Below are 72089 nucleotides of genomic sequence, written 5' to 3' on the forward strand. Positions count from 1 at the left end.
AGAGAGGAGTGGAGGGGTGGAAGGAGAGAGGAGTGGAGGGGTGGAAGGAGAGAGGAGTAGAGAGAGGAGTGGAGGGGTGGAAGGATTGTGGGATGGAGCGAGGGAAAGATGATTCTCCTTTTGACCAAAGAGACAGATTAATGGAGGGGTGGAAGGAGAGAGGGATGATGAGAGGGGTGGGAGACTGGAAGGAGAGAGGGATGGAGACAGAGAAGGAGGAGCAGTTTCTCTTAGACCAGAGATCTGCAGGGATGGAGGGATGGAATGAGAGAGGGACAGAAAGAGGCAAGGGGAGAGTTAAGGAGGAGCCCCTCGTCTTTAATCAGAGAGATGGAGGGATGGAGGCATGGAAGGATAGAGAAAAGCAGGAGCAGTTTCTCTTTCAGCAGAGAGATGGAGAGACAGAGGAGTGGAATAGAGGGATGGAGGGAGGGAGAGCGCAGTCCATCCGTTACCATAGTGATCCAGATGACCCAGACAGTTACGACCCTACCAGTCCTGACCTTGACCCTGACTCCTCCCCAATCTACACCCGGGATTCTAACCCCTCCCCCGTGTTCACCCGAGACCGGAATTCACCCCCAGATACAGACACCCGAAATTCCCCACCAAACATCTACACCCGAAGTGAATCCCCCCAACTCTACAACCGAAACTCACCCCCGCGATTCTACTCCCCCGACTCACCCCCAAACATCTACACCCGGGAGTCCCCGCCCCTCCTCCTCTCGTCTTACCCCGACAGCAGTCCGGAAGGTCAGCCAGAGGTCAGCCCCATCCCCCGACCACACCGGCCCCCTCTTGAACTTCCCTACAGTCTGGGACGGCCTCCACTGGGCCCCAGGCCCAATCACATGCAGACTTTCTACCAGCCCCCGCCCCTCCCTCCCCTACCGGCCAATGGGGAGGTGGTGTACGCAGAGCCCACCTCCGAGGAGGATGACGGACAGATGCAGCGGGTGACAAGCCTGTGACTAGGGCGGTGGTGATCCGGAGGAAGAGGAGGAGGAAGAGGACGAGGAAGACACCTATTGTTGCCGTTGATAATAATGAGGGTCGTAATTGATGAAGGTGGTGATAGATTTAGCTAAAATATTCTAGCTAGGATGATGATGATGGTGATGATGGTGATGATGATCATGGTGATGATGATGATGATGATGGTAATGGTGATGATGATGATGGTGATGGTAATGGTGATGATAGTAATGGTGATGATGATGATCATGGTAATGATGATGGCTCCTCTCTATCTCTTGGTCACCACGAGCTGGTCTCCCTGAAGTTGATTTATTCCATGATACATTTGTTTTTACATATTTTTTCTCTCTGTCTCTCCCATTCTTCTCTTTACCCCTGTGTCCTTGTGTCTTATTGGTGTTAAACCACCCATGTACAAAGTTGCTTATCAATTAACTAGGGTTGCAAAAAAATCTGTTGAATCTTTCCCAGAGATACCATGATTCCCAGAAATCTTATTCAAAGCATTTCCAGAATCAGGAGGGATGTCTAGAACGTTTTTTGTGACTCTAATCCATCAACTGTGCTTTTTTTATTGATTGGTTCTAGCTCTCCCTCTATGAGGAGCGCACAGAATCCTGCACAGAATCCTGTTCCCTATGTAGTTCACCACTTTAGACCAGGGCTCAGTGTACTGCAAAGGACCTATGGGTCCGTGTGGGACCCAGCCAGTGTCAGAGGAACACTTATATGTTGCCAAAAATTCTTTCAAAGATATGTGCATGAATTTCTATAGGCTTTGAAAGACCGTTAAGAGATTTTCAAAGACGTGTGTGTGTGTGTATGTGCACGAGGGTGTGTGTGTGTGTGTGTGCGCAAGTGCACGTGCGTTAGTGTGTGTATGTGTGACTACTACAGCCCTTGTACAGAGGTAGATCTTCCCAAAATCAACAGGGGGAACATGCCCCCAACCCCCCTCCCCACCTGCCCCAACCCTTCTCAGTGCTCCAACTAATCCTGTATCTCCTAGAGATCCGGAACACTTCCAGACTCCTCCCCCTGGCACCTTCCCTACCACAGACTGTCAGCGATGGAATCTTTCTGAAGTGTGTTGTCAAGGCGACCAAACTAGATCAGAACGTCATACTAGGATGAAGGGGATTCTAACCCGGAACTCTACAACTCCAAACCACAGCTTTGTGATGATCATCGTCCAGTGTACATAGAGCCACGTGTGTTCTGACTGTCTTGTATTGCTACTAAAGTTAACCCAAGTAAAATGGTGTAAACAAAACGTGTGGCTGCGTACGTTGCTGTGCTCATCAACACTTGCACCCACCCGTTCTTCACTGATAACTCCTTCATTTTAGGAAAATGTTTACTTGCTTTGACTGCAGGGCCAAACACCCCCGGAAAAAAATCTGGGGTTTTCGATTTACTGCTGAGACAAAGTAATAGAGTTCTCCTGATGCAATTTCCAAATGTGGGCACAAGCAGATTTTCTCTTGTGCCAGTAAGTGATGTTGGCCAGAAGATATTTCCATTTGTAGGTAGTCCAGCCAGCTTTCTGAACTTGACAAGTTTAACTTGTGGTGACTGTGGCTGAAACCGACTGACCCTCTAGTAGACGGGACCCATCCTGACCCCTTATTTTGCTGTTGATTAACCCTGGAGACAGCAAGGCTGTATTTAAACCATCACCACGGATCATATCCCAGAAAAGGGACCACTAAAAAGTCGGAGCAGCCTTGGGGGCGAGGATGGATAACGATGTGCGGGCCCGAGGGAAGGAGTGACAGAGGAGGTGGGGGTGGATATGGATGTGCAGGCCTGAGGGAAGGAGTGACAGAGGAGGTGTGGGTGGATAAGGATGTGCGGGCACGAGGGAAGGAGTGACAGAGGTGGGGGTGGATAAGGATGTGTGGGCATGAGGGAAGGAGTGACAGAGGAGGTGGGGGTGGATATGGATGTGCGGGCATGAGGGAAGGAGTGTCAGAGGAGGGGTGGGTGGATAAGGATGTGTGGGCATGAGGGAAGGAGTGACAGAGGAGGTGTGGGTGGATAAGGATGTGTGGGCATGAGGGAAGGAGTGACAGAGGAGGTGGGGGTGGATAAGGATGTGCAGGTACGGGGGAGGGGTGACAGAGGTGTGACATCACCATGTGTTTCCGGGTTTACAAAGCCCTTCTCACTTCAACTGTAATACTACCACTTAATAATAATACTGTTTGGGTACTGAAACGAACTAGCGCTAACAGACATGTTTAGTTAATCAGTACTGAAATGAACTAGCGCTAACAAACATATTTACTTAATCGGTATTGAAATGAACTAGCGCTAACAAACATATTTACTTAATCTGTACTGAAATGAACTAGCGCTAACAGACATGTTCAAATAATCGGTACTGAAATGAATTAACACAAACAGAAACTACCAGAGGTATGGCGCAGGAAAACGTGGGATCTCTGGGAGCACAATCTGTACCTTCCTGCGAGATTTTATGATTTTAACCGGTTTTCACTGTACGTCCAGAGAAAGGCAACAAAAGAGCTGGTTGTCCGGAAGACTCAAATGAATCGCTGTGTTCCCAATTGTGTCAGTGAGGGGAAAGTTAGTGCTCTACATTGGTGTACCTACTCTGTCTGTTGGTACTGGTTGGAATCCTCTAGGGAAACACTAAATATTACAGTGACCGAGCTGCAGAGACTGTGGATGTTAAGGAAAATGTTGTCTTGCTGAACTCCAACACTGCAAACCAGGATTCAAATGACCAGGTATGAGACTGAATAGTATAAACCAATATTCGGGTCGAACCCGAAACTGAAAACAAAAATGTAATCTTTGCGACGTATTCTGAAATCAAAAGATTAATGCTTGGGGCCCTATTTAAGTTAGACAGGTTTTAAATGAACGTGGTAAATATTACATGAATTGTTTGTTTATGTAACTACACAGTCTGTTGTTTACTTCAGTCCATCCTTCCCCAAACTTTCTTTTCGGATGTTACTCAGTCTGTACACGCAGTTTAAACCCATATCTTGCATTCAGACTACAGTATATAGCTAAATGTAGCCAGTTTCACATTAAGACCACATTTAAACATGCAGAGATTATAGATAACACATGACCTGTGGGCTATTACACGGAAATGAAGCGTTAAAATGCACTACAGTTATCACATTTATCTTCAAGTAGAGAGAGCACAGAGAGAGTTGTTCCCACAGCGTTTTACAGAACATTATAAATAACCAGATCTAGAGACACCAACCTGGAGAGAATCTGTGAACACCAGAACACAACAAGATGAGGATCCTGCTGAAATTCACACTGCTGTCCTTTATGACGGGTAATACGTTTGTTATAACACTGTATAGCAGCTTTATTACACACAGTTAGTCTGATAAAGGCTGTGTCATCAGATAAGGGAAGAGTGCTGTGTGTATTGTGAGTGTATTGTATGGATGACACTGCTGAAGAACAATATTCCCACACCAGTTGTACAAAAGCTACATCGGGATGAAATAGCATGTAACATATTGTCTGATTGACAGGTTGTTTGAGCTCCTTTATAGTGCCTGGATACTCTGGAGGAACTGTCATCATCTACTGTCATTATAACAACCAAGAGGAAAGAAATGGGAAATATTTCTGTGTGAGAAAGACCACTTTGAGTTGTAAAGACCAAATAAGATCAGGTAGTCAGAACACCTGGGAACACAGTGGTAGATTCTCTCTGTATGACGACACTGAGGAAAACTACTTCATGGTGGTCATCAGACAACTGACCAGACAAGATGAAGGAATCTACTGGTGTGGAGTGGACATATCTGTTATACCTGATAGATATACAAAGGTGGAGCTGGAAGTAAAGGAAGGTGAGAATGAATTAAACTCCACACTAGTAGATTCCTAAAGTTCCTATTAATTAAAGTGTAATTCCATGTTTAGTATCAGTAGTCAAGGAAGGTATGGGATACTTGTTATGTGTTTTTCCATTTACAGATAAATGCTGTGATAAGTCAGTCACAGAGACGGTCGATCTGGGAGGCGAAGATCCCATCATCTGTAACTATCCAGAGAAATATGAGAACAGCATCAAGTATTTCTGCAAGGAAGATAATGACTCAAAGATTTATTATGAAATCATCTCTGCTGCCTCAACTTCTGCTAAATCTGGGAGATTCTCTCTGACGGACAACAGGAGAGAGAAACGCTTCACAGTGACCATCAGTAACCTGACTGAATATGACACTGGGACATACTGGTGTGGAGTAGAAAACCGGAGGACAGAAAAACTTTACATTTCACTGATTACAAAGGTGAAGCTACATGTTGAAAGTAAGTATAAACATGGTCCTTACTTTTAATGAAAGGGACACTGTGTAGAATCTTGCATCTAGACAATAACACAACTTGTCTCTTCCTCGTCTTCGCTTATCAAAGGGTGGTGGGAAGGACAGTGCTGTGAGTGTCTGAAGTCAGTGGACAGGTTTAATAAATCTCAAGCGCTTGGATCAATTTTGTGTGAATATATTATTTGAGACAGTCCCTCAAAACATCAAATACAGAGGTCTACTGGTCTTTTTTGCTTGTGTTCATGCTAGCAGTTCAGTAGAAATCGGTAAATCTCACTCTTTAGTCATCGTGTCGGCTGTTTGTTGTTCGGTGGTAGGCTGCAGGCGGTCAGTGTTTTAGTGGAGGCTGACCGGCTGTTTCTGAGAGGAATCACTGGATTTACGGTAACGGATTATGAACTGATGAACCTCATAATTTGAACGGAAACACAACCTATAGGAACCCAGACATTCAAGGGACATAAATCTGACAGGACAAGGCGGGGCTGTTCTCGGTGGGGTTTCCTTGTAACTGTTGATTTGTTGAAATCGGATATTATCTGAGGAATCCTCATGGACGTAAATCAGTGGGATTGTGATTGTTTTCTTTTGACACTGATTATGATTGTCTCGAAAGTGAAGTTGGGAATACTAAGCTTGTACACAGTATTTTGAGCTGAAATAATGGGGTAATAACAATTATTCTATTTTGCAATTTGTATTGTTGTATTTGGCTTGATTGTCCTTTATTCACAGTTTCAGGAGGTTGTCTAAGGGTTTACATTCGTCCTTTGTAGGGCTCTGTACTGGCACTCACATAAAGGCATGAAAAGGAGTCCGGTTGAACTGATCTCTGGTAGGCTCCTGTCGGTCTGGCACTCCAGCTCCCAGAACCGTTACAGTTTGAACACTTTGACTTCCTGCATGTCTCTGTGTTTCTCTGTCCGCCTCAGCGAGCTCAACACATGAAACCCCAAGTTTCAATACCCGACGGCTTCATCAAACCCACAAAAGCCACATCCTAAATTTAAAGTGACGAAAAGCTGAGAGGGCGAGAGAATGAGATTAGTTATGAGGGGTGGGGTGGGGGGGAAACATGTGGTCTACTGGCGAACAATACACATCAACAAGAACAAGATTAACAACAACGTCTGTGACTGTGTTGTCTGTCTGCCTTGTCTGTTTCAAGAAACATTATTTGTCATTTACTTTCTATATACTGTATTAGTATAAACTGTATCTCTATGTACTGCATTTCAATATACATGTTTCTAAATACTGTAACTCTGTATACTGTATTTCTACATACTGTATTTCTATATACTGCATCTCTATATACTGTATTTCTATATACTGTATCTCTTCCTGTGACTGTCCTCTTCTCCACTAATGGGGGTGAGACTCACATGCTCTAGTTGCACTGTCACAAGGAACATATATTTGGATTGATGAAACAAATGGTGAAGAACATGGATATAATAAATATCTAAAGCAAAAATCAAATACACAAACCTAAAATCTGAACAAGCTAGCATCTTACCAGTTACATGCTACGCATTGTGTTGTAAAAATGAGCAAATAGTTACACAAAGAATATATAAATATAAAGTGTTGGTCCCATGTTACACGAGCTGAAATGTTCCACACACAGAAACAGTAGCTTGTTCATTTATTTGATTAATTAATTGAACCAATTAATATGAACTTTAATGCAGTCAAATCTTTAAATTTTCTCCATATTGCGTTGATATTTTTGAGTGTAGAACAAAGAACTGAAATGATGATTAGGTGGTTGTGATATTGTCTCCTCGGTATGTCTCTCCACACATTTTTAGACATTCTACCATTGTATAATTGTGTTCATTATTCATAGTGTCAAACACAACAACAAAAACAACAACAGCAAAAACAACAACAACACCCACAACGTTCTCCATCTCATCATCATCACCATCATCATCATCATCAGTCAACAGATCTGGTAAATGAACCAATTAAAATGTCTTAGTATCTCTGATCTGACAGACTGGTTGATGTTTCATGTATCAGCATGGTTAGGTCTAATGATCGTGTGTGTGTGTGTGTGTTTGTCTGTGTGTGGGTGAGTAACTGTAATATGAGTGTGTATGTGTATGCTACCTTCAGAAGAATTTCTCCAATCGGCGTTGCTCCAGTTGAATTACTTAAGGCCAGACAGTTCTTTTCCATCACAGACTGCAGACATGATAGGCCTGGAACCGCCTGGAAGACATCGAGGGAATTAATTAGAAGTGGAGTGGGAGGGAAAGAGAGAAGGGTGAGGAGAGAGGGAGGGGGGGGAGAGAGAGAGGGGGCAGGAGTGAGAAAAAAAGAGAGTAAAATGCTAGATTGACTTATCCTAGTTTGTACAATGTTTTCCATTGCGTTTCAATGCATATTCTGTGCCAGTCAAACACGGGACAATTTAGTGATATGAGTGCTCGGCACAGAAACTTGATTCAGTTCAAACACAATTGTCTTCACATCTCCGGAATGGTTCTCTATCGAAAATGTGCGGCAGCGCTACGCCGGAACGGCGTGTCTTGAACAGTCAGTGTCTGAAAGTATACACAACAAAGTAATCAAGCATCTCGAGTCTTCTTCTGTGTGTGTGTGTGTGTTTCAGATACTCTTGGGGTCGTCTTGCTCTGTGTGAGTCTGGTTGTGTTACTGCTGGTGATCAGTCTGCCAGTAGTCAGCAGATGGAAAGCCAACAAGAGAACAGGTGAGATACACACACACACACACCCACACACAGACACACACACACAGACACACACACAGACGTCTCTTCATAACACATTGGCGGAACAGCCGCTGATAAACACTCACACACACGTCATAAAAACGTCTGCATTGTCTTTTAGTACACCTAGTTGTCATTTCAAAGAAGGTCCATTGGCATTACAGTACATTACAGTGCATTACATTACTTTACAGTACATTACAGTGCATTACAGTACATTACAGTACATTACAGTGCATTACAGTACATTACAGTGCATTACAGTACATTGCAATACATTGCAGTACATTACAGTACATTACAGTGCATTACAGTACATTGCAATACATTGCAGTACATTACAGTACATTGCAATACATTGCAGTACATTACAGTACAGTACAGTTCATTACAGTGCATATATTAGTGTAAAGGTTTTCCTTTGTCCAATGGCGTCATGCCAAACAATCCTGAAGATAATGGTGACCAACTTCTCATGAATTATTATCACATCGCCATGAAATGGTGTGGATTGCAATTTCTGCTCCGTCCGGCACCATTATTTCTCCATGGAATCGCTGTTTATGATGCAGCATCTGTGGTGGATTAGATGAGGTGACCAGGCACAATGTCCTTTCAGTTCAACAGAATTATTTTCTAATAGACAAAATTGCTGGTTTACCGGGAGATCAGCAGGTGTCATGGTAAGGTAACACTCAACATAAGACAACAACTATGTCATAACATGTTATAACAGCTGACAAAAATATTAAGTGTCCCTAATGTGTGGACTAGGAATACAGATGTGTGGGCCTGGAACATTTCTGGGATCTGGTATCACAGCTCATGAAGCATGGGACCAAGAATTCACATGTAGAATTTATATTATGGTTCAGTGTAGTAGCTGTGTTTATCAATTCACATGTAGCATTTATATTGTGGTTCAGTGTAGTAGCTGTGTTTATCAATTCACATGTAGCATTTATATTATGGTTCTGTGTAGTAGCTGTGTTTATCAATTCACATGTAGCATTTATATTATGGTTCAGTGTAGTAGCTGTGTTTATCAATTCACATGTAGCATTTATATTATGGTTCAGTGTAGTAGCTGTGTTTATCAATTCACATGTAGCATTTATATTATGGTTCAGTGTAGTAGCTGTGTTTATCAATTCACATGTAGCATTTATATTATGGTTCAGTGTAGTAGCTGTGTTTATCAATTCACATGTAGCATTTATATTGTGGTTCAGTGTAGTAGCTGTGTTTATCAATTCACATGTAGCATTTATATTATGGTTCAGTGTAGTAGCTGTGTTTATCAATTCACATGTAGCATTTATATTATGGTTCAGTGTAGTAGCTGTGTTTATCAATTCACATGTAGCATTTATATTATGGTTCAGTGTAGTAGCTGTGTTTATCAATTCACATGTAGCATTTATATTATGGTTCAGTGTAGTAGCTGTGTTTATCAATTCACATGTAGCATTTATATTATGGTTCAGTGTAGTAGCTGTGTTTATCAATTCACATGTAGCATTTATATTGTGGTTCAGTGTAGTAGCTGTGTTTATCAATTCACATGTAGCATTTATATTATGGTTCAGTGTAGTAGCTGTGTTTATCAATTCACATGTAGCATTTATATTATGGTTCAGTGTAGTAGCTGTGTTTATCAATTCACATGTAGCATTTATATTGTGGTTCAGTGTAGTAGCTGTGTTTATCAATTCACATGTAGCATTTATATTATGGTTCAGTGTAGTAGCTGTGTTTATCAATTCACATGTAGCATTTATATTGTGGTTCAGTGTAGTAGCTGTGTTTATCAATTCACATGTAGCATTTATATTATGGTTCAGTGTAGTAGCTGTGTTTATCAATTCACATGTAGCATTTATATTATGGTTCAGTGTAGTAGCTGTGTTTATCAATTCACATGTAGCATTTATATTATGGTTCAGTGTAGTAGCTGTGTTTATCAATTCACATGTAGCATTTATATTATGGTTCAGTGTAGTAGCTGTGTTTATCAATTCACATGTAGCATTGATATTATGGTTCAGTGTAGTAGCTGTGTTTATCCAGGGTTTTGACCTCTCCTCTTTATAATTGTACCCATATGGAATTCAGATGTGTGTCTGGTGACTGTCGTTGGTGACATGGATGAATGCAGGAGCAGATTTCAGGGGCAGTACAGACATTATCTTTGGGGTTGATACTCATGTGATTCCTACAGTCATGATGCTTCCTGACTCATAAAGTATATTTGGTTATTCAAATAAAGTGAATGTTAAATAATGAGATATCAAGTTAAAATTAGGACGGATGCAGTAGCAGATTCCTTCATATAAAGTGTTAGCCATGGTATTATTGTCATATCATCGCTGTGTTTCAATGTGAGTGATGTCATATCATCCCTGTGTATTTCCATGTGAGTGATGTCATATTGTCCCTGTGTGTTTCTAAATCAGTGATGTCATATTGTCCCTTTGTTTTTCTATATGAGTGATATCATATTGTCCCTGTGTGTTTCTGTGTGAGTGATGTCATATTGTCTCGGTGTGTTTCCATGTGAGTGATGTCATATTGTCTCCATGTGTTTATTTGTGAGTGATGTGAGTGATGTATGTTTGTGTTTTGATCCACAGCTTTCCCCTCAGCACAAAGGGTGAGCTCAGACACTGGGGTCAACGAAGAGGTCAGTGTGTGTGTATGTGTATGTATGTATGTATGTATGTATGTATGTATGTATGTATGTATGCGTGTGTGTATGTGTGTGTGTGTGTGTCCTTATATGTATGTATGAACCAGTTTGGTCTTTGTGGATATCAACAATCCATGGTAAACAATTTCAGGTGTTTGGGAAATTTGACCAAGAAGGTTAAGTTACACATGGGGTTATTATTTAAATCAGAATCAGGGTTTTCTGCCAGAGGGTTTGGGTTAGGGGTCCGAGTTAAAGTTAAGTTTGGGAATTCAAGAATTCTCATTAGATTGTAAAGTAAAACAAATGTAGTGGTTTCCCACGTCTTTCCCCTCCTCTGCTTCTGCCTCCTCCCTCTTGCTTCTCCTGACCATCTCCTCAATCTTCTCCTCCAACCTCTCTGCATCCTGCCCAGAGTTCTCATGGTGAGGGTTACTATGAAGAGATACAGGAGCGCCCCCAGCAGTCCGAAACAGGCGGTACGATCACCACCATCTACAGCACCCCCTACCATCCCATAAACCCCTCTGACTCGCAATACTACGCCAACGTTGACTTCCAGAGAGACCCTGGCAACCCCAGTGAAGCCACCATCGCCATTATTAAAGATGGCACCTGCCCCAGTGAAGCCACCACCGCCATGATTAAAGATGGCACCTGCCCCAGTGAAGCCACCACCGCCATGATTAAAGATGGCACTTGCTCCTGTGACTATGCTAACATGTTTACATAAACAAGAACACACATAAGATTAGATGGTCCTTCTCTCGCCTTCACCACTCACACAAAGCTGTCAACTATAATTCTCAGTAAACTGTTTATTCAGTGTAATCTATTAGTGACACAGTTATGTTGCAGAGAGTGTCAAAGAATCCCCTTTTGATGTTTTTGTTTCTTTAGGATCTGTGTATCCATTGTCATTTATTGTGTACATGTTTAAAACAAGCACATCATACTGAACATTTTATCTCCCTTTTATTTTTCATTCCATCACTTTTCATTTCTTATGGTTTCGATTTTCTGGATAGGATTTTTAACTGAATTAGCGTTACATCGTGGATTTCGTTGTTGAGTCTACAGTAACCAACTAAATAGACAACTGCTGCTGATGTTAAAGTGCTGTGTCAAGGGGCGCCGTATAGGAGGAAGAAGTTAGAACAATTCCAAGGGCCCATGACTGACAGGGGCCCCAAAAAATAGCTAACAGCTGCTCAGAGGGGGCCCAATATTCCTGGCGGCGCCCCTGGCTGTGTATATTCTGCTTTACTTTTTGTTTGGTTATATAATCACTTAAATATTTTTCTTCTTAACTCTCGTTACTTCTGACCTAGTCTAAAATCAAATATACTCTGGATTTAGCCCAGAGAAATTTATTTATTATTCCAATTGGACTCTTAATATCTCACCCGGCACAGCCAGAAGAGGACTGGTCACCCCTCTGAGCCTGGGTCCTCTCTAGGTTTCTTCCTAAAATTCGACCTTCTTAGGGAGTTTTTCCTAGCCACTGAAATTCAACACTACTGTTGTTTGCTCCTTGGGGTTTAAGGCCGGGTGTCTCTGTAAAGCACTTTGTGACAACTGCTGTTGTAAAAAGCGCTTTATAAATACATTTTGATTGATTGATTGATTGCGCAGGATGACGCTGTGTTGTTCGGTGCATTTGACAAATAAACCTTGAAACTTGAGAGAGCTGGTTAATGTTGAGTCGACAGGTTCTGGGACCCGAACACCCAGCATTCTTCAGAAGAAACAAAAACCCTGGAGTACTGTATCATGAGATTTCATCGATGTGATGTGTTGGCCACGCCCACCTCGTTAGAGACTCCACCCACTGTTAGGGGAACCTGCGATAGGTTCTAATCCGTGGTCACCCATTGCTATAACTATTTCCACAATTTATTCATTTGAAAAAGGAATTATATTAATTAGAAAATATCCAGAAACTAGGCTTCCACATAAATGTGTGTAAAATTGGGGTGTCAAATCCACAGCCATTAGTAGTGAATCGCCAGGAAATTCATCGACAGTATTCATGAGTAATCAAATGATTGTTAATTCATACAAAGGAAACAGCAATAACAAGCTCTCAGCAAGTATAGCAAACTATAAGAAGGGTGATTAAGGACACTGTCTGCTCTGTTTGGAGATGTATTCATGCTCTGTCACCACACCAGACCCTCAGAGGAAGAGAAATACTGGAATCAGCGCCCCCCAGTGGCAGAATGAATGTTCTCTGACTGCAGTCGCTGTCTTTTTACTTTGTCATGAGGAAACAGAGAAGTAATTGGTAGAGGGAGGAGCTATCAGAAAGAATATAAGGTAAGATGATTTGAACTACTGGAGAAATAGATACAGACAGTGAAATACATGTTGTATGTGTATGAAAGGATGAAAAGTGACAGATCAGGTGGCAGAATAGACTATAGAAAGTCACATTAACATTCCAGTTCTTATGAGTAGAGAGAGAGCACAGAGCATTATAGAGAACATTATAAATATCCAGATCCAGAGACAACAACCTGGAGAGAATCTGTGAACATCAGAACACAACAAGATGAAGATCCTGCTGATATTCATCCTCCTCGCCTTTATGACAGGTAACAAGCTTGTTATAACATTCTGTAACAGTGTTGTAACACCCAGTTCTAATAACGGCAGTTGCATAAGATAGGGGAACACTAATAGGTATGTGCGAAAGTTGTATTGATGACACTGGTGTAGGGACTTTACTAAAGCCATAGACGGCTGTGTTACAAAACATGTCACTTTGAAAGAGAGTCTTGTGATTACGAATGAGACCATGGAACTCTACTCTTTTTGAGTGTGCAAGTGTGTTCGAGTCTGTGCGTGTGATCCAGGTCTCTGTTAACATGTGGGGCAAAACCTTTTCCGCACAGAATTATGTTTTGTTACACGTTGCTGGGACTCTGGCATCCAGAAGGGTCCGTTTCTGTCTCAGGGTGAAAGGTACCATCGAGGTGTTTGAATTGAGGTCAGTCGGGGTCCCCTGGAAGGCAAAGTGGTGATGTCACTGCCTCGAAGTGAGCTGCATCACTAAGAGGCCGGGGTTCAAATCCGTCATGAGAGACAGCCCGGTATCCCCGGTGCAATTGGCCGACACCTTCCGGGTTTGGGGGGGTTATCAAACTGGCCTGGCCTCGGCACACACTAGCAACTCCTTGTTGCAGTCTGAGTACCTGCGAGCTCAGTCGAGGTGTTTCAGGACACACATATCATGACAATTTCTGTCCAAGGTTGGGGAAAATAGATGTATAAAAATAGGTGTTAATTTTAGGTTTGGTCAATACAATTAGGTTTAGAGTTGGATGTTAGGGCTGGGTTAAGTTTAAACATAAAGCATAGGTTACTGAGATTAAGGTTAGGGTTAGGATTATAGTTAAGTTTTGGGCAAACAGATTTTTGCTTTTCTGGTCCACATCAGGATTAAATGTGTATGTGTCTGTGTGTGTCTGATGCCTGATGTCACTGGTGTAGGAACGCTAACAGCATGACAGTACAGGTTAAACTAATCCTCGATAAATATATAAATTGTGTTTTCACATTGTTCGGTTGACAGGTGCTGTGACCTCAGTCGCACTGATGTGTTTCTCTGGAACTGTCACCAACTGTCTTTTAAAAATTTCTGATCAGTACATTTGCATTAAGTTAAATGGCAAATGTATGAATATAATAGGAATTGTAAATCGGACCTGTGGAGACAGTGAGACGTCAGCATTTGACAATAACCCCACGGTGGAGCTGGAAATGACGCAACCACCGTCATCACCACCACCGTCATCACCGCCACCACCGTCATCACCTTCATCACCGTCATCACCGCCATCACCGTCACCACCGTCACCAACGTCACCACCGTCACCACCGTCACCAACGTCATCACCGTCACCACCGTCACCACCGTCACCACCGTCTCCACCGTCATCACCGTCACCACCGTCACCACCGTCACCAACGTCATCACCGTCACCAACGTCATCACCGTCACCACCGTCATCACCGTCACCACCGTCACCACCGTCACCAACGTCATCACCGTCACCACCGTCACCACCGTCACCACCGTCTCCACCGTCATCACCGTCACCACCGTCACCACCGTCACCAACGTCATCACCGTCACCACCGTCATCACCGTCACCACCGTCATCACCGTCACCACCGTCACCACCGTCACCAACGTCATCACCGTCACCACCGTCACCACCGTCACCAACGTCTCCACTGTCATCACCGTTATCAACTTCATCACCGTCACCACTGTCACCACCGTCACCACCGTCACCACTGTCACCACCGTCACCACTGTCATCACCGTTATCAACTTCATCACCGTCACCACTGTCACCACCGTCACCACTGTCACCACCGTCACCACTGTCACCACCGTCACCACTGTCACCACTGTCACCACTGTCATCACCGTCACCACCGTCACCATCGTCACCACCGTCACCATCGTCACCACCGTCACCACCATCACCACCGTCACCTGCCACACCTGGTAAATATACTAAAGTCATTAAAATGTCTCGGTGTATTTGATCTGAATTCAATATCTCAGCGCTGTCCGGTCTACTGATCGTGTGTGTGTGTGTGTGTGTGTTTCAGATGCAGGTATCATCTTGGTGTGTGTGAGTCTGGTTTTGTTTCTGCTGGTGGTCAGTCTGCTAATAGTCTGCAAATGGAAACACAAGAAGAGAACTGGTGAGACACACACACACACAAACACACACACACACACACACACACACACACAAACACACACACACAGACACACATACAAACAAACACACACAAACAAACACACACACAGACACACAAACACACACACACACAGACACACAAACAAACACACACACACACACACAAAAACACACACAGACACACAAAAGCACACACACACACAGACACACACACAAACACACAAACACACACACAGATAAACACACACACAGACACAAAAAAAAAACACACACACACATCTCCTCAGCCCCCAGGCTGAACACAGACAATGGGACATTCACAGCGACAGACACACACTCTCCCAAAAGCAATAACATTTAATGCAAAGTTTTCCATTTGAAATAAACAATTTGCATGCGGTAGCCACACCACTGTTCCTGGCTGAAAGACAGTGGCATTGTTCTTCCTGGTTGATGACAAGAGGAACCAATAAATAATAAAGAATACTCAACCTACTTACCTGAAAATACCCACCTGAGGAAGGATTTTGGATGTGCCCGAGCATCCTTAATGTACATACTGGAAAAGTTTAGCTTAAAATTCAAAACATGTAAATTGTGAGGGAACTGTCCCCTAACCTAACACTATCCCCTAACCCTAACCCTCACTTTAAATAGAGTCCCCAAAGTGTGTCTCTATAGGTTATCTACTGACTATCATTAACTATCTACCAACCCTAACCCTCAACCTAACCTCAACCTTTATCCTAACCGTAACCCTTATTTTAAACCTTCTCCTAAACCTAAACCCTTACTATAAGGATTCTTCTAGACCTAACCCTTACTCTAAACCTTCTTCTAATCATAGCAAGAAGCTGCTTATCAGCAGGTAGTTTGTTGTACGTATGTTGATAGTATTACTGTCTATGTTAATCAGGACACAAACAAGTGTGGCCCTACATTATCCTTTAGAACCAACTCCTCATTTCTCCTCATCGGGAAATTGACCGCCTGTCATGCGTGGTCTCAACAGCCCCCGTTCTCATAACCACCAGCAACGTTCTAGGATGACAATGTTTGAGGAATCTTTTGTTTGACTATGTGGTGTTATTATGATCCTCTGAGGTCAATGCCTAAACGGAAATCAATTTCCCTCTCCCAACTCTTGCTGTTTTGGAGGTTAAGCAAATCCAATGGAATTCATCCACCAGGAAATTCTCCTGAAATTCAGGAGAATGAGATAATCATCTAGAACTAAAATCTAGTTCCTTTGAAATGTTCACCCAGGAATGGGATTTTTTTAACGTTATCATGCAACGGGGCGAATTTAACACATATTTCTGTTTTTCTGTTGCCGTTCATCTAGTGGTCAATGTTCATTGTAACTGTGTCAGTGTGTTTGAATGTGAGTGATGTCATATTGGCTCTGTGTGTTTCTATGAGTGATGTCATATTGTCCCTGTGTGTTTCTATGAGTGATGTCATATTGTCCCTGTGTGTTTGTGTGAGTGATGTCATATTGTCCCTGTGTGTTTCTAAATGAGTGATGTCATATTGTCCCTGTGTGTTTCTAAATGAGTGATGTCATATTGTCCCTGTGTGTTTCTAAATGAGTGATATCATATTGTCCCTGTGTGTTTCTATAAGTGAATTCCTATATTCTCTGAGTGTTTCTATGAGTGATGTCATATTGTCCCTGTGTATTTCTATGATTGATGTCATATGTGTGTGTGTGTGTTGTGTTTCACAGCTGTTTCCTCAGCCATTTGGGTGAACAAAGACACTGAAGTCTACGAAGAGGTCAGTGTGTGTGTGTGTGTGTACGCTAACAGCCCAGCATTTCGAATATCTGACCAGAAATCAAACGGTTGCTAGATAGATTTCCTGGCGGGGCAACTTGACATTTTCAGTTTTGTCTTTGAGTACAGAGAGTAACTCCAACACCCAACGCTCATCCAGGCAGTCCACCTCACCTCTCCAATTTGGATCCATAAAATGGGGTTAACTGTGGAAATAGGCTCTGTCTCAATTACTTCCTACCTCCCCTCTTTTCTCCTCTTACCTCCCTCAGTGTTGTCATGGCGGTGGTGACAATCAAGAGATAAAGGAACGCCCCCAAAAATCAGACGCACGTGACGCGCCCACCGCCATCAGCGCCACTGCCGACTTACCCAGAAACCCCTCTGGCTCTCTCCACTACGCCAGTGTCAACTTCCACAAGGACCCCAGCTGCCCCAATGAAGCCACCACCACCATCAGTAAAGAGGACACATCCTCCTGTGACTATGCTACTGTGAATGTTGATCAAAGCCTCACCTACCCTACTGTCAATCATCCTCAAATCTCCTCTGAGGCTCCTCCCATCTACTACAGAGTTGTCCAACCCAAAGACACCTGATTTACAGACAGAAAATCCCACTGATCAACACTATTACACTACTTTAAGGTAGAAGTACACTGACCTTAACACTGATGAACACTATAACACTACCATTAAGACTACCCTGGATGTAGACTGACTTTTACACTGATAAACACTATAAACCTACCATTAACAGTACTGTAGATTTAGACTGTGTTTTACACTAATAGATACTATAACACCACCATTAACACTACTGTAGATTTAGACTGTGTTTTACACTAATAGATACTATAACACCACCATTAACACTACTGTAGATTTAGACTGTGTTTTACACTAATAGATACTATAACACCACCATTAACCCTACTGTAGATTTAGACTGTGTTTTACACTAATAGATAGATTTAGACTGTGTTTTACACTAATAGATACTATAACACCACCATTAACACAAGAACTAGACTGAGCTTTACACTGTTCTATATTTTATTTGTGAGTGAAATTGTGAACTTTCAGTAAGAAATCCTGAAATAATGTACTTCCATGTTCATATATCTTGTGAAACATATCTTTCCGGCAAGACATTTTGCTCATATGTTTGAAAATGTGTGCATTTCTATGGTATATCATTTCTACGGCTATAATAGCCATGGAATTTCCCTTACAGACGTGAAGAGACATGCAGGAGATTTGGTGAGGGAACTGTCGTAATGATATTGTTTGTCTCAAAGTATAGGTGCAAACACTTGCCAACTGGCTTCCTCATCATCAACTCATTTACATTTTAGTCTTTTGGCAGATGCGCAAATCCAGAGCAACTTGCAGATGTGAATAAATACAGAGTGCCAGCTCTAGCCTTTTAGGGGATCTAAGTAAAAAAAAGATTGGGGGCCCCCTGGTGGTCCAGGGCCCTGAGCAAATGCTCATGATTCGGATTGGTTTTGTAATGGTCCCACTTTGCACACAAAATCTTATGTTTCTCTGACCTATGCTAGATTAATAAAAATTTTAGTGAACGACAGAGATTGGGGCCTACATAGAACATTATATCTTTAGACATATAATCTGAACATTGAATAAATAATTAAAAAAGAATATGCAGCACTTACTGTTTAAAAAGATATATGTAGATAGAGACCCTCTAGTGGTAGAATGACTATGTTACCCTCTATAGATAGAGACCCTCTAGTGGTAGAATGACTCTGTTACTCTCCTCTATAGATAGAGACCCTCTAGTGGTAGAAGGACTCTGTTACTCTCCTCTTTAGATAGAGACCCTCTAGTGGTAGAATGACTCTGTTACTCTCCTCTATAGATAGAGACCCTCTAGTGGTAGAATTACTCTCTTACTTTCCTCTATAGATAGAGACCCTCTAGTGGTAGAATGACTATGTTACCCTCTATAGATAGAGACCCTCTAGTGGTAGAATGACTCTGTTACTCTCCTCTATAGATAGAGACCCTCTAGTGGTAGAAGGACTCTGTTACTCTCCTCTATAGATAGAGACCCTCTAGTGGTAGAATGACTCTGTTACTCTCCTCTATAGATAGAGACCCTCTTGTGGTAGAATGACACTGTTACCTCCTACATATAGAGACCACTCTGATTGTTGAAGATTGTTGAAGTCTGTTACAAGTCTCTATCTCTTCTGTGTGTCTCTTTGTACTGTGTGATGTAGAACAAGCTCTCTCATTGGATGATGAAAAATAAGAAGGGCCTGAATGAGGAGATGAAGGTGTGGAGTGAATACGTATATCTTAAAGAGAGAATGGCAGAGAAATGCAGAAATGGAGAAGTGCTTACTTTTCTTGTCCTTGTATGGTCTTTCCTGTTCTTGTTTCCGTTTCAGTCTATTTCTTTTCACCTGCGTTTAGCCCCCACCTGTTTCTGTTCTCCCTTTTAGCCTATGTATTAAGTTCAGCCATGTTCTCCCAGTCCTGGTCGGTCATTGTTGGTGTGTGCGTGTCATGAGTGTGTTTTGTAGTGCGGTTTTGTTTCTTTCCTTGTTGTTCTCATTAAAAGACACCTCAACCTCTGCGCCCGCCTCTTTCTCCCTCCTTGTGAGTCGTGTCAGGATACATGGTTGGTAGCTCTACTGTGTGTACTCGTGTAGATACTGAGAAATGATTGGTTAATGATGGAGAGGGAGGGGCTGTGGCTACATGACTGCATGAAAGGAAAGGGTGACAGGAAGTTGGCTGAATAAAGGGAAGTACATCTACATATGTACATTCTAGGTGGAATCAGTAGATAGAAAGAGAGAGAGAGAGAAAGAGTTCACCACAAGATGAGTATTCTGTTGATATTCACCCTGCTCTTCTTCATGACAGGTAAAAATGTTTTTATAAAATTAATAACTGTGTTTGTGTGTGTTTGTGTGTTTGTGTGTGTGTGTGCGTTTGAGTAGGTGTGGTTTTGTGACCTTGTGCTTGTAGGCATGGGGGCAACTCTGTTTATGGTGAGGGGGCTGTAAAAATGCTAAATGTTTAACAGTGCAGCTTTACAGAACTCATTAAACTAACACGCCCACATTCACAATAACTACTTCATCCTTGCAGGTTCTGTGAACTCCTTCAAAGTGACTGGATACTCTGGAGGAACTGTCATCATCCACTGTCATTATAACAACCAAGAGGAAAGTAATGGTAAATATTTCTGCAAGAAAAATACATTTTTGGGATGTGAGGATAAAATAAGATCAGGTAGTCAGAACACCTGGCAACACAGAGGTAGATTCTCTCTGTATGACGACACTGAGGGAAAATATTTCACTGTGGTCATCAGACAACTGACCAGACAAGATGAAGGAACCTACAGGTGTGCAGTTGATTTATATCTAGACCATGACAGTTATACAAAGGTGGAGCTTAAAGTAAATGAAGGTAAGAAACTTTGTCAAATATAGCTCAACCTATTTCCATGATCAGCATCAAGTATTCAAGAAAGTCAGTCTATCATATTAGACTCTGTTCATGTGTGTTTCTATTGACAGATGAATGCTGTACTAAGACAGACACAATAACAAACAATCTGGGAGGAGAAGCTACCATCATCTGTAACTATCCAGAGAACCAAGAGTACAGCCACGTGTATCTCTGCAAGGAAGATAATCACTCAAAGATTTATTGTGAAATTATCTCTGCTGACTCAACATCAGCTAAATCTGGGAGATTCTCTCTGACTGACAGGAGAGAGAAACGCTACACAGTGACCATCAGTAACCTGACCGAAGATGACACTGGGACATACTGGTGTGGAGTAGAAAACAAAAAGACAGGAGAACACTACATTTCACTGTTTACTGAGGTACATCTCAGTGTGATTGGTAAGTGACCTCCAGACTAAACTAGACTTCACCTCTCTGTTTGTTAGTGGATCAACTCTTTACATCAGTGGAGGCTGGTGGGAGGAGTTATGGGAGGACAGTCTCATTATAATGGAATGGATGGAACACTATCAAACACATGAAACCATGGATGAAAATGTGTGTATTTGCTAGGATGGATTGTTCAATATATTCAGGTAACTGCTCTCAAAACAGTTAACACAGTGATCTGAACACTTTGTAATTGTCCTAAACAGACTGTGAATAGTCCTTCATTTAATATAAGTTACAAATCACATGCATCATTTTCTCAATACACTGTGCACAAAAGTATCAAATGTTTTCAAAGTAGTTCATACAGCCAAACAAAATTTGAATATATCAGGAAAAAACTATTGCAGCTCTTTTTTAATGATCTTTACAAAAATCACAAAAATGTTAGTACCATTTTCCAAACACAAGAAACAAAACTCTGTTATTTGTAAAATTTCTTAGTTGCAAATGGTTTATTTCCAATCAGTCCCAAATGTATATATGATGAGTTAATAATACACACAACACAAGAAGTGCAAAGTTTAATTGTTTACACATCTGACTCAATTACAACAACTAGAAAAGGGGAAAAGAAAGACAGCGAAGAAGAAGAATGAGATGTGGAAAAGGAAGAGGTTTAAGAGTGAGAGGAGGTGGACAGGACAGAAGGAGAGGAACAGTTGAGGAGGTAGAATGAAATGACAGGAAAGAAGTAGAGTGTATAGCAAGAGGAGATGGAGCACGAAGAGTTGAGGATGTAGGAGAAGAAGAAAGAAGAACTGAGGATGTAGAAGAAGCAAGAAGAGTTGAGGATGTAGGAGAAGAAGCACGGAGAGTTGAGGATGTAGGAGAAGAAGAAAGAAGAGCTGAGGATGTAGAAGAAGCAAGAAGAGTTGAGGATGTAGGAGAAGAAGCAAGGAGAGTTGAGGATGTAGGAGAAGAAGCACGGAGAGTTGAGGATGTAGGAGAAGAAGAAAGAAGAGCTGAGGATGTAGGAGAAGAAGCAAGGAGAGTTGAGGATGTAGGAGAAGGAGCAATAAAAGTTGAGGATGTAGGAGAAGAAGCAAGAAAAGCTGAGGATGTAGGAGAAGAAGCAAGAAGTGTTGAGGATGTAGGACGAGGAGAAGAGGGAGTAGAGGGAGAAGAGATTGGTAGATTGGACGACATTGGTAGAGTGGAAAGAGAAAGAGAAGACAATATAAGAAGACATGGACAGAGAGGAAGAGGAGGACAAGGTGTGAGAGGAGGGAGGACAGGTAGAAGGAGGGTACAGACATGTTTCAAATGAAATCAGAGACACCCTTATTGACCATGTCAGAAATCATGGTCTCTCCTTGAGAGAAGCTGGGCAGAGAGTTCAGCCCAACATAAACAGATCCACAGTGGCTTCAATTATCTGCACATTTCAGTGGGAAAAACTGTAAGTAACTACTCTACTTCTACAGTGAGAGTTTATTTAGCCTTGTTTTATGTAGTTCTAGTCCTGTAATGTAAATATTCCCGCTTGTCCAAACATTATTCAGAATTGAAGTTTGAAAACATTCAGGTGGACGAACAAGACTATTTTCAATTGAACAAGACCATGGTGGTCCAGAACAACCCCCAGCCTCAAAGAAATTCAGCAAAGAATAATACAGGACAATCAACTATTCCACAATATTCACCAATGCAGGCTCCAATTGATCGTGTTCGAAGGAGAAATGCCATCCGAATTGAGCAAATATACAAAGTGCCCTGTGAGAGGAACTCTGTTTGAGTGAAACAGTTGCGATTCCAAGTACGTGCAAGCCAATTACTGCACTTCTACTGTAAACACAAAGATATTTTTTCCTGGATATTATGTTTGTGTCCATATACTATTCCATATATATAAGTGAAACGATTCAGGCATCTCTCTGCATAGTCCTTCATAAAGCATCACCCACATTTCAGGATGGTGTTCCTTACACCATATTCTCCTTTCTTGAATCCAATTGAGGAGTTCTTCTCCTCTTGGAGGTTGAAAGTATATGATGCAACCATACAACCAAGGATGTCTTCTTCAAGCAATGGAAGAGGCCTGTGAAGAAATTGAGACATGACCATTTCAAGCATGGATCCAGCATTCACTGTGTTTTTTCCCATGATGCATGACTCGTGAAAATATATGCTGTGTTGTGGATGAAATTCTCTGGCCAGATGTAATTGAGGCTGGATCAATAAAGTTAATTGATTCAATGATTGCAGTACATTTATTCATTTATTTCCTTAAGTATTTATCTACATAATAATGGTTTTTTCTGGGCGAAAAACATGTATTTTCGTTCATTTATTTGTGTGTCTACAGCTGAATTTGTTATCAACTCAACAGACAACACACTTGTAGTTTTGATGTTAGTATTTATTTTAAATAAATGCATTGCTAGAATATTATGCAGTGAATGTTGACCTGTTTCGCCAACATAAGAGTGTTTAATTTGCTGTGTTAACTCTTTTGAGAGCAGTTACGTGAGTTTGGAGAAATGTGTACAATTTATTGGGAAAAACTGTAATTAACATCACCTGTTTTAATTTAAAAAGTCTTGTTTCAAAACTCAATGTCGACATCATTAAAAAGAGAGAGTCAGAGAGAGATGTGAACTACTAAAGGCGAACTAACACTCCTCCTGAGGAACATCATAAACAACCCTTAACATTAACATTAACATCTTCCTGTCTGTCTATTTTGTTTGTATCCCTGACTGTCTGTCTGTTTTTCTTCTTTTTAGTGTCGACCACCAAACCAACCACAACATCTGCCACCTCCAAAACAATAACAACAACATACGCCACCTCCAAAACAATAACAACAACATCCCCCACCTCCAACCCAACATCAACACCTACCACCTCCACCAACTCATCATCATCAGTTAACAGACCTGGTAAATGAACTCATTAAAATGTCGTAGTACTGTATATTTGAACTGACAGCAGATGGTTTGGTTTTTCAGACTCTCATCATGGTTAGGTCTAATGGGTTTTGTGTGTGTGTGTGTGTGTGTGTTTCAGATACTCCACTGGTCATCTTCGTGTGTGTTTGTGTGGTTGTGTTACTGCTACTGATCTGTCTGTTCATACTCTACAGACAGAAACACAAAAAGACAACAGGTGAGACACACACACACACACAAAGACACACACTCACAGATACATTTGTTTTGCTATCCATGTAGGGACCTCTCCATGCTCCCAATTCTTTAGTCCTAACCATAACCTAACCCTAAACTTAAACCCAACAACCAAACTTGAACTTGTCCTATTGCCTAATCCTGAACCTATCTGGTAATTCCTAAATATAATAATCCCTCTGTGTAAAATGAACGATATCATATTGTCCCTGTGTATTTCTATGTGAGTGATGTGAAATTTTTCCTGTGGGTTTCTATGAGTGATATCATATTGTCCCTGTGTGTTTCTATGAGTAATGTCATAATTGTCCCTTTGTGTTTCCATGTGAGTGATATCATATTGCACCTGTGTGTTTCTATGTGATGTCATATTGACCCCGTTTGTTTTGATGAGTGATGCCATATTGTCCATGTGTGTTTCAATGAGTGATATCATATTGTGCCTGTGTGTTTCTATTTGATGTCATATTGTCCCTGAGTGTTTCTATGAGTGATGTCATAATGTCCCTGAGTATTTCTGTGAGCGATGTCATATTGTCCCTGTGTGTTTCCATGGGTGATGTCATATTGTCCCTGAGTGTTTCTATGTGATGTCATATTGTCCCTGTGTGTTTCTATGAGAGATGTCCTATTGACCCTGTGTGTTTATATTAGTGATGTCATATTGTCCCTGAGTGTTTCTGTGAGTGATGTCATATTGTCCTTGAGTGTTTCTATGAGTGATGTCATAATTGTCCCTGTGTGTTTCTATGTGATGTCATATTGACCCTGTTTGTTTCTACGAGTGATGTCATATTGTCCCTGTGTGTTTCTATGAGTGATGTCATATTGTCCCTGAGTGTTTCTATGAGAGATTTCATATTGACCCTGTGTGTTTCTATGAGTGATGTCATAATGTCCATGAGTGTTGCTGTGAGTGATGTCATATTGTCCCTGAGTGTTTCTATGAGTGATGTCATATTGTCCCTGAGTGTTTCTATGAGTGATGTCATATTGTCCCTGTGTGTTTGTACGAGTGATGTCATATTGTCCCTGAGTGTTTCTATGAGTGATGTCATATTGTCCCTGAGTGTTTCTATGAGTGATTTCATATTGTCCATGAGTGTTTCTATGAATGATGTCATATTGTCCCTGAGTGTTTCTATGAGTGATGTCATATTGTCCCTGAGTGTTTCTATGAGTGATGTGTGTGTGTGTTGTCTTCCACAGCCATCTCGCCATTACACATATTGAACACAGACCCTGGGGTCAACAGAGAGGTCAGTGAGTGTGTGTTTCTGTGTGTGTTTAGGTTTTACTGTACTAATGGGGACCAAATGTCCCTGCAACGATAATAAAACAGGTTTTTGTCTGCTCCCATTGTTGAGGTACTGTAATGTGATCAGGTTAAGGCATTTAGGACAAACCTGATTTTGAATAGGAACACTTTCTCCAAGAGGGACAGTAAAACATGAAACCCGTGTGTGTCCTTCTTCAGAACGTCTCATCCCTCATCCCTCCTCCCTGCTCATCCCTTTACTCATCCCCCTATCAGGTGGCTTAGGGGTTAGAGGATTTCACGTGTACAAGTTAGGTTTCTTGAAGTAAATCTGTCTTTCTGTCTGAGCAAGGCATTTAACCCTGAATCTCATCATGGCAGACCGACACACCATTTCAATTTCGAGGGTTAGGTTAAATGCAGAAGCACAGTTCCAGTTGGACCTTATACCTCAAATATTCTCTCATTTCCTTCCTCCCTGTCTCTCCTCTTCCTCTGCTTCTTATGTCCAGGGTCGTCATGGTGACAGTGAGTATGAAGAGATTAAGGAGCGCCCCCTACAGTCAGACTCATGTGATACGACAACCACCATCTACACCACAGTCAGTTTACCCAGAAAGCCCTCTGACTCTCTCCACTACGCCAGTGTCAACTTCCACAAGGATCCCAGCTGCCCCAATGAAGCCACCACCACCATCAGTAAAGAGGACACATCCTGCTGTGACTATGCTACTGTAAATGTTGATCAAAACTCCACCTACTCTACTGTCAATCATCCACACAGCACATCTTAGGCTCCTCCCATCTACTCCACAGTCAGCAAACCAGGAGACACCTGATTTTCTGGCAACCAATAACAAGAGACCAACCCTTACTGGTAACTCTTAAACATAGATACAACCCCACTGGTAACCGTTAAACATAGACACACCCCCACTAGTTACCATTAAACATAGACACACCCCCACTAGTTACCATTAAACATAGACACACCCCCACTAGGTACCATTAAACATAGACACACCCCCACTGGTTACTATAAAACATAGACACACCCCCACAGGCAACCATTAAACATAGACACACCCCCACTAGTTACCATTAAACATAGACACACCCCCACTAGTTACCATTAAACATAGACACACCCCCACTAGGTACCGTTAAACATAGACACACCCCCACTGGTTACTATAAAACATAGACACACCCCCACAGGCAACCATTAAACATAGACACACCCCCACTGGTAACTATTAAACAGAGACACACCCCCACTGGTAACTAATAAACAGAGACACACCCCTCACTGGTAACTATTAAACAGAGACACACCCCTCACTGGTAACTATTAAACAGAGACACACCCCTCACTGGTAACTATTAAACAGAGACACACCCCTCACTGGTAACTATTAAACATAGACACACCCCCACAGGCAACCATTAAACATAGACACACCCCCACTGGTAACTATTAAACAGAGACACACCCCCACTGGTAACTAATAAACAGACACACCCTCACTGGTAACTACTAAACACACACACACACAAAGTGTTGCTGACATGACAGAGACAAATTACTCTGAGAAAAGTCTCAGAGGACTCAGAGGACTCCTTTTGGATGTAGTAAACACAAGCATTACGTCAATAATATAACTGAAAATGTGCAGAGGACAGTCAATTCAATGTATACGATTAACTAAAAGGTTTTGCATTAAATTATATATTGTTGTGTATTTGTTTCCATTTGTTGTACAGCTCCGGAAAAAATGTTAAGACCACTGTACCTTATTTTTTTCGGGAGATGTATAATTGTATAATGCCACTTTATTTTCAATATTGTGTATTTTTCTATTAAGTGTATCTGTTTATTAAGACTTTTTTAAAACTATAGTATTGGGAGAGGGGCTGTGAAATAAATAAACATGTGACAGTATAGTCTACACCTGTAGACAAAATCAGTTGGATAATTCTAAGTTACTTTTCTCTGTTTGTGTTGGTATCTGGCATGTGTTGCTGAAAATCTGAGACAGTAAAAATAAACTCCACTGAATTATATTTTAAAAGAAGAATTACTCTTCTGATTCATCTAACCTGTATTTCTTACACCTTCAGGAGTGAGTCCATCAGGCCCATAGGTGGGAGATGTTGCATGGTGGACTCAACATGTTCTGACCACCATTCTTCCAGGCCCGGTTCCAGGGGGGGGGCGGGGGGGACCGGGTACAGTACAGTACATCGCCGATTGTCAATGAATTTCGACCCAGTCCATTCATCACAGACAATACGTTGCGATCAGCAAAGACCAACGAGTTTGAAGACCCTCTAGTGGTAGAATGATTCTGTTACTGAACCTCTATAGAGAGAGACCCTCTAATGGTAGAATGACTCTGTTACTGAACCTCTATAGATAGAGACCCTCTAGTGGTAGAATGACTCTGTTACTGAACCTCTATAGATAGAGACCCTCTAGTGGTAGAATGACTCTGTTACTCTCCTCTATAGATAGAGACCCTCTAGTGGTAGAATGACTCTGTTACTGAACCTCTATAGATAGAGACCCTCTAGTGGTAGAATGACTCTGTTACTGAACCTCTATAGATAGAGACCCTCTAGTGGTAGAATGACTCTGTTACTGAACCTCTATAGATAGAGACCCTCTAGTGGTAGAATGACTCTGTTACTGAACCTCTATAAATAGAGACCCTCTAGTGGTAGAATGACTCTGTTACTGAACCTCTATAGATAGAGACCCTCTAGTGGTAGAATGACTCTGTTACTGAACCTCTATAGATAGAGACCCTCTAGTGGTAGAATGACTCTGTTACTGAACCTCTATAGATAGAGACCCTCTAGTGGTAGAATGACTCTGTTACTCTCCTCTATAGATAGAGACCCTCTAGTGGTAGAATGACTCTGTTACTGAACCTCTATAGATAGAGACCCTCTAGTGGTAGAATTACTCTGTTACTCTCCTCTATAGATAGAAACCCTCTAGTGGTAGAATGACTCTGTTACTCTTCTCTATAGATAGAGACCCTCTAGTGGTAGAATTATTCTGTTACTGAACCTCTATAGATAGAGACCCTCTAATGGTAGAATGACTCTGTTACTCTCCTCTATAGATAGAGACCCTCTAGTGGTAGAATGACTCTGTTACTCTCCTCTATTCATTGAGACCCTCTAGTGGTAGAATGACTCTGTTACTCTCCTCTATAGATAGAGACCCTTGTAATTGATATTGTGACTGACTTTTCCATCATCAAACCATAAAACACACATAAACACACATACATTCAAGCCACAAACACACTTCTTATCTACAACCAGTTAACTGCACCTGCCCTTTACTGTCTGTTTTCATGGTCAGAATTCCATTATCTCTACTGAACAATACAAAGATCTGGCTTAACTGCTACCACTTTACTGCTCCCTCATGTCTGTTATTTACTATTCATTAATGTCTACACTATGTTATTATTTAGACTGAACAATTCAAACATCTATCTTTACTGGTAAAGCTTTACTGTTCCCACCAGTCAGTATTTTACTATTCATTAATGTCCAGGCTCTGTTATTCTTTCTACTGAAAATGTCAACATCCCCATTTCAACACTTCGGGGAAGAGGTTGTCAGAAGCAGAAGCTATTTAAGACATGGCTATAAAGAAGTGGCTTGTACAAATGCAGATTGTTTGTGAGGGAGATGGAGGGAGAGATAATGTGTATGAGTGAAGAATCCCAAATCATTAACACATCACCCAGCAGGTTAAATCCTACATCATTAACACATCACCCAGCAGGTTAAATCCTATATCATTAACACATCACCCAGCAGGTTAAATCCTACATCATTAACACATCACCCAGCAGGTTAAATCCTACATCATTAACACATCACCCAGCAGGTTAAATCCTATATCATTAACACATCACCCAGCAGGTTGAATCCTATATCATTAACACATCACTCAGCAGGTTAAATCCTATATCATTAACACATCACCCAGCAGGTTAAATCCTACATCATTAACACATCACCCAGCAGGTTAAATCCTATATCATTAACACATCACCCAGCAGGTTAAATCCTATATCATTAACACATCACCCAGCAGGTTAAATCCTACATCATTAACACATCACCCAGCAGGTTAAATCCTACATCATTAACACATCACCCAGCAGGTTAAATCCTATATCATTAACACATCACTCAGCAGGTTAAATCCTATATCATTAACACATCACCCAGCAATCTTCAGTAAAATAAGCAGAGAAAATTAAGAGAGACGATACGATGTGTGGGCAATGTAGTTTCTCTTTCCATCCTAAAATTATGTAGATTTACATTTTGATTTAAATGTAATGAAATACCTAACACAATAAGCTGAATCTCCTATTGAAAACAGTAACACATGGCAAATAGCCTATATATTTAGTATTATGTTTCAATAATAGCCTAATTAAATGTTCATTCATCTGGGAGCATTGCGTTTTTCATCCAATGATGTCAGGCATTCAGTGAGGGGTGATTAGCGCCTGGTACCATTTGGGTACCAACGCTAAGTGGCGTGGGTGGTTGGCAGATTAAGTGGGAAAACAGTAAAAAAACAGGTAAATCATCTCTGAATGGTTTTATGACAGTCAGTTTAGAATTCTGACAACGGAAAAATTAAAGGAAAAGTAATGGAAGGAGGAGGGTCTAGCTTTAAAAATGGCAGTTTTATTTTAATTACAATCTGAAACTCAGGCATTTGCCGGTTCTAGTGTTAAAACCCTTATCTTTTTTACCGTTATCATGTTTAGTGGTTTTTATCTAAAAGGATAACATAACACGCTGGAGGGACTATGTCTCCCGGCTGGCCTGGGAACGCCTCGGTGTCCCCCCGGAAGAGCTGGAGGAAGTGTCTGGGGAGAGGGAAGTCTGGGCATCCCTGCTTAGACTGCTGCCCCCGCGACCCGGCCCCGGATAAGCGGGAGAAGATGGATGGATGGATGGATAACATATTGTTTCTTTACAATATTTGTAAAGAATGTGAAAGTAAACCATGTGGGAAGTCTAAATAAATATTACAATAAAACTACAGCTCTGGAAAAAATGAAGAGACCACTGCACCTTTTCTTTCCTTTCCAAAAAAAGTTGAAAGGGAAAGTTTTAGGAACAGAAATAATGAATTTGAACCCTTCTGTCCCTCACACAAAACCTTCCTTTTCACATTTTTGGAAAGGAAAGAGAAAGGTGCAGTGGTCTCTTCATTTTTTCCAGAGCTGTATAATATTGATGTAATGGCCAGTCAGTCCTTCGTGTGTGACTGCTTAACAGTCTGGGAGTGGGTGTATTTCTCCAGGTCCTTCTATCTGCTGTTTACCAAAACGCAGGTTGTACACGGCTATTTTGATTTAATGTAACATGTAATTAAACCAATGGTTTATTAATGTATGTTTGGTGTGTATGCCAATGTATGTAACTGACATTGCAACATTTCCGTTACAATGACTTACAAGCATTCTGGCAACAAACACACTCCTCTTCATCAACAACCAGTAAACTGCCCCAGACTTACTGTCTGTTTTTATGGTCAGAATTTTACAATCTAATTATCCTTCTGGGCTGCTAATTTAATGCTCCCTCCAGTCTGTTATTTACTATTCATTAAAAGTTTGACTCTTTTAACTGTTATTATTACTACTGAACAATTTCAACATCCCCAATTCATCACATGGAGGAAGAAGCTGTCAGAAGCGGAAGATGTGGTTTGTGCTTGTTAGGACATGAAGCAATAAACAAGGGACTTGTACAAATGCAGTGTGTGTGAAAGATATGAAGAGAGAGTGTGTATGAATGAGCAATCCTACATCATTAACCCAGCACCCAGCAGGTTAAATCCTACATCATTAACCCAGAACCCAGCAGGTTAAATCCTATATCAATAACACATCACCCAGCAGGTTAAATCCTATATCAATAACACATCACCCAGCAGGTTAAATCCTATATCAATAACACATCACCCAGCAGGTTAAATCCTATATCAATAACACATCACCCAGCAGGTTAAATCCTATATCAATAACACATCACTCAGCAGCTTAAATCCCTAAAACACCTCATAATCACACCATAAACAATAATACCACAAATGCAACTGTGTACTGATCACACAACATAAAAGATTTTGGCAGACTTGGACAAAACTATAGTCTATGTCATATGTGACACGGGTTTCAGAGTTGTCTATTTCAGCCCAAACCCAACAGGTATCAACAGCCTGGGGGGCTCGGTTCGGACTAGATCCATGATTTAAGAAGTGTAATCGGGCCAGGCCTGGGTCGGACCAGACCGATCTTCTAATGCATCTAACCGGCCATTTCTTTTTCAAAAACATTTCTCAGTTGTAACATTTGACATGTTGTCTTTCTACAATTTTAATGAAATAGCGGGATTCATGATTTACACATAATTGCGTTCTGTTTTTATTAGCATTTCTTATGCAGAGTCCTAACCATCTTGTTAATGGAATTGTTATATAAATATATAAGGGAATGCACAGTGTTTTATTTCCCTGGAACATCTATTAATCTGGATGGTGGATGAATTCCTACCATATCAGATGGTCCCTCGCCTGCATCTGAAAAACCTTAAACGGTGTTTTGCTGCTGAGGGAAAACATGGTCTGCACACTGGACGTGATGTGTTGGACGTTTCAAAAGAAGAGCTGAGGCTGAAAACACAAAGGAAGTGTCGGCTCTCATTTCGTGGATAATGCAGCAAGACACGCTAGCAAGACAATTTTATAAAAAATGGAAGAAGTTCGGAAGGTTATAGCACCTAAGAAAATATGTTTTAGGTCAATAGAAATAAAATCTGAAGGAATGCAGATAGATGCCGTTTGAAAATACGAGTGAACATTGATGCACCTTAATGCTATTGGGTGGTCTGTGGGTCTGCACCTGGATGCTATTGGGTGGTCTGTGTCTGCATCTGGATGCTATTGGGTGGTCTGTGGGTCTGCACCTGGATGCTATTGGGTGGTCTGTGGGTCTGCACCTGGATGCTATTGGGTGGTCTGTGTCTGCATCTGGATGCTATTGGGTGGTCTGTGGGTCTGCACCTGGATGCTATTGGGTGGTCTGTGGGTCTGCACCTGGATGCTATTGGGTGGTCTGTGGGTCTGCACCTGGATGCTATTGGGTGGTCTGTGGGTCTGCACCTGGATGCTATTGGGTGGTCTGTGGTTCTGCACCTGGATGCTATTGGGTGGTCTGTGGGTCTGCACCTGGATGCTATTGGGTGGTCTGTGGGTCTGCAGCTGGATGCTATTGGGTGGTTTGTGGGTCTGCAGCTGGATGCTATTGGGTGGTCTGTGGGTCTGCAGCTGGATGCTATTGGGTGGTCTGTGGGTCTGCAGCTGGATGCTATTGGCCTATCCATGATGGATAGGAACTCAAGGAGCAATATGCATTACATGGCGACACTGATATGGCAATTCTTCTGTTAAATAAGTAATTCATTTCAATATATATTTAAAAGAATGGCATGTCAACTCACCTGGGCAGATTACATTTTTTTTTTAGATGAACTGAATAAAGTGAACAGATGACGTGTGGGGCTTTAAGAGTGAACTGACCTCACACCAGCGAGAGGCGAGATTTCTAGGAATATTGTGCTAAAATACTTCCTGTTCTTGAGAGTTATGTAGTTCAGCTTTAATGTGTAGGGGAATGCACAGTGTTTTATTTCCCTGGAACATCACATGATGATCTGTTATTAACTTGGTATTCCTCAAATAAACAAGTGTTGATGGCATTAATGTTCAGCCCTGATGAGAACTCTAATGGGCTCATGAGACAGATTTTAATGACAAACACTCAACACTACTACTAAGCTGACTTACCACACACACACACACACACACAAACACACTAAAAGACACACACACACACACACAAACATACTAAAAGACACACACACACACACACATTGTATTCTTGCTGTGTCCCCAGCATCCCATCTGATACATTTGAGAATACTGTACATACTGTAAATATTATAAATGCTGTAAATAATATGAATACTGTACAAACTATAAATATTATTAATGCTGTGAATAATACGAATACTGTACATAATGCTGTAAATAATATGAATACTGTAAATACTGTATGTACTATAAATAATATAAATGTTATAAATACGGTAAGTAATATGAATAACTTAAATACGGTAAGTAATATGAATAACATAAATACTGTAAAAATGTAACAGTAATAAATAATGTAAATACCGTCAATACTTTGTTTACGTATATTTATTCACATTACTACATATAGTAGTATATATAACATTTTCAGCGAGGGTTTGTACTAGTAAAGAGACCCAAAGTTAGTTCCTTGTTTCAGTGCAGTGGAAAGAGAGGGGGGGGGTGAGGGAGGGGGAGAGGGAGGGAGGGGGAGAAGGAGGGGGAGAGAGATTGTGACAGATAGCACATTTTAGCAGGAACATTACGCTTGATGTAAGTATAACTAGAGAGAGCACAGAGAGAGTTGTAAAAACAGAATTATAAAAAGCACTATCAACAACCAGATCCAGAGACACCAACCTGGAGAGAATCTGTGAACACCAGAACACAACAAGATGAAGATCCTGCTGATATTCATCCAACTGTACTTTATAAAAGGTAATAAGCTTGTTATAACACTCTGTAACTATGTTATTACACCTAGTTAATGTGTGTTGTGTGCATATACATGCTTGTGTCTGTGTGTGTGCCTAACGTGCGTTTGTTCCTGTGTGTGTGTGTGTGTGTGTGTGTGTGTGTGTGTGTGCTGAAAGTGCATGCGACTGGGTGAATGCTTGTGTCTGTCTGTGTGCCTAACGTGCGTTTGTTCCTGTGTGTATGGGTGTGTGAGTGTATGTGTGATTACTAACTGTATAACAGTCAAATTCTACAGAAAAAAAACAACAACTAAGCTATAAACCTAAAACAAGTTATTGTCTCCTTGTCTGATTGACAGGCTGTGTGAGCTTCATAGTGACAGGATACTCTGGAGGAACTGCCATCATCTACTGTCATTATTACAGAGGAGAGGAGCATTATGGGAAATATTTCTGCATGGGGCAGAACAGTTTAAGTTGTGAGGAGAAAATAAGATCAGGTAGTCAGAACACCTGGGAACACAGTGGGAGATTCTCTCTGTATGACAAAACTGTGGTGAACTACTTCACTGTGGTCATCAGACAACTGACCAGACAAGATGAAGGAACCTACTGGTGTGGAGTGGGTGAACCTGTTGTACCTGACAGTTATACCAAGGTGGAGCTGGAAGTAAAGGAAGGTGGGACACTTTAATTTTGTAAAATTAATGTAACTTAATGTAATTAAATCATCAATAGCAATCGATGGTCAAGGAAGTCAGTCTATAGTATTAAACAGTGGTAATGTGTGTTTCTATTGACAGATAAATGCTGTTTGAAGTCAGTCACAGAGACGGTCTATCTGGGAGGAGAAGCTACCATGATCTGTAACTATCCAGAGAAATATGAAAACAGCTCCAAGTATTTCTGCAAGGAGAACAGAGATTTAAATGAATGTGATAGCATTATCTCCGAATCAGTTCGGAGATTCACTGTGACTGACAACAGAACAGAGAAAAGCTTCACAGTGACCATCAGGGACCTGACTGAAGATGATACTGGGACATACTGGTGTGGAGTAGAAACCAGGATTGATGAAGTGTTGCGTTACATTACCGTGTTTACTGAGGTACATCTCAGTGTGACTGGTAAGTGACCTCCAGACTAAACTAGACTTCACCTCTGTTTGTTAGTGGATCAACTCTTTACATCAGTGGAGGCTGGTGGGAGGAGTTATGGGAGGACAGTCTCATTATAATGGAATGGATGGAACACTATCAAACACATGAAACCATGGAAACCAGGTGTTTGTGTTTAATAGTGATCCATCCATTCCATTATAATGTCTTCCTTTATCTCCTCCCACCAGCCTCCACTGGTCCCAATAAATTATATTCATGACTGTAACTCAGTTTTGATAGAAAAGTCAACAGGTACTAATAATATGAAGAAATATAAAATAGAATGATCGTCTGATAGAGCAGCTGTCATCCATGGTGATGCAAATCCCTGTGCTGGAAACAATGACTTTTACACATCTACTGTATGATATGAGGTAGTGGAGGTGAGACCAGACACAATGTATTTTACACATCTACTGTATGATATGAGGTAGTGGAGGTGAGACCAGACACAATGTCTTTTACACATCTACTGTATGATATGAGGTAGTGGAGGTGAGACCAGACACAATGTCTTTTACACATCTACTGTATGATATGAGGTAGTGGAGGTGAGACCAGACACAATGTCTTTTACACATCTACTGTATGATATGAGGTAGTGGAGGTGAGACCAGACACAATGTCTTTTACATATCTACTGTATGATATGAGGTAGTGGAGGTGAGACCAGACACAATGTCTTTTACATATCTACTGTATGATATGAGGTAGTGGAGGTGAGACCAGACACAATGTCTTTTACACATCTACTGTATGATATGAGGTAGTGGAGGTGAGACCAGACACAATGTCTTTTAGACATCTACTGTATGATATGAGGTAGTGGAGGTGAGACAAGACACAATGACTTTTATACATCTACTGTATGATATGAGGTAGTGGAGGTGAGACCAGACACAATTACTTTTACACATCTGCTGTATGATATGAGGTAGTGGAGGTGAGACCAGACACAATGTATTTTACACATCTACTGTATGATATGAGGTAGTGGAGGTGAGACCAGACACAATATATTTTACACATCTACTGTATGATATGAGGTAGTGGAGGTGAGGCCAGACACAATGTCTTTTACTCATCTACTGTATGATATGAGGTAGTGGAGGTGAGACCAGACATAATGTCTTTTACACATCTACTGTATGATATGAGGTAGTGGAGGTGAGACCAGACACAATGTCTTTTAGACATCTACTGTATGATATGAGGTAGTGGAGGTGAGACAAGACACAATGACTTTTATACATCTACTGTATGATATGAGGTAGTGGAGGTGAGACCAGACACAATTACTTTTACACATCTACTGTATGATATGAGGTAGTGGAGGTGAGACCAGACACAATGTATTTTACACATCTACTGTATGATATGAGGTAGTGGAGGTGAGACCAGACACAATGTATTTTACACATCTACTGTATGATATGAGGTAGTGGAGGTGTGGCCAGACACAATGTCTTTTACTCATCTACTGTATGATATGAGGTAGTGGAGGTGAGACCAGACACAATGTATTTTACACATCTACTATATGATTTGAGGTAGTGGAGGCAGACACAATGTCTTTTATAAATCTACTGTATGATTTGAGGTAGTGGAGGCAGGCACAATGTCTTTTACACATCTAATGCATGAAATGAGGTAGTCGAGGTGAGATGAATTAGGATGTGGATCTAATGTAATAATAAAATCTGACTATTGTCTGTCAACAGATTCTACACCATCACCACAATCAATACCATCAGCACCATCAGCAACATTCATCAACACATCTGGTAAAACATTAATTGGAAGAGTTGACTGAAAACGGTTATTGTCTCTGTGTCCCAGGTATCTTAGTAGTGATCATTGTGTCTCTGTGTTCCAGGTATCTTAGTAGTGATCATTGTGTCTCTGTGTTCCAGGTATTTTAGTAGTGATCATTGTGTCTCTGTTTTCCAGGTATCTTAGTAGTGATCATTGTGTCTCTGTGTTCCAGGTATCTTAGTAGTGATCATTGTGTCTCTGTGTTCCAGGTATCTTAGTAGTGATCATTGTGTCTCTGTGTTCCAGGTATCTTAGTAGTGATCATTGTGTCTCTGTGTTCCAGGTATCTTAGTAGTGATCATTGTGTCTCTGTGTTCCAGGTATCTTAGTAGTGATCATTGTGTCTCTGTGTTCCAGGTATCTTAGTAGTGATCATTGTGTCTCTGTGTTCCAGGTATCTTAGTAGTGATCATTGTGTCTCTGTGTTCCAGGTATCTTAGTAGTGATCATTGTGTCTCTGTGTTCCAGGTATCTTAGTAGTGATCATTCTGTCTGTGATTCTGGTTGTGGGGTTTATCACCATCGTTCTGGTAATTGTCTACAGGAGGAAGGTGGAAGGTATGTTCAGACATACTAGTGCGTAGACAAACACACACACAACTGTTGTCTACAGTGAATGATGCACTATGCTGTCCTATAATATAACTTGCATGTTCTTCAGGGCCGTTCTTATCTAGTTGTAAGACGTCTAGCAGATCAAACACCCACCCAGGAAACAGTGAAGAGAGGAGCGCTGCCAGTCAAGATTCAACTTACCCAACCCTGAATCCAAACACAGCATACCTGGATTCTACTTACCAAACCCTGAATCCAAACACAGCAAACCTGGATTCAACTTACCAAACCCTGAATCCAAACAGAGCAAACCTGGATTCAACTTACCAAACCCTGAATCCAAACAGAGCATACCTGGATTCAATTTACCAAATCCTGAATCCAAACAGAGCAAACCTGGATTCAACTTACCAAACCCTGAATCCAAACACAGCGAACCTGGATTCGACTTACCAAACCCTGAATCCAAACACAGCATACCAATATCCAACATACCAAACCCTGAATCCAAACACAGCAAACATAGATTGTTCTTACCAAACCTTGAATCCAAACAGCATACCGATATCCAACATACCAAACCCTAAATCCAAACACAGCATACCAATATCCAACATACCAAACTTTGAATCCAAATACAGCAAACCTGGATTCTACTTACCAAACCCTGAATCCAAACAGAGCAAACCTGGATTCTACTTACCAAACCCTGAATCCAAACACAGCAAACCTGGATTCGACTCACCAAACACTGAATCCAAACACAGCATACCGATATCCAACATACCAAACCCTGGATCCAAACACAGCAAACATATATTGTTCTTACCAAACCTTTGAATCCAAACAGCATACCGATATCCAACATACCAACATACCAAACCTTGAATCCAAACACAGCATACCGATATCCAACATACCAAACCCTGAATCCAAACACAGCAAACCTAGATTGTTCTTACCAAACACTGATTCCAAACACTGCTAACCAAAATTCTACTTCCCAAACCCTGGACCCCAACACAGTGAAACACAATTCAATGTACAAAACTAGGGGCGTATCGAATCCTTGGACGAAATGAGCATCGTAACGGTTTGGGAAAGTTCTCCAAATGCTATTTTGTTTTTGTTATTTTCCAGTATCAGAAAATATATCCAGTCCACTCACTCAAAGCATATCCCAACTTTGACACAAAAACGTATGTATCAGACATCCTAGTTGGCTAGTTATCCTTTTATTTATTTATGTTGTTAGATTTTTTTCTGTCAACTTAAGGGAGACCACTGTTCTTCCGGTTTATTATATTTACTTTTCTTTATTAATTCACTTAATTGTATTTACATTTTATGAGTCTTGACATTCTTGAACAATGTGTGACTTTTTTATGGGACAGCTGCACCCTCAGAGATGAGCTCTGAGATGGTGTTTTAGGAATAACTCAGTAATCTGCATTTGAGTTTTAGGCTTTACCGGCACAAGTATATTATATATTACTGGGACAAGTACATTATATATTACCAGCACAAGTATATACAGTTATTATAATGGATAAGGTTATTGATGTGAGTTTGATGAGATCAGAACACTTCCCTACCAAACTCCTGACCATGGATCTGCAAATAAGACTGAATTTCGAGTCACACTTCTTGCCAAAGTAAAGTCCTTTATGCTTTGAATTTATATTTACTCAAAATGGACCTGATTCATTGTTCAGATATGAAGATTATTTTTCACTGTACATACAGTTATGCAAGCAGCACGTTATTGTTCCTCCAAAGTATTTCTCAACTCAAAACAAAACAAAACTCAAAACAAAAAAACATTTAATGTCATCTTATAATTGATTTTGAAGGGGACAGTTTTTCAAAGTGAACGTTGAATAGAAAAACATTTCAATATCTCATCTCATCTCACCTTCATCCGCTAATCTGGTATTGCATCGCGGGGGCAGCAGCTCCAGCAGGGGACCCCAAACTTCCCTTTCCCGAGCCACATTTGCCAGCTCTGACTGGGGGATCCCAAGGCGTTCCCAGGCCAGTGTTGAAATATAATCTCTCCACCTAGTCCTGGGCCTACCCCGAGGTCTCCTCCCAGCTGGACGTGCCTGGAACACCTCCCTAGGGAGACGTCCTGGGGGCATCCTTACCAGATGCCCGAACCACCTCAACTGGCTCCTTTCGATGCAAAGGAGCAGCGGCTCTACTCCGAGTTCCTCACGGATGATTGAGCTTCTCACCCTATCACTAAGGGAGAAGCCAGCCACCCTTCTGAGAAAACCCATTTCAGCCGCTTGTACTCGCAATCTAGTTATTTCGGTAATGACCCAGCCTTCATGAACATAGGTGAGGGTAGAAACGAAAACTGACCAGTATATCGAGAGCTTTGCCTTCCGGCTCAGCTCTCTATTCGTCACAACGGTGAGGTTAAGCGAATGCAATACCGCCCCCGCTGCTCCGATTCTCCGGCCAATCTCCAGCTCCATTGTCCCTTCACTCGCGAACAAGACCCTGAGATACTTGAACTTATTTACTTGGGGTAACGCTTCATTCCCTACCCGAAGGAGGCACTCCATCGGTTTCCTGCTTATTACAAATATATTGTTTGTTATTTAATAAAATGAGAGATTTGGTCACAGGTTTGAATACACTAGCAAGTCAGTTGTATTTAAGATTTTTTTTTGTTCTGTTAATAGTATGTAATCATTTTGATGTTTTAGCTACTGAAATACAAAACTGCCAATTTAACATACATTTTTTTCTAGAAAGAGCACATATGTTTTCACCTAATCATTGTTATCAGATTCAGTTGAAAATAAATGTATGAAGCAACCATTTCTTTGGTTCTTTCTGCATTTGTCTTAAGAAGATGAACATAAATAGAAGTACAGATCCCATCAATTTACCAGCCCATCCCTCTTTCATATCTTCATCTAAGATCTCCTCATGTGGTTCTGAGCTGTACAGAGAGTCTGACTTTGTTCAACAATTCAAAAACCACATTAAGATCATCAGACCGAAATCATTTCATAGAAAACACTGTATATGTACATGATGTGGCACTCAAACAAAAAAGTGTGAGCGTCTCAACCTACCACACCTGTTTTCTGACTACTAACAACATCAATTGCATTATTAAAATCCTCATTTTCAGAAGTGCTTTGACTGACATGTAATCTTGTTTCTCACTGGTGTTGCTGGAACAAAGATAACACTGACATCTCTGTTAGGAGATTTGTAGGGACGGCTTCATCTGAACTCCACTGAGCTGGATTCTTCAGTGCTAGAAAAGGCTTACTCTGTGTCAGTGAAATAGATAGAGACCCTCTAGTGGTAGAATGACTCCATTACACTCCTCTATAGATAGAGACCCTCTAGTGGTAGAATGACTCTGTTACTCTCCTCTATAGATAGAGACCCTCTAGTGGTAGAATGACTCTGTTACTCTCCTCTATAGATAGAGACCCTCTAGTGGTAGAATGACTCTGTTACTCTCCTCTATAGATAGAGACCCTCTAGTGGCAGAATGACTCTGTTACTCTCCTCTATAGATAGAGACCCTCTAGTGGTAGAATGAATCTGTTACTCACTGTAGATACAAACTCCTCTAGTATTCTTATGCATGTAATACAGGAACAGCAGTAATGGTCAGTAAAGGACGGAGAGTGTGTGTCCGTCAGAAAGTCATAGTAGGAAGTATGGACTAATACAGATGGAAAGACATGCAGAAATAGGTAGTTGTGTGAATATATGAGGTTAAAAGGTGACAGAATAATGTAAAATACATAAAGTTAGCTAAGAATTTACATTTCTGATTTGGTTTCTGGAATATGGAATGTGTTCATTTGAACAAGGCAAGAAAAAACATTTAAAAAGTCAAAGCAGTATTTAATATCTTCTCTGTGCTGTACTTTTAGTAAAATAGTTTACAGGGAGTCTTCCAGAAAAACATGAAACAACACAGGGTGAACAGAATAAGTTGCCATCTGCTACTGAAGCTAAACATTCAAATACATTTGTGTTACATTTACTGATATATGCACAATCCTAACTTCATAACTGTAATTATATTAGCTACGTACCAATCCAATGGGTAAATAATGACAGGAAACAAAACACAGAAATTTGTCAAGTGGGAGATGGCAAAATTGGAGTAATGACGCAGTAATCTCCACTTCAGTTATGGGCTTTACTGGCGTATAAGGTTTCCCATAATGAGTATTTATGATTATGAGAATCAAGTCAGGTCAGACAGATTTGACTACAAATGTGAGTATGACGAGATCAGCACACTTCCACACCAAACTCCAAACCCTGGATCCACAAATAAAGACTGCATTTTAGGGAAACACTTCTTGCCAAAATAAAGGAATTTAATGGCTTTGAATTGAATATTCCCATGAAGGGCACGACAAGTATTTCAGATATGGGGATTCTTTATTTTCATTATATTTGAATTTAAACTGTAAATACAGTTATGCAAGCAACATGTTATTGTTGTTTCAAAGAATTTCCCAACACAAAACTTGTTTCATCTTAAAATAATTGATTTTGAAGAGCAGTTTTGCAAAGTAAATATTAAACAGAGAAACATTTCAATAAATTGTTTGGAATTTAATAAAACGAGAGATTTGGTCAAAGGTTTGAATATTTTACTTTAGAAAGTCAGTGTATTTATGACAGTCAATGTTTTGGATATATTCTTTTGTTAATAGTATGTAAACATTTTGTTTTAGCTACTATATACTTAACTGCCAATATAACATAGAATTTTTTCGAGAGAGAGCACCTATGGTTTCACCCAAAATAAATGTATGAAGCAACCATTTCTTTGGTTCTTTCTGTATTTGTCAAAAGGAGATGGACATGAACTGAAGTACAGATCTCATCACTTTTTCAGCCCATCCCTCTTCCATATCTTTGTCTAATATCTTCTTATGTGGTTCTGAGCTCTACAGCCAGTCTGACTTAGTTTCACACTTTGAAAACCACATTAGGATCAGCAGATCGACATCTATTCACAGAAAACACACAGAAAATGTTGACTATTTCAGGAACGTAGTTTGTGTCTAAACCTACCACACCGGCTTCATGAGAACTCCACTGAGCTGGGTTTTTCGGTGCTAGACAAGGCTTAATCTCTGTCTGTGAAATAAGACCTTTGTCATTTTATTTCTCCACACAAAGCCTGAGATCCTAACATGATAAACGTACTTATATTAGCTACGTGTCGATCCAAGGACTAAATAATTACAGGGCACAAAAACACATAAATCTGCAGAGTGGAAGAGGGCAAAGAAAACCCGGCCCGGACAGAATACATGGAACAATGTTTCAGCAGTACAGCACCAGCAAGTAGTTCCGAGTGGTGAAAAACAGCCAAAGACTGATGGAGTTGTTTCCGACCCGACTCATTTTAACACGGCTGCCACGTGAAGGGACCGCCTGGTGGTTATACCTGAAGCGGTTGCTGTGCAGGGACCGCCTGGTGGTTATACCTGAAGCGGTTGCTGTGCAGGGACCGCCTGGTGGTTATACCTGAAGCGGTTGCTGTGCAGGGACCGCCTGGTGGTTATACCTGAAGCGGTTGCTGTGCAGGGACCGCCTGGTGGTTATACCTGAAGCGGTTGCTGTGCAGGGACCGCCTGGTGGTTATACCTGAAGCGGTTGCTGTGCAGGGAACACCTGTTCATTATGCCTGAAGCGGTTGCAAGCTGGCTAACATACCTGTCATACCTGTCTTCAGCCACGTCTTCAGCCTGGCTAATCAATCAATTAAATGGAGGCAGGCCTACATACACCTGGTTGTCCCTTTTAAAGTGGTTATTTTGCAAACAGTCTCTCTGTCTCTCACGCACACACATCGCTCTAATCTGTTACATTACATACAGTGTGTTGACGTCTATAATCTATTTAATTGGATTCTCTCTTCTAAGTATTTCTAACAACGTCTCTCTCTTTTTTTCTTTCTTGCAATCCCCTTTCTCTCTTCCCATCTCTCTCTCCCTCCCCATCTCTCTCTCCCTCCCCATCTCTCTCTCCCTCCCCATCTCTCTCTCCCTCCCCATCTCTCTCTCTCTCCCCATCTCTCTCCCTCCCAATCACTCTCTACCTCCCCATCTCTCTCTCTCTCCCCATCTCTCTCTCCCTCCCCAAGGGATTTCACAGTATAAGCTTATTTTTCCGAATATGTCCAGATTACACACAGGACAGTGTGTTGATTGGGTTCCCTAACAGATGGTCTGGTGACTGGGTTCCCTAACAGATGGTGTGGTGATTGGGTTCCCTAACAGATGGTGTGGTGATTGGGTTCCCTAACAGATGGTGTGGTGACTGGGTTCCCTAACAGATGGTCTGGTGACTGGGTTCCCTAACAGATGGCGTTGTGACTGGGTTCCCTAACAGATGGTGTGGTGATTGGGTTCCCTAACAGATGGTGTTGTGATTGGGTTCCCTAACAGATGGTGTGGTGTGGTGACAGGGAACTGTCCAGGTTAGGAGAAATGGAGGGGCTGTAGTCTTTAAACATGGAGGAAATGTGGAATGCCTGGAGGACACAAGAACACACTGGTTACCAAATAACACACCTAAGATTACACACACACACCTTCACACCTACAATAACACACACTTAGGACAACACACACTGACTCACTTAGGATAACACACACACCAACACTGGTTACCAAATAACACACACACCTAGGATAACACACACCTAGAATAACACACACAAACACACCTAGGATAACACACACCTAGGATAACACACACGCACCTGCACACCTAGGATAACACACACCTAAGATAACAGACAGACAGACAGGCAGACAGACATATAGACAGACAGACAGGCAGACATGCAGACAGACAGGCTGACAGACAGGCAGACAGGCAGACAGACAGGCAGACAGACAGACATGCAGACAGACAGGCAGACAGGCAGACATGCAGACAGGCAGACAGGCAGACAGACAGGCAGACAGACAGACAGACAGACAGACAGACAGACAGGCAGACAGGCAGGCAGACATGCAGACATGCAGACAGACAGGCAGACACCCACCACCCAATAGGCAGTAACTGCTCCCTGAATGTATCCAGTGATGACATCAGATGGATGATGACGGTAGTCAGATATCCTGGTCAGGCCTTCGTGTGAATTATATCAGAAGAAAAGCAAAATTCAACATGATGTAGGTGTAGACAATTAAAGCACACTGTACTCTCATATTGTGATCAGTGAATGTGAGGAAACAAGATTAGGAGAGTGTGCAGCCAACATCACCATGAAGAGGACTCAGGCGTGAACAGGGCTAACACGTCTTTAAACAAATGAGCCTTCGTCAAGCCCTGCTTCACAATGAGAGTCCTCTAGCGGACTTCTGAAATCCCATGAACATCCATGGACAATTACAACATTAATGTAACACCATGAACATCCATGGACAATTACAACATTAATGTAACACCATAAACATCCATGGACAATTACAATATTAATGTGACACCATGGATATCCATAGACAATTACAATAATAATGTAACAACATGAACATCCATAGACAATTACAACATTAATGTAACACCATGAACATCCATGGACAATTACAACATTAATGTAACACCATGAACATCCATGGACAATTACAATATTAATATAACACCATGGATATCCATAGACAATTACAATAATAATGTAACACCATGAACATCCATGGACAATTACAATATTAATGTAACACCATGAACATCCAATCACAATTACATTTAAGTGTGTGTATGTGTGTGTGTACCTGTAAACACAGCCAGTAGAACCAGGAAGAACTGTATGAGTGGTCTGATTAACCTGGCCCCCTTCCAACATAACCTGGCCTGAAGATAAAACTGGAGGGGGGAGGGAGGGAGGGAGGGAGAGAAGGAGGGAGGGGGCAGGGTGAGGGAGAGAGTGTGGGGGACAGCGGTATTATTTGGTTATTATAACAGTTTAATAAGGTATCCTGGTACCATAAAAGTATGTTGATGTGTTGCCATTTAAACCCACAGTCCGATTCAGATCTTTTTTACACATGTAGGCCTTTGCCTCGATCTGAAAGAGTTCTGAGGTGGAGATCCTACATGGAGATACGAGGTGGAGATCTGGCATGGAGATCTGAGGTTGGGCTCTGATCTCTTCCTCTTCTTCTCGCTCTCTCTCTCTGTCTGTCTCTGTCCCTCCTTCTCTCACTCCCTCTATTATTTTCTTTCCCTCACACATTTGCTGTCGTGACACTGCCCATACATAATGGGGGATCTCAGGAGAGGGAGAACACACACACACCCACAGAGACACACACACACAGAAACAAATAAAAAACAAACACCCCCCTCCCCTGATAGAACAAAGCAACTGGCTCTGGCCTACTTCTTTTCAATCCCTAATTTCTCCTCCTCCTCTCGGCTCCCAACCCTCTCTCTGCTCCCACTGTGGACTGCGTGTCAGATCACAAACTAGAAGTTTTGTGTTTGTGCGTGTTTGTTTGTGTGAGCAAATACTTACTGCGAGATACAGCATAGTGTACATAGCAAACGAAGCATGACCAGAAAAAAATGATTTCCTGAAAATGAAAAACCAAAACCTTTTAGGCCTGAGCATTTACACGCATTTACACACACACACACACACACACACACACATACATACACACACACACAGTACCATCCCCCCACACACACCCTCGGAAATACACACACAGTACCATCACCCCACACACACCCTCGGAAATACACACACAGTACCATCACCCCACACGCATCTACACACACACCTTGCCTCCTCTTCTAGACGGTGATCTGGCTGTCTGCAGGTTACCGTGGAGACGTAGGTCCCGGGCGTACAGTTGAGCGAGGAGTATGTGACACCGCACACAGACAGGAAGTGAGGCCGTAGCCGCCCCACGCTCAGCTTGGCCATGTTGGTCAGGGATTGGCCGACACAGCAGCCAAAAAGGAAGGCTCCCAACTCCTTATAAGGGCAAAAGACAACAGTTTCATATTGGCAAGAAATACACAGCGGTTCTCATTGTCAACATGGAAATAGATTCTTAAACCAACTAGGTCTAGTGGTTATGAGGAGAGTCTAGTGGTTATAAGGAGTGTCAAGTGGTTATGAGGAGAGTCTAGTGGTTATAAGGAGTGTCAAGTGGTTATGAGGAGAGTCTAATAGTTATAATGATGTCTAGTGGTTATGAGGAGTGTCTAATAGTTATAATGATGTCTAGTGGTTATGAGGAGTGTCTAATAGTTATTATGAGTGTCAAGTGGTTATAAGGAGTGTCAAGTGGTTATGAGGAGAGTCTAATAGTTATAATGAGTGTCTAGAGGTTATGAGGAGTGTCTAATAGTTGAGTGTCAAGTGGTTATAAGGAGTGTCAAGTGGTTATGAGGAGAGTCTAATAGTTATAATGAGTGTCAAGTGGTTATGAGGAGAGTCTAGTGGTTATCAGGAGTGTCAAGTGGTTATAATGAGTGTCTAGTGGTTATGAGGAGTGTCAAGTGGTTATAAGGAGTTTCAAGTGGTTATGAGGAGAGTCAAGTGGTTATAATGAGTGTCTAGTGGTTATAAGGAGTGTGTAGTAGTTATAATGAGTGTCTAGTAGTTATAAGGTGTGTCAAGTGGTTATAAGGCGTGTTTAGTGGTTATAAGGAGTGTCTAGTAGTTATAAGGAGTGTCTAGTACTTATAAAGAGTGTCTAGTGGTTATAAGGAGTGTCTAGTGGTTATAAGGAGTGTCTAGTGGTCATGAGGAGGGTCTAGTGGTCATGAGGAGTGTGTAGTGGTTAAGGGGAGGGTCTAAGGGTGAAGGGGAGTGTCTTGAGGGAAGGGTCCAAGGGTGAAGGGGAGTGTCTTGAGGGGAGGGTCCAGGGTTGAAGGGGAGTGTTTATAGGGGAGTGTCCAGGGCTGAAGGGGAGTGTCTAGAGGGGAGTGTCCAGGTATGAAGGGGAGTGTCTAGAGGGGAGTGTCCAGGTATGAAGGGGAGTGTCTAGAGGGGAGTGTCCAGGGGTGAAGTGGAGTGTCTTGAGGGGAGTGTCTTGAGGGGAGTGTCTTGAGGGGAGTGTCTTGGACAGTATAGCACATGACGTGTTCATGTACATATTTTTAAATGAGTTTCTAATGTACAGCAAATGTACAACCTGGTGTAAACCAGTGTGTAAACACACGATGTAGGGACCAGTGTATGTACAGCAAATCTACAACCTGGTGTAAACCAGTGTGTAACCACACGATGTAGGGACCAGTGTATGTACAGCAAATCTACAACCTGGTGTAAACCAGTGTGTAACCTTGTAGAGGCTGGAGACGTAGATGTTCCTGACGAAGGCCTTGGAGCTGACTCCATGGTAACGGACGCGGTAACACTCCCCTAAAGCTATCTGTGGGCAGGACACACACACACACACACAACAATCAGCGTTGATGACGATGGAGATTGTGACGTTGTTGACCCCCCCCCCCCCCTCCACACCGACGACGGCGAGCGCGCGCCTCCCACCGTGAGCCCGGTGATGACGACCCCGCCGGCGATGAGCAGCTCGTCCGGTATCGCCTCCCTCCGCAGGTACGGATACGTGATGCTGGGATCGCCACAGATGAACCCTCTTCGGTACGCAGTCATCGTCTTCAGCTCGCACGCGAAGAACGGGATGGAGGCTGGGGGGGGGTGGAGAGACAGACACGGATGGGGAGGGAGATGAGGACACGGGGGGGGGGGGGTGGGGTTATTGTTTCAGCACGCTGTCGCTTTGGCCTTAACCCACCCAACAAAGTCTGGGGGAGAGGGAGACGTGGAGAAGGACAGAGAGGAGAACAGAAACTGAGAACCCGAAAGGAACCATTGGACAGAAAGAGACAGAGAGAGAGAAAGAAAGTAAGACAGAAATTCAACAAGGGAGGAGTGTTTTGAGCGAAAATGCAGTGGACCCCTGTGGGAATATTGAATGTCTTTTCTGATGGGAACAATGAGCAGAACAGAAGAACTGAAAAATGGAAAGCATGAAAATGACAGAGGAAAGAGAAAGACAGGGGGGAAAGGTGACCTAAAACAGAGAGACCAGCGCACCAGTGTCAACTTTGAAAGCCAAGACAGAGTGGAAGAGGAAGACAGAAAGAGAAGGAGAGAGATGACTAAATAAGATAAGGAGAATGAGAGGCGCGTGAAACAGAGGAAGCTTGAGGTGAAGAGACTGATGGATATTGACAGAAGAATTAGAGTACAGATGTACTGTACACCATCAATCTCCCAAATCCGCCTAGATAGAAATGTAAAAATGCGTCATTAAAACTCCATGCCCCAGAATACAGAGATATTCTATTTTCAAACACGTTAGACCAGCATCACACACAGACCGCCATTCAGACAACATCAGAACAAACCCTGAGCACGTTCAATGTCCTCTACATATCCTGCCTGTGGCCGCAAGCTCATTTCGAGGGGGGTGGGGGGGGGGCATGGGAGAGAATGTTTAGGCGGGAGGGGGATCAAATGGGTGTAGGCGGACGGGAGAGGTTTGGAGAGGGTAGAAAAGGGGAGAAATGAGAGTGAGCTGTGTGTGTTTCTCTAGAGAGACCGAGGGCTGGACACACTACAGGAATGCAAGGTCATGATACCACTGGGGTCACACTGACGGAGCTCACAGGTCAACTGGGAACTGAGGGGTGGGGGGGGGGTCAAATCCCAGTCGTCGGATCGGAACGCCACAGTGGTGTGCGGCTGGCGTTTTTTCCGACACGGGATTCCGAGATGGATGAGCTCTTGGAAATGCATTTCCCAGCAGGAGCTTGCGTCTTGTCTCTCAGCATTCCCAGTTGACTCAAAAACATGGGGGTCAGAGGTCGGAGATTTCCCGGGGTTGTCTTGAACTTGGCGTACAACGCTGTTCAGTACCAGGCGCTGTGTCGTCCCGGCGACAGATTAGCATCCTGTCCAGGTGGTCCACCGGTACAAAAACTTGCTGCGAGCCTCAGAAATTGGAGTGGTCCCCCGCTTCGATCTGACGGGCAAACCACGACTCATACAAGAGACAGGATGTCAAAATTATGACCTGGGATCAATATATAATATTAGAAAAACTATTATTGACCTGTTCTGGGTTTTATATGAACCGGGACGAGCCTGTAACCAGCCCTGCTCTAAGAGACCCTTGGTGGGATAAGATGCAGTTCAACCAATAGACGGGTAGAGAAGGGCAGAGGAGAAGATATGAGAGGAGGAGTAGGGGGAGGGCAGAAGAGAAAATATGAGGGGAGGAGAAGGGGGAGGGCAGAGGAAAAGATATGAGAGGAGGAGTAGGGGGTGGGCAGAGGAGAAGATATGAGAGGAGGAGAAGGGGGAGGGCAGAGGAGAGGGCAGAGGAGAAGATATGAGAGGAGGAGAAGGGGGAGCGCAGAGGAGAAGATATGAGAGGAGGAGAAGGGGGAGGGCAGAGGAGATGGCAGAGGATGGATTGTTAGTGAGATCAGCTCAACTCTCAGTACATCCAAACAAAGGGTGACTGTGGTTCTGAGCTAGCACTGTCTGTCACAGACACACACACACAGACACACGCACACACACACACACACACACACACAGACACATCGAAGCAGTCTCTGCTCATAATAAGTCTTTCTCGCTCCATGTTATTCAGTTGCAGTGATAATATCTGCCTTACATTACACTGATAACCTATAAGGTGCTTCATGAATAAGCCCCCCCCCCCAAAAAAAAAAAGCTTGCAATACCAACATAAAGTGGTATTAACACATCAAGTATAACACATCAGGTATAACACATCAAGTATAACACATCAGGTATAACACATCAGGTATAACACATCAGGTATAACACATCAGGTATAACACATCAGGTATAGCACTACCACACCTGTATCAAAATGACAACTAATCATCAATTCCTTGACTGTCAGATAAGCTGGTTCAGGACTACAACCAAACAAGGAATCTGTGCGTTCCCCCACATACGAGCCAGCATTGTAATATCACCCTGCGCAACTGACACGAAGCGCGGCATGTAAAAACATCGCTGGTTGTCCTTGGGCAGGCATATTAACGCCATCCCAGCTGCATTCATATGAACTCTCAAAACCGCTCACAACTAGCAGACATCTTACGCGCGCGGCAATGCAAACTCATCAGGCCTTGAACTCATTTCATTCTGCGTTTGGAATGCGATCAAAAGACCCGGAGCCTAATTTTATCACTAGGTTTTATGGGGACCAGGCATGTGCACAAGTAAGGCTTGGCGACGTGCGTTTTACGCGCGTCACTCCAACACATCGTCCGTCCGTGTAAGACGACAACTCCGTCCACTCTTTAAGATTCAGCTCATGCCCTTAGGAAGGTCTGTGCACAGTACTGATAGGAATTATGACGCGTTGACTATTTAAGTTCAATTTTCAAACACTTCAGTTGTCGCAATTGTCGGATTTCCCTAAAACTCCACATGCATTTGAAAACACTGCAATATATTTTTCAATGTCTGGTAAACGCTTGTTTATACAGATCACAACCCTCTGCTTTAATAGTGTCAGGCCGAACCGGCCTTCTCTCAGGCCCGCCTGAACGGGCCGCTATCCACTTAAATGGCAGTAGGAACAGGGGCTAATTTTACATGCAAGTTCTGTAAATTAGCTGCTGTTACTTGATTGCCGTTTTGTGAAATTGTCTCGGACGCATGGAGGGAGTGAAGGCGCGCGTGTATGCACACACATGCATGAACTCACACATGCATGAACTCACTGGGGCACACACGCACGGTATTTGTTTATTTGTTTACTTTTCCATCACACAATTCCCCAGTGGCTCCTCTTTTCCCGAGAACCCTTGTTGTCATGGAAACTGTTCAATTCCCTTGGCGGACTTAAGTCAAACGTCATGAACAGTTTCCGTAGAGTGCGAGAGTTTGAGAGCAAATGAGAGACGCTGAAAGCGTGAATTATTTGTGTTATTTTGTTTTTGGATATAGATGGACTCAAAACTGGAACTGTAGATTTCTAAACACATCATATCAAACACATTTGATTAGAAATACATTTTATTATCGGCCTAGTTAAAACAATCAGGCTATCAAATTGTACACAAATGACCTAGACTAAAAACGTTTTAGGGTTATGATAACAAAAAGTTCATATTACTCAGAAGTAATAAAAGTTTGATTTACCTAGAAACAAACATAGTAGGTCCAGACCAACAAGAAGTTTTCGCTTTGACAGCGCGGGTCCTGTCACTTCCATCTGTTTTTGCCCAGTGCCCTCGTCTTTCTCCGGTTCCATGTTACCCAAACGACGCCCGTCATCCGATAGTTTAAACTGCAGGTCCGGATTCCGGACGGACGCGCCATCGGTGGCCTGCCGGGAATACGTATCTAACATTTCTCCTTTTTCCTGGTTTAATTCCATGCTTCCAGGTACTGTTCAAAATAACACTAAAAAAATGATGTTGGTTATTTAAAGTTTTATTTTATATTTGACAGCTCAAATAAATAAGAGCATCATAAACATTCAGTGGGTGACAGTTTGTAAAATTTGACGGTAACCGGAATGTACAGGCCTGGGAAATAGAGTTGTTATCGCAAATTTTGAGGTCCCCGTTTTGGGAAAAAAAATGTATCCGTCCAAAATTCGAACACGTTTTTGCGTCCACTTGTCTCGAGCTTCCCGATTGTTGGCTTAGTATACGTTAAGGTCAGATACTTGATATAGCCTACCAATGCAATGACTCAGTGCATTGAACCATCACTTCCGTGAAGGTCATATGGAAAATTCGTGGCAGTCCGCCTTGTGAAAGAAAAGGATGAGACATTGCCGAGATGAGTTGTGCCCAAAACTGTCTGTCTTTGCATTTTTGTCTCACAAGTTTCTACTGTCCGAAGTCTCTCCCCTCCCACTCAAAGACCTAAAAAAAAGCCAGCACGCCCTGTCACTTCTCAACGTATTTTTTTCCTCTAGCCCCCGGCAGAGCTGTCACCCGCATGATGAACTCAACTCAACATGAAGAGCGCACTAGTACCGTTTTGCAATATCTGGGGACGTGTGATAATCACCGCGCACCAGAGGTTGTGGTCGCGGTGGCAGAATGTGATGACAGCGCGCAGGCTCGTGTCGTACAGCTAGGTGCGGTGACTCGCCAACACCGGCGCGGACAGGAATGCACTGCTGCACGGACGCAGTTACCGAACAACCGCTCGCTTATCCTGAATTTAACCGGCATATACTGGCCCCACGTGGACGTGTACTATATACTGCAACACCAGGTGAGTGCAATTAACTACGACAAATTAGCTACGGAAAACAAAACTGCAATAATAATGATAATAGCCCACTCTTAATGATGACAACTGTTAGAAAATGATAAGACAAAAAATTACAATGAGACCCCCGTCTCAGTTCCAAGGTGTTACGCTGCTATATTATTGTGCTGGGGGATATGAGGGATGTACTACTAACCTTTCTCAGTCTCCTCCAGTTTTAAATTTTAGGAGGAGATGAGGTCCTGGTTTACACCTGCGGATTACCTGGTTTGGGGGGCCCGTTGCTGTCCCTGTCCTTGTCCACCTGGTCATACTTCTGACCTAGTCTAAAATCAAATAGACTCTGGACTTAGCCCAGAGAAATGTATTATTCCAACTGGACTCTTAATATCTCACCCGGCACAGCCAGAAGAGGACTGGTCACCCCTCTGCGCCTGGGTCCTCTCTAGGTTTCTTCCTAAAATTCGACCTTCTTAGGGAGTTTTTCCTAGCCACTGAAATTCAACACTACTGTTGTTTGCTCCTTGGGGTTTAAGGCCGGGTGTCTCTGAAAAAAGCACTTTGTGACAACTGCTGTTGTAAAAAGGGCTTTATAAATACATTTGATTGATTGATTGATTTTTGACTGATCATCAACAAAACTACGACCACAAAAAATAAAATGTCGTTACTGTAGTACTAGTTATTTATTTCAAATAAAAAATAAAAGTAGTCTGCATGCCTTCAATTTAAAAGTAAATACATTTACCCATTAAATGTGAAATACATTGGAACGAGTGCTGTCATCTTCCGTGCTGTCATCTTCCGTTGACAGTCAATTTAGTGATTCATGCGTTGTTCAAGGATGACGTGTCTTATAATGGCGACCAGGAATTAACCTGAAAAAAGTTATTACACATTTAGGGATCTAAATGTGTAATATAATACCTCACATATATTTGTATATAATATACCTGGTTAAACATAGGTGCAATAAAAATAAGAATATATAAAAACATTCACTTTTCCTTTATATATAATCACTTTTCCTTCAAATAAACATAATATAACTATATACTATATATATACTTTCACAATATTACACATTTAATAATGACGTAATAGAGAAATGTTGTGCATTGTATAACATTGATATGATTTATAAGGACATTCACTTTTCCTTCATGCTGAAATCGTGAAAAGTCAAAATATCCCTTCTTCAGGTGTGATTCTAGGATTATAAGACACTCGGGGGGCTTAATCCAAACACCACAAGACTAGGTGTTTTAAACCTGGTGTTCTGGCTAAATATCGAATCTAGACGTCAAACTGCATTTCGTTGTACTGTATTTGTACTGAAGTTAAATCTAATTTCATCAAGGCCACCTAATCATGATCTTTATGAAATAATTCCCACTCCTCCACCCATAATCTAATAATAATTAAAATCATTAATATTGGGAAGCATAAGTGCAAAATGTACGCAACGATTTTAAGTCGCTGTGTGGATAATGACGTCAACTAAATGCATATTTGAAGTGAACAGTATTGATGTGACTGGTCAAAAGACACGGTAGGTGTTACCACATCAAGAACAGGACCACCTGTGTTTATGAAACCTATGTATTTCCCCCGTTTTCATGTCAGAATAGACTACAATTTTTTGTCATAGTCGGTAATAGTATGAAACGTCACTCTTCACGCCACTCCGAGGGCTTTTTTTTGTAGCATGAGCTACATTTGTTTATACTACCAGTAACACGTTGGTCTTGTGTATTTTTCAATCAATTTCTGAAATTGCGTGGTAGCCCTATATCCGCAAATGTATATGTTTTACTTTTTTTTTAAATTATGTCTGGAACCAGGTATTTTGGCAGAACACCGAACAATCAGTCTTGAATAAACAGGTGCATTCATTTGTTTTCACCAAATGTCAGTGGAAATAAATAGATTTTTTTTTTAAATGAATAGATAAGACATGAATTCTGTACAAATTTAATTGACTCCTGTCTTAATGAATGTCACACCAATTCCAAAAAAGAATACCGGTCAGGATATGGCGCTATAACGCGGTTGAGCAACAACCGGCAACAACAGCAGCATCGACTGGGTTGAGTAAGGGCAGTTCCCTTATTCTCCGCTAGGTGGGACCGAAACCAAACATTTCGTTCCAGGCGCACCGAGTGAAACGTCAGGGTTCTCACTCAGAAGGCCATGCCCCTGACCGTCAAATAGACCTGATACTGGGAAACTGACACAAACACATAGACAAGATCAGCTGTTCCAGTATGTGACATATGAGTGCATCCCTGGGCTGCCAGTATAATCTTTATCATGCACCATTTTCATCCGCTACCTATTTCCTCCACCATCAGCCAAACATCCAACATGGTTGCTCATTAAATGGTTTCTTGTTGGGGGGTTTTGCCTTTTTCAGTAAAAGTCCCCCCCGGGGAATGTCTGGATTATTTTTACATTTCTGTTCTCAACTGTTCCAAAAATTAGAAAAGTGCTGATAGGAGACAAAATGTGCTCTGATCACTCGATTGGCGTTTACAAAACTGACTAAATTCCCAAGAGGACAAGGATACTGGAAGTTCATTCAAATACTTTTAAGGTATGTCTCATTTGTAACCAGTCTGAGATCATTCTTTTTTTTTATTTTATTAAGGACAACGTGGACTCAGCAGACCTTCATGTGGTATGGGATGCATACAAATGCACATTTAGAGGCCACTCAATCCTATACTCTGCAACAAATAAGAAAAAAACCTGCCAAGGGAAATAAACTAAAGATAGAGTTCGAGAATCTAATACCGGAGCCAGATATTAGTCTAAACAATCAAAAAAATAGACCAAATATATTAGAAATGAAACAAAAAGAAATGGAGACTATAAACCTGGAATGGTCACACCTCACCTATTATAAAAACACTTCCAACTGGATGGAAAAGGTGAGAAGTGTACCAGTTTATATTTAAATCTTCAACAAAGGAACTCAACCAAAAAAAAATCTCTCGAATATTGCTGACCTGAAGAAAATTGCAGACCTGAAGACGTCTTGGTAGAGACAACAACGCATTGTGAGGAAATATTCTCAATAAATCAAATTTTGCTCACCAAATTAGGAACATTGCAAGGATTCTTTCAGAAGAAGCAGAAAGTAAATTTAACGGATATACAAAAGGAACTGGTTAGGGGGAAATAACAGCAGAGGAACTCCAGGAGGCTTTTAAATCCCTTGAGGCAGGAATGTCACCAGGGCTCGATGGCATTCCCACAGGAATATATCTCACCTTTTGTGAAGAACTAAACAACCCATTATTAGCTTGTTTTAACTACTCATATCAAAAATCTAAATTGTCTGCAACTCAGCAAGAGGGTCTTATATCACTGCTGCTCAAACCACACCCTGGTGGTAATTACTGTATCTCACAAAAGGGGGTACACCCCTCACAAGGCTAATTAGGCCCAATTTGGACATTTTCACTTAGGGGTGTACTCACTTTTGTTTCAAGCGGTTTAGACATTAATGTCTGAGTGTTGAGTTATCTCGAGGGGACATCAAATGTACACTGTTATACAAGCTGTGTACTCACTACTTTACATTGTAGCAAAGTGTCATTTCTTCAGTGGTGTCACATGAAAAGATATAATCCAATATTTACCAAAATGTGAGGGGTGTACTCAGTGTATACGGATCCTTCTCAGTTAAAAACCACGAGACCTCTTACGCGACAGAGCTGCGATGCAAACATTTTAACGTTTTGCACTTAGAATTACTTAAAATAATAGAGCAGCACGACAAATCAAAAAGGCCTGGCCTAGTCTCCAGCAGATTTTGAAAACGCGATTATATTTATAAATGTTTGAGCAGTTTCAATTGAAGTGTGTCTCTCATATAATGGGTAAAGGGGATGTATAGTGACCCCAAATCATAAATAAACAGGTTTAGATTAGGTAGGGGAGGAAAGCAGGGATGTCCATTATCCTCGTATTTATTCAGAACCGCCATAGAAATCTTAACCGGCAAAATTAGGTCAAATAGCAAAATTAAGGGTGTGGAAATCCAGGGATTAAAAGTTTCCATGTAGGCGGATGATTAAAGTTTTGTCACATCGCCATCCTGAATCACTATCCTGTCTCATTAAAGATCTAGACCACTTTTCGAATCTATCTGGATTAAAACCCAACTATGAAAAGTGCACCATATTACGCATTGGATCATTAAAGGATGCTCCTTATACACTTCCATGTGAACTTCATATCAAATGGACCAATGGGGACGCGGATGTCTGTGCTATACACATTCCCAAAGATATTTTAAAACTTGTTTCTAGTAACTTTGACAGGAAAACGACTGAGGCCGATCACATTAAAACCTTGGACGGGAATACATCTAACTATTCATTTCAAGGCGACTCTAGTCAACTCACTGGAATTATCCCAGTTCACACATTTCTTCTAGACACTCCCTACACAAGGAGAGTCCATGGAGAGTCCTGTGAAAAAAGAATATTAGATTTTATCTGGAATGGTAAACCAAATTAAATTAGAGCATTTATATAATGAATATGAGATGGGCGGGGTCAGACTAATACATATCTGGGCTTTGAATTAGTCACTTAAAGTCTCCAAACCAAAACTGAATTCAAACTGGTTCTCAAGTAGTAGTAATAAGACAGGCCAATCCCATGTTTAAAGGCAGGTTCTTTACCATGATGAAGATTAAAGTGGGCCACTGATAAATAATGGTACATTATTTGAAACATTGACCTTTATGAAGGAATCTATACAAAGCTGGTAAAAATTCCAGTCCCATCCCCATGAACAGCTTGAACAAATCTTACACCAAACTATGTATATGGCTGAACTCAAATATATTAATTGAAAATAAAGCAATTTTAATTGAAAACATTTACAAGAAGGGTATATGGTTTCTTAAAGACATCAAAAAACAAAAACGGCAATCTTATCACTCATGAGCGACTCAAACAAGCATATGGTGAAACATGCTCAATTCAGAGGTATAACCAACACATTGCAGCCATACCAGACAAATGGAGAATTGTTGAAATCATTGGGTGTTAGAAAATCCTCACCCTCAAAAATCCAAATGTGCACACGTTTCAAATGGTATTTTTAAATTCAGATGCATGTGGAATGTACTCAATCAAGTCATTTCACTTGTGTTGTGCCATAGTTTATTTATTTACCATGATTTCATGCCGTACAAGAGTTATCTTTTTAGGGCATTTTCATCCTTTAGTGGGATGGACACAGAGACATGTAGTTGGGGAAAGAGGGGAACACATGCAGGAGAGGAGCCAGGACTCAGCCTTGTGGTACACATTCTACTGTTAAGCCACCCAAAGTGTCCCTCCAAGGGGAGATACGTTGTGTGTCGGTGTTTTAGGCTGTGGAAAGACCATAGAGTCAAGGGTTTGAGTTTCAGGTAGTGACGGCCATTCGAGGCTTCGTTAGCATTATTAAATCAGCAGGATATTATGCTGGCAGCACTCAAAGATTGGCTTTTATTTTGAAAAAGGAAATCTGAGTTAGCGCTGCTAGCATAACATCCTGCTGCTAGATGAACGGTAAAGAAGCCTCGAATGGTCATCCCTAGTTGAGGGGCATTTGGCTGTTGAGGATGTTTATTTATTTGGGATAATTTTTTTTAATACATGCTGTACAAAACGTAACTTTTCATGGGACTTCCTGGTGGCTCACTGGTAGAGCGCCAACCACAAAAATAAGTCCTTACCACAGCTGCCTCGATTCAAATCCATTTCTCTCGCCAGCTTCCCTGTGCCTGTGTTTAGACTAAGAAGGTAATGAGCTGGACAAAATGTATGTGGAACAAACCTAGTCCCAGATGGAAAACACTTCTCAAAGGAAGTATTTTCTGAATTTTCCTTTTTGGTCTAGGACTCTGCTTAATCCACGTCTGGGAAACTGGCTGAATGTGTTCTATTCTACCAATGATTAGTGAGACTCTGACATGGGGTAAAGTACCAAGCCAGAGGGACCAGAACCACTTAGTACATGTAGGATTTTAAATGACTACCCCACCACTTAGAAAAGCATGCAGGCTTAGACGTCTTGTATGATTACAAATTGGTTCAGACCCCTTCACTCCATTCCCACATCGTGGGCGCGTTCCAGTGGGTCTGATTTTCTAGGTGTTGGTCGACGTTGGTCACCAACTCACAAAATGTGTTGCATTGTGGGGATACAAATGGTCCGACTGGTGAATGCGTGACCTTTGCGACGCCATGACAAGAGCCGTGTGATCAAAGGTCACGGCGTTACGTCTGCGGTCGACTGGAAATGTAGGCACGTGCTCCCCACGCCGACTGCAACTTCAAGTTGGAACCAATGCATTGTGGGAAATTACCTTGTTCTGTTTTTGTTTTTTTGAAGATAAAGCCATTGCATGTGCATAAATTGTTAATGTTGCCATCTATCGTTGAATATGACATGTTTTTGGTGTATTACTAACCTAGTGAAATATGTCTACATTTTGTCAGATCTAATGAATAGCAGAATACCTCCTTGGACCATGATGGTCATACTCCACTCACTGTAGGGAAACTGGAAGTTCGATAACATCCACTTCATGGCCAGTCCTACAAACAGCTGAAGTTGTCCGACTTGCTGTCGGAGGTTAAGGACCTGCTCCGACTTCACTCGCTGGCTTGTGTCCACTGTCAGCTACTTTAGGTTTATCTCTTGAACGGGCCCAACGTTTGATCACCTGTCTATCTGTGTATGAATTAGCATTGGTTTGGTAGAAATGGGCTATACAGCCTGGACAAACATTGAGGTGTGCCATTGGCTTGAACAGGAGGGTTTAGGTGATTACACAAACATAGTTTCTGCTGAGATGGTGTAATGCATCATCAATGTCCATGTTGTCTCATTAAAACCAGAACACAGAAGAAATATCTAAAGCATCTTGAATTGTATCATCAAAATGAAACAGACTTTGTTGAATGGCCAGGGCAGGAGGGGGCGCCGCGGGACGAGGCGGCCAGTCCTCAGCAAGCTCGGGTGGCGGCCAGTCCTCGACGAGTTCTGGCGGGGCGAAAACAGGGCAGCAGGGGGAGCTGGCGGTGGCGACCACTGGGCAGCGGGAGGAGCTGGCATCTGCAACCACTGGGCCGCGAGGGGCGCCTTGGAGCTGGCACCGGACGTCCCTGGGGCACCTCCATCAACCCCATGTAGGTGGCAGCAAGTCCCACCCCTCCAGGGGTGTCTGCCGTGCCTTGGGGGCCTCCGCCTGCCCACACAGCCCCCCCTAAAAAATGTCTTGGGGCTGACTCACAGCAGGTCGTTGACCTGGGGTTGGGAAGGCCGGGAACCAGCACTGGGTCCCACGCCAGAACCCCTTCCGTCTCATCGTGTTCCCAAAGTTCGTACTCCGCCTCCGAATTGTCAGTGGGGGGTAGCCGGAATAAGCACAGACACAACGGGAAAGTCCCCCAGAGCACAAAGTGTGGGAGAAGAACGGAATATGACGGAGCTGTCCTGTGTATATGTGAATATACATTATGGGATAATCCTGCTTTTGTTGCAGGCCAAATGTTTTGTGGTCCGTTGGCTGCTTTGTCTTGTGCTCTGGGGGACTTTGTGCTCTGGGGGACTTTGTGCTCTGGGGGACTTTGTGCTCTGGGGGACTTCGAAACCTGTGGCTTGTGGGTGGAGGAGCTTTATCATGATTCATGATGTAACAGCTTTGACCTACAGGCAACATGAGGAACACGTGCGACATCAATTGCATCATCATATCCTCCCCAGTATGGGCCCAGGAGCGTGGACAATGAAGAGAGCCGATCTGTGGGGAACAAATAGTACAATTACTAGACCAGGAACATGTGGTGTTTTCCAGGTCTGGGGAGATTTGAATTGAGAGACAGTTGGATAAATCCATCGGATTCCCAAATTCAGACATTTTTATGTTCTCATCCGGACTGCGGCGCCGCCCACACGCTGTTTGTCTAGATTCTCCAGATATCTCACATTCATTGCTCTTCAAGCAGACACCTCATTTGGAAATCATTCAGTTCACCTCTACAATGACTGGAGTTCCATAAGGCTTTTGTTATACCCCTTTCCTTAAAAGAAATGTGGTTAAAAGAATAATGCATCTGAACCCGTTTCCAAATGAGTTTTTGTGTAAATAAAAACAAAATGCAATGACATGCAAATCCTTTAAAACCTATATTTAATAGAAAGTAGCATAAAGACAACATTTCAAATGTTGGAACTGAGACATTTTATTGTTTCTTGAAAAATATATGCCCACTTTGATGCCAGGAACACGTTTCAAAAAAGTAGGGACCAAAAGACTGCAAAAGTTGTGTTGGGCGGGGCAAGCAGTGCAATTTAAATATTGTCTTTCTACATAAGATTCCAATGAGTTTGGGGATCTCATCTATGGTACATAATATGATTAACACATTCAGAGAAAACTGAGAAATCCATGTACACAAGGGACAAGGCCCAAAACCAATATCGGATGGATGGGATTTGAGGGCCCTCAGGCAGCACTCCATTAAAAACCAGACAAGATTCTGGAGTGGAAATCACCTCATGGGCTCAGGAACACTTCCGAAAACCTTTCGTGAACACAGTACGTCGCATCGTCCACAAATGCAAGTTAAACCTCCACTGTGCCAAGAAGAAACCAGATATTCACAAGATCCAGAACTGCAGCTGCTTTCTATGGGCCCGGGCCCATTTAAGATGGACCGAGGTGAAGTGGAAAACAGTCCTGTGGCCTGATGAATCAAAACGGTAAATGATTTCATGGACGCTGTGTCCTCCGGGCTAAAGAGGAGAGGGACCATAAGGCTTGTTATCAGAACACAGTTCAGAAGCCAGCATCCTTGACGGTATGGAGGTGCTTTGGCATGGGTGTCTTGCTATCCTGGCATGTCAGTCGCACGTGTCACTTTGCACCTCCAATTTGCCTCCATTGCACATTTTGAATTGCCATTTGACCTTGCATCTGTCACATCGTACATCAATTCTTCCCACTTGTAACACACATTATACAAAATACTTGTAAATGTTCTGTCCACCCCCATTTGCTTTCATTGCACATTTAGCATTGCCATTTGCACTGCATTTGCTTTCATTGCACATTTAGCATTGCCATTTGCACTGCATTTGCTTTCATTGCACATTTAGCATTGCCATTTGCACTGCATTTGCTTTCATTGCACATTTAGCATTGCCATTTGCACTGCATTTGCTTTCATTGCACATTTAGCATTGCCATTTGCACTGCATTTGCTTTCATTGCACATTTAGCATTGCCATTTGCACTGCATTTGCTTTCATTGCACATTTAGCATTGCCATTTGCACTGCATTTGCTTTCATTGCACATTGAGCATTGCCATTTGCACTGTATTTGCTTTCATTGCACATCTATTCATTCCACTTGTAACAAAACATTATACTTAATACTTGTACATTTCATGCCCTCTTCTGTTTAAACTTTTGTTTATAAGCAAACTGCATTTTATTGTACTGTACTCGTACTGTTCAATGACAATAAAGGTGAACCTAAAAAAAATCTAAAACATCTGTGAAGGCACCATTAATGCTCAACAATATATACAGGTTTTGGCATATTGTGCCATCCAGACAACGTCTTTTTCAGGGAAGGCCTTGTTTATTGCAGCAAGACTATGCCAAACCACAAACCACAGCATGGGTCTGTAGTAAAAGAGTGTGGGTGCTAAACTGGCCTGCCTGCAGTCCAGACCTATCACCCACTGAAAACATTTGGCACATTTTGAAATAAAAAATAGCACAAATGAGACCCCAAACTGCTTGAATCAGCTTAAATCCTATATCAAGCAAGAATGGGAAAACATTTTACTTTCAAAATTACAGCAACTGGTCTCCTCAGTTCCAAAACAGAGTATTGTGAAAAGAATCAGTCAGCCTCTGTCCCAACTTCTTTTTAAGCGTGTTGCATGTATTTTTCCAACAACAATAACATTTCTCTGTTTTCAATTAAATACAAGGATGCATGATTTGCACATCATTGCATTCTGATTTTAGTTTCATTGTTTCATAAAGCGTCTCAACCTTTTCAGAAACAGGGTTTTATGTGTAGTGTAGAATATCACTGGGAATACTGTCATTTGAGACTTATCTCTTTAGCACATAGTGTTTATTTGTATATATTGTGTGTCAGTTGTGTGGTGTTGGGTGTCCCTTTGTGTTGGAATGCCTTTAGTCAGATCGTCATTGGAGATGAACATTGGTTCTCAATTTTATTAAGTGGTTTATTAAGCAACCCTGTAACCAAGACAGGATTAGACCCAAGTAACCATGAGAAAACCTGGAAAACTATTTATGAAAAAAGAAACAACATAGAAAAATGAAGATGAGGAAATATGAAAATGAACAGGGGAGAGAAATAGAGAGAGATAGTATAGAGAGATAGAGAGGGGACAGAGATAGTATAGAGAGATAGGGAGGGGACAGAGATAGTATAGAGAGATAGGCAGGGGACAGATATAGTATAGAGAGATAGAGAGGGGACAGAGATAGTATAGAGAGATAGGGAGGGGACAGAGATAGTATAGAGAGATAGAGAGGGGACAGAGATAGAGAGAAGGGAGAGATAGTAGAAAGAGACAGAGTGTGGCAGCAATAGAGAACGATAGAGATGGGGAGAGATAGTGTAGAGCGATAGAAAGAGGGGGAGTGATAGAGGGAGATAGAGAGGGGGAGTGATAGAGGGAGATAGAGAGGGGGAGTGATAGAGCGAGAGATGGGCAAAGACAGAAGTGACTGGAGAATAGAGAATCACAGTAGATGTCATAGCTTTACTTCTCTAATGCGAGAACTCAGCCACATGTGACTGTGACCATTACGTCATCCGACCATAGAAAGTCCGGTGTGTGTGTGTGTTTCTGTGTGTGTGTTTCTGTGTGTGTGTTTCTGTGTGTGTGTTTGTGTGTGTCATTTGCATGGACAATTTCAATACAACCACAACTCAAAATAACTTGTGTTTTATTTTTAGGATAGAACCTGTGTGCTCAAATACTACTCAACATGTTTCAAATACTTTTCTGTGTTTGCTTTAAAAATATTTTTTTCCCTGTAGTTTTTGTGATCTATGTCCAGGCATGTTGTTCTTTAATGGACAGGAACATTTTAAAAGACAGACAAGGGTTTTTTTTGCTGACAGAGCAGTAGGTAATAGAAGCACATATACCCGGAATCAGTGCAGACCTCCCCAGACCACCGGACCTCCCCAGACCTCCCCAGACCACCGGACCTCCCCAGACCTCCACAGACCACCGGACCTCCCCAGACCTCCCCAGACCTCCCCAGACCTCCCCAGACCTCCCCAGACCTCCCCAGACCACCGGACCTCCCCAGTCAATGTGTGTTCATATAGATTTCCATTCTGAATGTAGTGTTGCACGGTTAACCGGTACCGATACCGTACCGAGGTACAGATTTTTTAACAGCCGTACTACACCGGCATTTACAAAAAAACTGTACTTTCATGGGCTGAAACAGGCTATAAAACAACTGCGATAAAAGCCGGTCTGCGCCTTTAAGACTAGCGGGCCTGCATGTGACGTCACGCCATTGTTCCCGGACATGCTGCGGCGCTGAAAGTAGACGAGAGGCGTGGTTTACTTTAGGAGAACTCGCTGCTGCAAGTCAACTGGAACTTGTGGACAAAAGAAGGTCCCCGGTACGTAATGGGGCAGTACTTTTCTTAACAAGCCAATGAAAATGGCGACCCCCCCCCAAAACTTGACCCCGAATGCATGTTTAGCGAAGGAGGAAACACAAGCAACTTCACTAAACATTTAACTGACCATCACCCAAACCTTTATAATGCGAGTAAAAAGCGGCAGGTGTGTGTTTTGTGGTACCAATTCCATTGTAAATAGTAATAAATTAATCAAGGAATTCAATTATTAATTTAATTCGGCAGAAATACACATATATACAACTTTTACTTCTACTGCAAGTCCTTATTAAACTGTAATTATTGAGTCAGACGTGTGATGCATTACTAAATGAATAACAGTAGAATATGGTCAGTATTTTTTATATGCTTAGCTCAACCATTCAGTCTCTACACAGAAATATTTTATGGTATTCTTGAATTATGATTTAACATAAAATGTGTCTAAATGTACAAAATATGAATACATTATGTAAATAGCAGCATCTACTGACATTATTTAATTATTTATTAATAATATTTAATTATTATTTATTTATTATTTAATTAAGATTTCCACACAGTACATATTCCTTAAAGGGTGGGTGACTCTGTGAGTGATCAATACTAACTCCCAATTATGATCAAAATGATAATGACGACTAAGATTTGAACCTCCCTGTTAAACATATTTCACACGGATGCCATCTGATTTATTTTTCTCTTAATATATCCCAACAAGGTGTAAATGCATTTGTAAGATATACAGACTAACATTATAAAACACTGAAATATAGATCCAGCCAATACGTAGCAGTGCTTAGCCCTGACCTGTTCAATGTAATTATACTCCCAGAATGTGATGTAGTTCTGGCCAGGGGCTTTTTAATTAAAGGAGAACTGCTTCAACTTAACAAGGACACGTAAAGTGTTGTAAATAGTAAGACAAACTATTGTGAAACTCATTGTGAAAATGGGAATCTGAATGAAGTACCTGGCAGACCATGTGTGTAGGCTATTTGGGGAGGGGAACTGAGTTCGAAATAAGCACTACGGTACTATTGAAAATAAATTATTTCTTTTTTTTTTTACTACAAATAATTTTTTTTACCTGGGTATTCTGTAATTGACATTTTGAAAAAAGGAAAAGTTTTTTTTCTCCCAAGACTCTCATGGCAAGATGACAGAGTTTTGTTGTTCAACACAAACGTGTCATCATCAACATAACACAATGACACATTCTTTAAAAGCATGGAAGTGTCATATAGTTCTGGTAGCCTGTCGGCGCGAATGACGTTTCGCATGGTTTCATCATGTTGACAGTGAAGGACAGACATTATGCAGTGAAGCTGGCAATTTTGAGAATGTGTACGGTTTTAGTGTCCCTGGTCAAGCCTCAGACCAACCATCGAGTAGGCTAACCTTGTTTTTCTGCGGCCAAAGAAAACGGTTCATTCTGCATCGTCCACAGAAATGTACACGGGCTGATTGCAAGGTCCTGCTGCTGAGAGACCAATCACTCACCAGAAAATTATTTAGAAGTGGATCATCAAACGACACCTCTTCAGACATTTCTTTCCGTTTCCTTAAGCTACCGAATCAAACATGAATCATTTTCATCACAAAGTTTTGCACGACAGAAATGTAATGATCATTTTTACATTTTTTTCCCTCCTCAATGTAATCGGGCTGGCTGTACTTCCCAGTTGTGGGGGGGGGGCTTTCGACGCCTGTGTCCCCCTCCTTACACCTCCGACCCTGCCCTCTCTTCCCCCCACCCTCCTCCAACCTTGCCTCGCTCGTTCGCTGGCCATCCCTTTAACCTCCTTCCCATTCACTCTTTCTCTCACTTTCTCTTTCTGCCACTCTCCTTCTCTCTCTCCTTATTGTCCTGCTGACAAGCTAATCAATAGCTGTTAGCTGACAGCCATACAGTAGCTAAGTTTGACCAGGTATTGGGAGGTGTGTGTGTGTGTGTGTGTGTGTGTGTGTGTGTGTGAGATTTACTTTCACAAGGGAAGTTGACATGCTATGTTCAGTTTGTCCTGTCCATGTTGCTGTTCAGTAGACACACAGCCTGCTCCACCACTCCTTCCTCTTTCTTGTCCCTCTCCAGTGTTTCCCCTACTTTTTTTCCCAACAGCGGGGGTGGGGGGGTTGCCAACATCAATGCCTCAAAGGGCTTGATGCGTGAAATGCTAAAACGTCCTCTCTGTACACCAGTCTCTCTTGCTTGTCAAATTTATTTTCTTAACATTATTTTACAATACCGTCTTAACATAATTCCCTAATAAAAGCCTAAGTGCTCCCCCTCAATTAACCATTCTCTAAAACTGTTCATGAATCGCCTCCCTGACTCCTAATAAAAGGAAATAGCTACTAAGTAAAGAAGGCTGTACAGTATATTACTTTGGGTTGTATTCAGGGTTAAAGAAGGGGTAGGACATATCGTTTTTGGAGGTAGTGCACAGTGCACAACAGAGTGCCCTTCACTACATTAACTTATTTAAGCTCTAATCATTTCTCAATGTGCTCCACCTTACAATATTTTTTATCTCATTTGAAGTATTAGATAAATTGTTGTTTTGATTGAATTAAAAAATTAAAAAATAAATAAAAATAAACACTATATAGACCTCGGAGACTTTTATTTTGAAGGCAAAATACGAAAATCAGAAGTCTGATTGTTGCTGCCAAGTGTATAACTTTTCACCGCATACTTTTATTTTGAAGGCAAAAACCGGAGGACTTTTTGTTGGTTGTTGTTGCTTCCGAATCTCTAGTGATGCCTGCATGAGGCTTATCAATTGCAGCCGATTTTAGATATCCAGTTGTGACAGTTAGCTAGCTAGCTTGCTTCTTACCTTGGTTGTCTTTCAGACAATACCATATTCATATCAGTGTGACAGCCACTTACATTTCAACACTAACGTGTCCTACACAGACACATCCCCAGTTACATTTCTTTGAACGTTGCTCTGCTCTGTTGCTCTTGCGCTCATTAACTGCGCACAATGCTAACCTGCCCTCAGCTTGTGGTGGTGCATAACAATTTCACAGCGGCGGTACGCTGTTGTGATTATGAGGGAAACACTGCTCTCACTCGTTTTATGCCTTAGTTGGAATTGTCTTTAGCAAGGTTTTCTTCAGGTACTCATTAAAAATACAGAATGTTAAGCTTTTTTTGCTTTCTTGTTTCATAGCCTCAAGAGCCAGAAGAACTTCAGAGAACTGCTCTTAACAATACACAGCTGAGCAGTTTAAAGTAACATTTCACGTAAAAAGAAATGCTGCCAAAATAACCTATAGATTTCACGAGAGAAATTAGGTCTTCATGCAAATAGAATTTTTGTGGTATGTTTTATTTTAGTTCATGAAACATGGGACCAACGTCAGTGCCTCGCGTGTTACGTGCATCAGTGCGACTCATTACATACCTCATATTTTGTGTTTTATTCTGTGTACATTCACGTGATAAAGTTAGTACACCCTCTGGAATGGTGTGAACATGTTTGCATTTTTGGACAAACTGACACCCGAACAAAATTCCAACCACATTCATTGATAAAGGTAAGCATTTAAGCAATTTATCCATCCATCCATCTTCTTCCGCTTATCCGGGGCCGGGTCGCGGGGGCAGCAGTCTAAGCAGGGATGCCCAGACTTCCCTCTCCCCAGACACTTCCTCTAGCTCTTCCGGGGGGACACCGAGGCGTTCCCAGGCCAGCCGGGAGACATAGTCCCTCCAGCGTGTCCTAGGTCTTCCCCGGGGTCTCCTCCCGGTGGAACGGGACCGGAACACCTTCCCAGGAAGGCGTTCCGGAGGCATCCGAAAAAGATGCCCAAGCCACCTCAGCTGACCCCTCTCGATGTGGAGGAGCAGTGGCTCTACTCTGAGCTCCTCCCGGGTGACCGAGCTTCTCACCCTATCTCTAAGGGATTGCCCAGCCACCCTGCGGAGAAAACTCATTTCGGCCGCCTGTATCCGGGATCTTGTCCTTTCGGTCATGACCCAAAGCTCATGACCATAGGTGAGAGTAGGAACGTAGATTGACTGGTAAATCGAGAGCTTCGCCTTGCGGCTCAGCTCTTTCTTCACCACGACAGACCGATACATCGACTGCATTACTGCAGAAGCTGCACCGATCCGTCTGTCAATCTCCCGTTCCATCCTTCCCTCACTCGTGAACAAGACCCCTAGATACTTAAACTCCTCCACTTGAGGCAGGCACTCTCCACCAACCTGAAGTGGGCAAGCCACCCTTTTCCGACTGAGGACCATGGCCTCGGATTTGGAGGTACTGATTTTCATCCCCACCGCTTCACACTCGGCTGCAAACCGTCCCAGTGCATGCTGAAGGTCCTGGTTAGAAGGGGCCAACACGACAACATCATCTGCAAAGAGCAGAGACGAAATCGTGTGGTCCCCAAACCTGACACCCTCCGGCCCCTGGCTGCGCCTAGAAATTCTGTCCATAAAAATTACAAACAGAACCGGTGACAAAGGGCAGCCCTGCCAGAGTCCAACATGCACTGGGAACAAGTCTGACTTACTGCCGGCAATGCGGACCAAGCTCCTGCTTCGGTTGTATAGGGACCTGACAGCCCTTAGCAAAGGACCCAGGACCCCATATTCCCCAAGCACCCTCCACAAGATGCCGCGAGGGACACAGTCGAATGCCTTCTCCAAATCCACAAAACACATGTGGATTGGTTGGGCAAACTCCCATGAACCCTCCAACACCCCGTAGAGGGTATAGAGCTGGTCCAGTGTTCCACGGCCCGGACGAAAACCACACTGTTCCTCCTGAATCCGAGGTTCTACTATCGGCCGTATTCTCCTCTCCAGAACCCTGGCATAGACTTTCCCGGGCAGGCTGAGAAGTGTGATCCCCCTATAGTTGGAACACACCCTCCGGTCCCCCTTCTTAAAAAGAGGGACCACCACCCCGGTCTGCCATCCCAGAGGCACTGTCCCCGACCGCCACGCGATGTTGCACAGGCGTGTCAACCAAGACAGCCCCACAACATCCAGAGACTTGAGGTACTCAGGGCGGATCTCATCCACCCCCGGTGCCTTGCCACCGAGGAGTTTCTTGACCACCTCTGTGACTTCAGCCCGGGTGATGGACGAGTCCACCTCTGAGCCCTCATCCTCTGCTTCCTCAATGGAAGACATGTCAGCGGGATTGAGGAGATCCTCGAAGTACTCCTTCCACCGCCCGACGACATCCTCAGTTGAGGTCAACAGCTGCCCACCTCTACTGTAAACAGCGTTGGTAGGGCACTGTTTCCCTCTCCTGAGGCGCCGGATGGTTTGCCAGAATCTCTTCGAGGCCAGCCGATAGTCCTTCTCCATGGCCTCACCGAACTCCTCCCAGGCCCGAGTTTTTGCCTCCACAACCACCCGGGCTGCAGCCCGCTTGGCCTGTCGGTACCCGTCAGCTGCCTCAGGAGTCCCACAAGCCAACCAGGCCTGATAGGACTCCTTCTTCAGCTTGACGGCATCCCTTACTTCCGGTGTCCACCACCGGGTTCGGGGATTGCCGCCTCGACAGGCACCGGAGACCTTACGGCCACAGCTCCGAGCGGCCGCTTAGACAATGGCGGTGGAGAACATGGTCCACTCGGACTCAATATCTCCAACCTCCCTCGGGATCTAGTCGAAGCTCTGCCGGAGGTGGGAGTTAAAGATCTCTCTGACAGGAGACTCGGCCAGACGTTCCCAGCAGACCCTTACAGTACGCTTGGGCCTGCCGAGTCTGTCCAGCTTCCTCCCCCGCCATCGGATCCAACTCACCACCAGGTGGTGATCAGTTGACAGCTCCGCCCCTCTCTTCACCCGAGTGTCCAAGACATACGGCCGCAGGTCAGATGAGACGACAACAAAGTCGATCATCGACCTGCGGCCTAGGGTGTTCTGGTGCCACGTGCACTGATGGACACCCTTATGCTTGAACATGGTGTTCGTTATGGACAAACTGTGACTAGCACAGAAGTCCAATAACTGAACACCACTCGGGTTCAGATCAGGGGGGCCGTTCCTCCCAATCACGCCCCTCCAGGTGTCACTGTCGTTGCCCACGTGGGCGTTGAAGTCCCCCAGTAGAACAATAGAGTCCCCAGTCGGAGCACTTTCCAGCACCCCTCCCAGAGACTCCAAGAAGGTCGGGTACTCTGCACTGCCGTTCGGCCCGTAGGCACAAACAACAGTGAGAGACCTATCCCCGACCCGTAGGCGCAGGGAAACGACCCTCTCGTTCACCGGGGTAAACTCCAACACATGGCGGCAGAGCTGGGGAGCTATGAGCAAACCCACACCAGCCCGCCGCCTCTCACCATGGGCAACTCCAGAGTGGTGAAGAGTCCATCCTCTCTCAAGGAGTGTGGTTCCAGAGCCCAAGCCGTGCGTAGAGGTGATCCCGACTACCTCTAATTGGAACCTCTCAACCTCACGCACTAACTCAGGCTCCTTCCCCGCCAGCGAGGTGACATTCCACGTCCCTAGAGCCAGTTTCCGTGTCCAGAGATCGGGTTGTCTAGGCCCCTGCCTTCGACTGCCGCCCGATCCTCTTTGCACCGGCCCCTTATGGTCCCTCCTGTGGGTGGTGAGCCCACGGGAGGGCGGCCCCACGTCACCCGTTCGGGCTGAGCCCGGACGGGCCCCATGGGGGAAGGCCCGGCCACCAGGCGCTCGCATTCGAGCCCCAACCCCGGGCCTGGCTCCGGGGTGGGGCCCCGGCTGCGCCATACCGGGCGACGTCACGGTACTCAAAATTGTATTCTTCATTAAGGGGTTTTGAACCGCTCTTAGTCTGACCCGTCGCCTAAGACCTGTTTGCCTTGGGAGACCCTACCAGGGGCATATAGCCCCAGACAACATAGCTCCTAGGGTCACTCGGGTACTCAAACCCCTCCACCACGTTAAGGTGGCAGTTCTTGGAGGGGATTTAAATATATCAAAATGCAATTTCATAGTGCCCAAAAATTAAGTACACCCCTAGATTCAACAGCTGATGTCGTCCCCTATGGTGGAAATACTTCATTAAATATACGACTAAATACTACAGTAAATATACTATATATAAAATACTTCAATACTTCATTAAGCTGTTTTGGGTCATCTGGTTCTAATTATAGCAGTTGTAGGTGTTGCTTAATGTAGTATGAACATTTTAGTTTAATTGAATGCATGAATGGCTTCACATTTTTTTGTTTGATTTGTTTAATTGGATTCTCTTTATGAAAATGTTATGCAATTTAACTAAGATATCCATTTGTCCAAACATATAATAAAAAAAAATGACCATGTAACAGATATCAGATGTAGC

General features: G+C 42.5%; 4 protein-coding genes and 2 long non-coding RNA genes across 7 annotated transcripts; 4 read left to right on the forward strand and 2 right to left on the reverse strand.

Moving 5' to 3' along the window:
* The first annotated feature begins 4062 nt into the window (after nt 1-4062).
* On the forward strand, nt 4063-6343 carry LOC105031599 (polymeric immunoglobulin receptor-like). The gene is made up of 4 exons (XM_010906105.2): nt 4063-4309; nt 4515-4838; nt 4966-5301; nt 6095-6343. The coding sequence occupies exons 1-4, from the start codon at nt 4267-4269 to the stop codon at nt 6124-6126; spliced, it is 735 nt and encodes a 244-aa protein (XP_010904407.2). The 5' UTR covers nt 4063-4266; the 3' UTR covers nt 6127-6343.
* Nucleotides 6344-7645: 1302 nt separating this feature from the next.
* Nucleotides 7646-12023, forward strand: LOC117594858. The gene is made up of 3 exons (XR_004576119.1): nt 7646-8040; nt 10695-10744; nt 11166-12023. It is a non-coding gene; the product is annotated as an uncharacterized LOC117594858 (long non-coding RNA).
* An 8036-nt stretch (nt 12024-20059) lies between these two features.
* LOC105007675 (polymeric immunoglobulin receptor-like) lies at nt 20060-26749 on the forward strand. Its single transcript, XM_034294073.1, has 8 exons — nt 20060-20152; nt 20381-20704; nt 20815-21147; nt 23928-24083; nt 24211-24309; nt 25539-25588; nt 26100-26115; nt 26234-26749. The coding sequence occupies exons 1-8, from the start codon at nt 20110-20112 to the stop codon at nt 26323-26325; spliced, it is 1113 nt and encodes a 370-aa protein (XP_034149964.1). The 5' UTR covers nt 20060-20109; the 3' UTR covers nt 26326-26749.
* Nucleotides 26750-34097: 7348 nt separating this feature from the next.
* Nucleotides 34098-39213, forward strand: LOC105007679 (CMRF35-like molecule 9). Its single transcript, XM_034294456.1, has 7 exons — nt 34098-34273; nt 34611-34931; nt 35055-35378; nt 37133-37195; nt 37251-37283; nt 37695-37784; nt 39176-39213. Exons 1-7 carry the CDS (start codon nt 34231-34233, stop codon nt 39211-39213), a joined length of 912 nt encoding a protein of 303 aa, XP_034150347.1. The 5' UTR covers nt 34098-34230.
* A 3200-nt stretch (nt 39214-42413) lies between these two features.
* LOC117594843 lies at nt 42414-43801 on the reverse strand. The gene is made up of 2 exons (XR_004576100.1): nt 43277-43801; nt 42414-43236 (listed from the first exon to the last, which is right to left on the reverse strand). It is a non-coding gene; the product is annotated as an uncharacterized LOC117594843 (long non-coding RNA).
* Nucleotides 43802-43859: 58 nt separating this feature from the next.
* On the reverse strand, nt 43860-52729 carry LOC105007674 (phospholipid phosphatase 3). Of its 2 annotated transcripts, XM_020049488.3 has the most exons (9): nt 51976-52729; nt 48310-48467; nt 48101-48190; nt 46586-46782; nt 46318-46375; nt 45575-45665; nt 44845-44930; nt 44205-44325; nt 43860-44064 (listed from the first exon to the last, which is right to left on the reverse strand). In XM_020049488.3, exons 1-8 carry the CDS (start codon nt 52211-52213, stop codon nt 44233-44235), a joined length of 1011 nt encoding a protein of 336 aa, XP_019905047.2. In that variant the 5' UTR covers nt 52214-52729; the 3' UTR covers nt 43860-44064; nt 44205-44232. The 2 variants fall into 2 exon arrangements, with proteins under 2 accessions (XP_019905047.2, XP_028977729.1); XM_029121896.2 differs by having other exon boundaries at nt 43860-44325; nt 51976-52727.
* Between the last annotated feature and the right edge of the window lie 19360 nt (nt 52730-72089).

This window comes from Esox lucius, chromosome 9 (assembly GCF_011004845.1).
Source record: "Esox lucius isolate fEsoLuc1 chromosome 9, fEsoLuc1.pri, whole genome shotgun sequence".
Classification (NCBI taxonomy): domain Eukaryota; kingdom Metazoa; phylum Chordata; class Actinopteri; order Esociformes; family Esocidae; genus Esox; species Esox lucius.

What these genes read in the sequence shown, in the direction of transcription:
- LOC105031599 (XM_010906105.2), top strand. Translation starts at nt 4,267, where the DNA reads ATGAGGATCCTGCTGAAATTCACACTGCTGTCCTTTATGACGG. An exon ending in GGAGCTGGAAGTAAAGGAAG is followed by an intron (nt 4,839 to 4,965) that starts GTGAGAATGAAT and finishes TTCCATTTACAG; the next exon opens with ATAAATGCTGTGATAAGTCA. An exon ending in GGTGAAGCTACATGTTGAAA is followed by an intron (nt 5,302 to 6,094) that starts GTAAGTATAAAC and finishes CGTCCTTTGTAG; the next exon opens with GGCTCTGTACTGGCACTCAC.
- LOC105007675 (XM_034294073.1), top strand. Translation starts at nt 20,110, where the DNA reads ATGAGTATTCTGTTGATATTCACCCTGCTCTTCTTCATGACAG. An exon ending in GGAGCTTAAAGTAAATGAAG is followed by an intron (nt 20,705 to 20,814) that starts GTAAGAAACTTT and finishes TTCTATTGACAG; the next exon opens with ATGAATGCTGTACTAAGACA. An exon ending in GGTACATCTCAGTGTGATTG is followed by an intron (nt 21,148 to 23,927) that starts GTAAGTGACCTC and finishes TCTTCTTTTTAG; the next exon opens with TGTCGACCACCAAACCAACC.
- LOC105007679 (XM_034294456.1), top strand. Translation starts at nt 34,231, where the DNA reads ATGAAGATCCTGCTGATATTCATCCAACTGTACTTTATAAAAG. An exon ending in GGTACATCTCAGTGTGACTG is followed by an intron (nt 35,379 to 37,132) that starts GTAAGTGACCTC and finishes GTCTGTCAACAG; the next exon opens with ATTCTACACCATCACCACAA. An exon ending in AACATTCATCAACACATCTG is followed by an intron (nt 37,196 to 37,250) that starts GTAAAACATTAA and finishes TCTGTGTCCCAG; the next exon opens with GTATCTTAGTAGTGATCATT.
- LOC105007674 (XM_020049488.3), bottom strand. Translation starts at nt 52,213, where the DNA reads ATGGAATTAAACCAGGAAAAAGGAGAAATGTTAGATACGTATTCCCGG. An exon ending in CCTACTATGTTTGTTTCTAG is followed by an intron (nt 48,468 to 51,975) that starts GTAAATCAAACT and finishes ACCCCCCCCCAG; the next exon opens with CCTCCATCCCGTTCTTCGCG. An exon ending in ACGTCTCCAGCCTCTACAAG is followed by an intron (nt 46,783 to 48,100) that starts GTTACACACTGG and finishes TGCCCTTATAAG; the next exon opens with GAGTTGGGAGCCTTCCTTTT.